Source organism: Cyclopterus lumpus, chromosome 22 (genome assembly GCF_009769545.1).
Source record: "Cyclopterus lumpus isolate fCycLum1 chromosome 22, fCycLum1.pri, whole genome shotgun sequence".
NCBI lineage: Eukaryota > Metazoa > Chordata > Actinopteri > Perciformes > Cyclopteridae > Cyclopterus > Cyclopterus lumpus.
Genome location: NC_046987.1, coordinates 19,271,288 through 19,329,475, shown reverse-complemented (window position 1 = coordinate 19,329,475; position 58,188 = coordinate 19,271,288). Strand labels below are relative to the sequence as shown.

General features: G+C 41.1%; 2 protein-coding genes and 1 long non-coding RNA gene across 3 annotated transcripts; all 3 read left to right on the top strand.

The window, feature by feature from the left end:
• The first annotated feature begins 5,210 nt into the window (after positions 1–5,210).
• crip2 (cysteine-rich protein 2) lies at positions 5,211–24,071 on the top strand. Its single transcript, XM_034525315.1, has 8 exons — positions 5,211–5,369; positions 16,055–16,149; positions 19,697–19,754; positions 20,323–20,454; positions 21,427–21,495; positions 21,615–21,709; positions 22,484–22,541; positions 22,789–24,071. Exons 1-8 carry the CDS (start codon positions 5,327–5,329, stop codon positions 22,854–22,856), a joined length of 618 nt encoding a protein of 205 aa, XP_034381206.1. The 5' UTR covers positions 5,211–5,326; the 3' UTR covers positions 22,857–24,071.
• A 12,677-nt stretch (positions 24,072–36,748) lies between these two features.
• On the top strand, positions 36,749–40,891 carry LOC117725136. The gene is made up of 3 exons (XR_004608906.1): positions 36,749–37,201; positions 38,815–39,063; positions 39,918–40,891. It is a non-coding gene; the product is annotated as an uncharacterized LOC117725136 (long non-coding RNA).
• Positions 40,892–41,278: 387 nt separating this feature from the next.
• crip1 (cysteine-rich protein 1) lies at positions 41,279–46,561 on the top strand. The gene is made up of 5 exons (XM_034563291.1): positions 41,279–41,459; positions 45,255–45,349; positions 45,784–45,841; positions 46,090–46,130; positions 46,295–46,561. Exons 1-4 carry the CDS (start codon positions 41,420–41,422, stop codon positions 46,125–46,127), a joined length of 231 nt encoding a protein of 76 aa, XP_034419182.1. The 5' UTR covers positions 41,279–41,419; the 3' UTR covers positions 46,128–46,130; positions 46,295–46,561.
• The last annotated feature ends 11,627 nt before the right edge of the window (positions 46,562–58,188 follow it).

Sequence of the window (58,188 nt, the reverse complement as noted above, 5' to 3'; positions counted from 1 at the left end):
GTTGAGGCTTTTGTATTAGGGAAGAAGAGAGGTAGCGATATCTGCCATATATATCGTATCGTGACATCATCAAATAGAGACGTTGATATTACCCAGCTCTGTTTTACATTGGTACTTACTTTACAAAAAAAAGAAAAGCATGAACGATAAGATAACACAAGATAAGAATGCTTGAATGGTTATCAGGATTATTGATCCTCCATCAGCTTCACCTAAACGACGCGCCGCAGCACAAATAGAAACACCTTCATTAGTCAGGCCGTCGACCGCCGGCCAGGGTCTTTAGTGGGATTATATAAAGGATGTTAAGGGAGTATTTTAAACACTGGTTTTCTAATCTAAATCACCTTAAAGTAAGTATTTGCTTTGTTAATTATCCTCATTATGATGTTACTGTGATTAAAGACTCGTGGGTTGGTGCAGGTCGACTGTGGTCAGAGGCTTAACTCGCATGTGCGTCCCTCAGAAGTGACAGGGAGGATCACAGGAAAGAAAAGAGACATGAAAACCTCCCCTTCTGCCAGCCGCCTCTACCACTACAGGGCACAACATTTAAACCACAGATGTATTAAATATATAGAGATCGCACCGGCTTAAAATAGGCTTTTAGATTACACAAGGGAGCGGTGGAAAAAAATGGAACCCAAGCCGACGGCGGCCCAGTGAAGACGTCTGCCAAGTAAAGCAATATCGCACCCACGTCACTAAAAATGGCATTCAGCGGAATACAAACCCCTCACAGTTCAAGTGGGAGTGAAATACTTCAAAATGTACAGTGTGCACTAAAGAAAACACAGGAGCGCTCTCCCATCTCCACTTATATACTGTCATGGAGCCCCAAACAGACTGCTGCTTTGTCTGTGAAAAGCCCCACTGAGGATGCAGACCCTGGACCAGTTCACTGCACTGAAAACACCTTTTGAGTCATTTCATTTATTTTAAACAAGTGAGAGGATTTTGCATCATGAAAGTACAATAATCCACTGAGACTTTTACTTGTTCTCGGCCCCTCTAAATCTTGCAGTTTATATTGTGCTCACATGGTTATTTATTTAATAAAATCACCACAAAATCTGCAGCTAACACAAGGCTTCAGCTGTCTGAGCTTTCAAATATATATATATATAATATATGAAACCCCCTCTTTTTGTATTCAAGAGATGGAAATGTGTGGCACCCATTTGTTTTGTCACATCTAAACTGCTGAAGCCTCAAATCAGACGTTAAAGTGCATGTTCTCGTCATCATTTTTCACGGCCCAGACTCGGTATCAGAACCCCTTTTTCTCATGTTACTCATTCGGACATTGTGTGTGCACCGATTTGTTCTGTTCTCCAACGTAATACATATTTTAATATAGTGAATGTGGCTCCTTTCCGATGTTAATTGTAATGGAAAAGCACTTAGTTTTGTACGAGCCTGTCGGTGGTGTGTTTACACACATTAATCTGTTTATTTTCATTGTGTGGCTGACAACGACAGCATGTCATGTGTGTTGTTTTCTATTAACTTGTTTGTGTCAAGAGGACAGCATAGGGAGAGCCGGGAGAAAGAAAAACGGTCCCCGTTGTCCTCTCGGTATCTGCCGGCTATTAAAATCTCGACGTATAGCTTATCATCTGCCGAGACAGTTTAATCTCAACCCCCGTCTCCTAAACATAGGCTACCGTTCCTAAAAATATACGCGCGTTCAATAATTCATTCAGGCTCTTTTTTCTCTCTCTCTCTCTCCTTCCCAAAGTCACGCACATGATCACGTGTCGTCCACACACACACACACACACACACACACACACACACACACACACACTCTGCTCTCACATTTCTCAGAAATACCACGGCTGTCTGAGGTCTCTTGAATGACGTGCTTGTCCACTTTAAATAGAGGCCCGTCGGAAACCCCTCAATCGGGCCTAAATAGTCCGGTCCGCCTCTCGTGGTGTTGTGTCGGACCCTCGCCGGCCGCTCTGTGGGCTCCAAGGGTCACGTGGCTCGTCTGGATTAGCCTACATTTACATCTGTGGAGCCTGAATGTGTGAGTGTGTGTGTTAGAAGGGATGTGTGGGGGGGTGAACAGGAAGGAAAAAGGAAGGAACTGAGGGATTGTTGCTGTCTGGGGTTGAAGGCAGCGATGGCACCTGTTTGGCCTTGGGCCTATTAATGAGTGTTGGCGTGAGTGGTGTTTCAAACAGGTGTGAAGCCGGGATCCATAAGACAAAGGGGTCGAGGATTACCACGACGATGGGCTTGGCTACTGGGATCACGCATATATTACATACTATATGTAAAGACTTATCAAAGGCCCTGAAAAACTTTTATGTTTTTAATTAGTTACTGACTATGATAGAAACCCACAATTTCTGATGAATTCAGAAAAATTGTGTAATTTCTTTTTTTTTTTTTACTTGATTTCAATATTTCTTTGTTTTCTTTTTGATCTTCTCACTGGTTGGAAGGGGCAGGGCTTAGTTGTGAAAAAAACAGGATGTTTCATGTTTTTGAGCGAACCAATCAGAATTTAGCAACTTTTTTTAATTAAAATGTAATGACGGCAGTAAAAAAAAAAAGTGTTTTTATCATCAAACTTTACCTTTTGATTTATTTATTTATTTATATATTTACCGTCATAGAGATAACATTTCAAATAACCATATCAGCGTCTTTGAACTACACTGTTTAACATGGTGTGATATATTATTTAGAAAGAGCATTATATTAAAAAAAAGATTAACATATCTCCAGGTATTTTTTTGTGTGCGTTTTAAAGTATTTCTGCTTCCCTGTGGAGTTTTAGAAGTAAAGTTCTTAAATGGAAATGCAATCGCACAATGCTGCTATTTGGACACTCCACGATGGCTTTAAATCCTTTTAACCCTCGAAAGGCAAAGTTTCAAGGGGCACTCTCACTGATTCCAAAGATGGGTTTTTAAAAAGAATAGTCAAAATTGATGCGGCAGATGTTGAGATATCCAGAGTATAGGTCAAGCTCAAACATCACTAAGTCCTTTGAAAGCCTATGACGCATCTGAATAGCATTTATTTGGTTTGACTCTTCCCGGCCAATCGAATGCCTCACAGTTCTTAATGGAAGCTTTCTGCTAAAAATGTGAAGTCTGGAGCTGAACCGAGACCCTGAACGGCATCATCGGGATTATTTTTTCTCAGACTAAAGTGAATTTAAGCTGCGCAACCAACATGAGTGGTACTCTTCATGTAAAAAAGAAAAAAGATCTTCATGTGTAAAATGGTCCTCTGAGAACACTTTGAGATAAAGAAAAGATTAGGATGTGTCACATTTTGAGGTGCTTGTTTGCCCGTGTGGTGCAGAAGTAAAGTACTAACACCACATCCCTCTCTTCTCTCTCTCTCTCTGTCTATTCCCGTCGTTCCCCCTGTGGATGCTTGATCTGCTCTGGAGAAACCAGCGAGGGTCTGAACCCCGAGCGCCATGATCACAAAGTTTAAAGTGAAAACCAGTGGCCTGGATACGTTCCACTTCAGTCTCACCCGGGTTACCCAGCCTCCTCAGCGGCATGGAGCCACCTGTCAGGGGCATCTGTTCCCTCACCTGTCATTCGTTTGTTTTGCCCCACACATCCCCACAACCTTGACAATGATTGAAATTAAGCTTTAAAACTTTTTTTTTTTTTTAATTTTCAAGGAAAGGTTTGCTGATTGTGCCTTCTCTCCTTTTCAGACAAATCTATTTTTTTTTGTTACAGCAATGTACCCTTCCTCTGGCCTTCATCCAGTTCAGTGAGCCGAGGAGCGCATGAGAACATTGTCCTTTCCCTTTTCCTCTTCGTCTCTGTAGTGTATTTTGACCTCCTCCTCTCTGATTGCTCGCCGGCAGCAAACCTGCAACCACAGCAAACAACTGGAGGTGAACATGAACTTGTGTCCTCTTTGAAACATACAGAGCGCTCTACTCCAACTTTACCGCGAGTGGGAAATGCCAGAAAACCTCTTCTTGGCCTGTGGTATGCTGATTACGGTTGCCCCATAAATTGCCCCATCGGTTGCCCCATAAGTTGCCCAGTGAGAGGCCGTTGAGTCTCAAGCTGACCTTTTGATACCGTCTTTTTCTTTTTCACTGTGAGCTCAGAGATAAGGAGGAACCCGTTACAGGCATGCTGACGGGTGCTAATCAGCCCGGGACACAGATATGTAAACTATCCGAGTGTCTGATCCTGGACCAGGACCTGCACAGTGTCACTATAGGCAGACGGCACCCACGTGTGAAAGAGATGACCTCGGTCAAGACTCCCAAGTGTGAAAGAGGCTGACAAACTTTTTTTAAATGAAGTTATCACAGTTATGCCTGCAGCCGGTAGGCCCGATGTGTCACGAAGCCAGCGTGCCTTCTTTTGGGTGAAAAGCCACGTTTCAGCGTCTCCCTTTTGCCAAACAAATTCCTACGTGTCACTCATTCTGAAAGAGAGCATTGTGATTCAACCAAACACGACTCCTACTCCTCTTGTGGGAAAAGAAGGAGGGGGGAAGTGCATGTGTATCCTGCACTATTTGCTCAAAAAGCTTTCCCGCCTGGCCCAGTCTGGCTATGACAAGAAGGCCACAGGCTCACATAGAGAAAGAGAGGGAAAATGATGCCTTCAGGTGCTGCTCGTAAAACATCAAACTTGCAACAACAACAAAAAAAGCTATTGATTTGAAAGACCTGAGTATGCTTGAAACAAATGATGTTGTATGACTACACTTTAGAGGTGTAGTTAGGCCTAATAGCACACACTCTTCATGACGTTGAGGCTGGTCAATTGCTGCTTAAGTTTCATTTCAACATAATTAGGGCATACATTGTCGAGGTTTGTTGCTAATATGAAATTTAAAATAAATTAAAAAAACACAGCCTGTTGTTGAGACAAGCATGTTTGAAAAGGCTGCTCAAAATATTCAGAAAATATAAATTGAAGCTATTTTCCCCATCAGATACAACCGGAACTAGCTAAATAGCTACGAGCTAAAGGGCTAACGCATCTTGAACGTTTGCTAGACTACTGGCAGAAATTAAGAAGAAAAAAAAACAAAACAAAAAAACGTTAAAACAAGCAACTTGACAAAGAAGCCTCGACGTTAACTGTCGAGTTGCGACATTTCCCACGACACGTGAAGGAGGACGCGAGGTCGTTGTACCGTGACGTAGGCTGGGAGGGAGGAGGGTGGGCGGAGCTATTGCAAAGGATGCTCCCGGCTCCGGTGAGCGCGAGCGGGGGGACACTTGCTGCGGAGAGAAGAGACCGAGAGAGGACCACGCGCCGCTCCGCACGAACAACAGACCACTTTCACTACGACCCACGAGCCTCGCGACATGTCTTCAAAGTGCCCCAAGTGTGACAAGACGGTGTATTTCGGTGAGTTTTTACCAGCTTTTTTGTTTGTTTTTTTGTTCCCCACGTTTTTAAATTACTTTTATGGTCATTTATGGTGATATCGATCTTTTTTTTTTTTTTTTTGACGTGGGGTGCATCGTGTTTCACCGTCCGTCAATTTAAAACATAGCATGCATATGAATAGTGTGAGTGTGCAGATATAAAGCGGTTCGTGCCCATTCATTGAAGAAGAAAAACAAAGAAAAGTATACGTTTTACACATTTAGGATGTCGAGTTTCAGAATTTACAATTACATAAAATGCCTCCTTTTCAATTGGCGTGCTTCTTTAACAATATCTCCACATACAGTAGGCTATTACTAAGTATTCTGTATGTTTGACAGTCTAATATTGGCTCCGTATAAATCAATATTGCTTTAAGCTCTTATGTTCAGTGGTGGGGAGTGATAAATGTAAACCATTCCCTGCATTTTTCCCAAAATAACCTCTCGCAGAAATAAAGTCCATAACATTCCTTAGAGTAGGCTTTTTTTTTTTATCTGGCTGTGTAAATGATTCACAGAGGAAAACCCAAAGTGGTCAAATGTAAACAAAAGCCCAGAGAGCAAACATTCCAACTAATTTATCTTTTTTTTTTTTTATAACGTGGGAGAAACCAATGCCGTAAATTCAAAACACTGATTAAATAACGCGTCATATTTTGACACTGATCTGTGCCATTTAAAAAAAAAAAAAAAAGTGTTTGGTAAACATCCAAGCCTGGCAGTTGGCTTATGGAGGCCCTTGCCAAGAGTGCAGCGATGCCATATGCTGAGATTGCCCACTCACGGAAGGAAGGAGCACGGGCATCATCATGCTGCGTCAGTCAGGGAGATGAAAACATGTCAACATGTATCTTTTGCATCCTTGTAAACAAAGATGGGGGGGGGGGGGGGGGGGGGGTAACATTCCCGCTTAGTCACAGAGTGGATGATGACGACGGTGATGGCGTCCTCTATTTACTATACCAGATGTTTTTAAAACATGTGCGCGGATGAGAGCAAAAAGCAGAGGATTAAAAGGTCGTGAAGATTAACCTCCCCCCCAAAAAAATGTCCATCTCTGTTTATGAATCCGAAAGGCCCCGCGGATGATATTGAGCGTATTTAACGCGCTGCTGTTCCGGTCAACCACGCGAGTAATCCCGTGTTTACGTTTGGGAACAACAAAAATAAATAAAAAAATGAAAGAGTCCTTCGACGCTGATTTTATTTATTTTTTTCCTGCTCACATCAGAGCTGTCACGGGGGTCAAAATCAATTATGTGAGTGCGTGGAAGTCCTCTTGCGTAACGCGAGCGGCAGGAAACGGCACAGCATGCCGCTCAATCCTGTGGGTCCCGGGAGTCGCTGTGGCAATGGAATGAATAATAAGATTTAATTTCCATCCCGTGCACATTTTTGTAACGCGTCTCGCAGTATTCGGTTGCAGCGAGCGAGTCACGGCTCCTCTGTGATGTATGTGTGTGTGTGTGTGGTTTTTCTTTTCCCTTTCTTGTAATTCACTGAGCTATTTTGGGTCTGGGTGTGTCTTATTGGGTGGAGAGTCGACTGTGAGGAGGATGATGAGCTGCTTTTGAAGGACCCGGCCCTGCACGTGTCGAACCGGGGGAGGAGGAGGAGGAGGAGGAGGAGGAGGAGGAGGAGGAAGGGAGGAGGGTTGTGAATGGCAAATATTAAAAAGTCTACGTCATTGCAAGAGGGAGGCGCGGGCAAGAGGCCGAAGCATCAACGTGATGTCAGCGATGCGTTTTGGATACTTCGGAATGAGCTCAGCAGCTCCGTCTCCTCTCAAAAACGTGGCCAGAAATCCTTCTCGGGGGTCTGCAGAACAGTTCAAAGTCCTAGTTTAAAAAAAAAAAAAAGTTCAATGTTTCGGTCTACGCCAGGACATGTGTTCCTGATCGAGAAAATTGTCTCTTTTCCATCCTGCGGTGGTGATCCGTGGTGTCGCCATATGGAGCAGTGCTGTAGCCCACCCTGCAGTTTACCCACCTGGTCATCCAGCTGGTGCCCAATATTGGATTTAGCAGGAAAAAGTCTTTCAACACTCGACTCTCCTCCTCCTGTAAAAAAAGAAAAGACGAAAAGACATCATTTGGCACAGCCACAGTCTGGGGAAGAAGTTTTTTAAATTTTTTATTATTTTTCCCTTCGTTACTTTAATGAACAGCTGTTTGTTTTTTACGTCGGCGGCGGTTTCAATTTCATCACTACTAAGTGCACGTTTTTGAGTGTTTGCCGTTTGCTTTGCTTCTGCAGTTTTTTCTTCTTCTTCTGAAACAAACATCAGCAATAAAAGAAGAAGAAGAAGAAGAAGAGGATGAACATCGCTTGTTGCTGGTGTGTGTTTTTTTTTTAAAGAATGTGAACATTGCACTTTGTAATCGTAGGGTTGACATGTGCTACGTCCTGTGAAACAGAGATGCCTAGAATACACAAGGGAGTAGCTGACATGTGACGAGCCCCAGTGGAAATGCACTGTTGGCGTGTGATGGACACATCGCTAATTCTCTCTCGGCTCTGTTTCCGAATTCGGCCACGACTCCTGTGCAATGAGAAACTAACGCGGGGGGGGGGGGGGGTCTCTTTCTCCTTTTTCATTCACCGGTTCCTCAAACTCTGGCTCCTCTTCAGCCACTTGCTCTCTCTCTCTCTCTCTCGCCTCGGGTCCTGGATTCTTTCCTCCCCCTCGTCCCCAGACCCGGAGGGGGGAATGTGGGGGGGAGATGGCTCGCCTTTTTTTTTATTTCAACGGGACACTCTCTCTCTCTCAAAGTGCCTCCATGCATTATAATGGGAAACGACATCTCTATTCACACAAAGCTCTTTCTGTCTCCGCGCACGTTAGCTGCTTCCAGCGAGGCGGAATACCTTTTTCGTCCCAAGTTTTCCCACACACCGCCTCCCCCTTTTTTTTGTATCCCTCTTTTACCCCCAAACATCCACACAAAGCCTTGTTTTTCCCCCTCTCTTGTCAGCACCACAGCTCCCACTCCTCCCCCCCCCCCCTGTCTTCCACTCGGCTGTGAATGTGCCTCCTCGGTTACGCAACATCTTTTCTTGAGTCGCTGCCATTGCGTAACCGCGCCAGGCTACTGTGCACCAGTCATCGAGGGCCCTTTTTTTCTCTGCCTATTCTGAGGCACGAATAGGATCCCTCTAATGGAGACGGCATTAGCCCCCCCACCCCCCCCCCCCCCCCCCCCCACCCACCCCCAAACACAGGTGAAACCATTTCACCTGGGAGCACAAAGAGACCTGTTGCGTAACTGCAGAGAGGAACACACAGTGGTCTACAGTTCACCCACACGTCTCACGCTTTTAATGTTATAGTCCTTAAGGTCCTTTTTGTATTAAATCAAATTACAGTTTTTATGTTATTCGTGCTCCTAGCTTGGCTTGCTGCCAATACAAGCTGAAGGTCTGGTCATGAAAGTTTTTACTGGAACCATATTTGACCAAAATGCAACAAATTCGATGATTTTCAGATTGCAGACCAGAAGAAGACGTCGACTTAAGAAAGACGCACAATCCTAAACTGCAGCGATAGCGAGGACACTGCTTACTAAATTGTAAACAATGACAATATACATTTCTAACCCAACCAACTGCATTGTTTCTCTCACAAAGTGGGACATCTTTCTGTCGTCGGCGGGTCCCTCGATCCCTAAACCCTGGTCCCTAAACCCTGGTCCCTAAACCCTGGTCCCTAAACCCTGGTATCTAAACCCTGGTATCTAAACCCTGGTCCCTAAACCCTGGTACCTAAACCCTGGTATCTAAACCCTGGTCCCTAAACCCTGGTCCCTAAACCCTGGTCCCTAAACCCTGGTATCTAAACCCTGGTCCCTAAACCCTGGTATCTAAACCCTGGTATCTAAACCCTGGTCCCTAAACCCTGGTCCCTAAACCCTGGTACATAAACCCTGGTACCTAAACCCTGGTACCTAAACCCTGGTACATAAACCCTGGTACATAAACCCTGGTACATAAACCCTGGTACATAAACCCTGGTACCTAAACCCTGGTACCTAAACCCTGGTACCTAAACCCTGGTATCTAAACCCTGGTCCCTAAACCCTGGTACCTAAACCCTGGTACCTAAACCCTGGTCCCTAAACCCTGGTCCCTAAACCCTGGTCCCTAAACCCTGGTACATAAACCCTGGTACATAAACCCTGGTACATAAACCCTGGTCCCTAAACCCTGGTACATAAACCCTGGTACCTAAACCCTGGTACATAAACCCTGGTATCTAGCTGCAGAGCTGCAGGAATACCAGGACCATAACCTTTTGGACTTCTTCTTTATTAAAACAGTGTGACGGGACGAATCCTCCGCTGTCCACAGACACACAGGTTTCTGACAGAGAAGTCGTCATTTTGAATATTAATCTGGGACTATTATTAAAAAAGCACCAGCCAGTAACCACCGATGCCGAGTGGAATCTCGAGGATTAGCCGATAACTTGAACTCTCGATCTTTTTAAAGCTACTTTTTCTTTACACTTTCAAAGGGAAATAATCATTTAGACACTTCCTTCTCTTTACAAGCCTCACTCTTAAGTTTATAGTATTTATACACGCTATTTAATCTGTCATGTGACGTCTGCCCCCTCAAAGGGGCCGATTATCCAATTACATGGGCTACATCTGAAGGTGCCTTTCTAGTGACTGCAGCCCCCGCTTCTTCTTTTTGAAGACATGGTCCGCTACTCCCATGTAAGCCAGTCACGCCGTGCTGGTTTTGAAGTCCCCAGTAGCTCGGGACACGGTGTCCTGACTGGTTAGTGGAGAGAGGGGCGAAGCTGGGTTTTTTTTGTGGGGAGGGTGCTTTTTAAGCCCTGCGGCTCCTCTGGCCGGCGCACACAGGATGCGAGTTAACTGCGGACCATTTACGTCAGCCCGCGAAATTCACGAGGTCGGCCTCTTTTATTCACAAAGGGAGGGGGGGGGGGAGTAAAGCCCGGGGAGGAAACCTCGCCTCGGCTGCAGCGACGGACGACCTCCAGAGCCGAGTTTTGCCTCTGGGTTGCATCAGCCGCAGGAGGAGACGGCTCCAAGTCCATGCTTCCTCGTGGCTCTTGAGCATCCGCCACCCCCCACCCCCACCCCCCCGGCCTGCACGGTGACCGTGAGCGCGCACCTCTCTGAACAAATCGATTCTCATGATTAACGCACCACTGACGGGGGTCCATCTCATTATCTGATCCCTCAGGACCAGCATCAATTATTAATCGCGTGAAAAGTGCTTAAATATTTTAAATAATGGGTTTCTAGCTTTCCAATGTGAGGATTTGCACCTTTTTTTCTCTTCTGTTTTATAACGAGGATCTTTGGGTTTTGGACTCTTTCTCGAACAAAAGAAGGTTTTTGATAATGAAATAATCATTGGTTCTCAATTGTGAGAGTTTTCATATTTGCTGGGCATAAACAACACGCATTATAAACAGAATTGTATTTCCTAGTTGCTCATGAAATGAATTTAAACTAGACCGGGGCACCTTGTGTTCTGGCCACTTGCCTTTGCCAACATTTGTCCCTATTTTACGGCATTTTATAGACTACACTTTGTGAATTAAGCAAATAAAAAATCCATAAAGTAACAATGAAAACATTTATTTATATTTGACTGTAACGCATGTAAACATCTAATTTCTTTTCCTCTTAGACTTAGACTTTGATAGGCTCTTCAAAAACCACAATTTCTAGCACAATAATTGGCATTGTTTTAATTTTAGGAGTAATTATGTAAACCCGTTACTCAGACATTATGTAAATTATGCACACATTGTCCCGTCCTTCAATAAAAAGGTTGTAGGCCGAGTAGTTTGTTTATTGCAAGAGCTGAAAGCTTCAAAGTCGCTTCCCTCGGTGAGGTCGAATGCCCGACTGAATGGGCGATTGTCTTTTTAAGTTTAAGTAAAAGGTCCTCGGGGGTGTTTGTCCTCCAGAGAACAGAATAGAGGGAGGATGCAGGCCTCTTTTGTTTTTTCCTTTCTTAACATTCCTCTTGAGATACAAGTTGTTGTTTTATTTTCTTTTAAACTTAATGTAGCTCCCGTGTTTGGGTCCTGCTATGCCTTCTGGGGTCAGTCCGTCGGGTGGATGGTGTTTATTAGGACGTGCGGTTATCACACCGCTGCGACAGAAAAGACACCCGCGTGGACTCAGCTGTCACTGATGGATGAAGGGAGTGAGGAAGAGGAGGAGGAGGAGAGGGGCCATGTGTGTTGGTTCATCCGTGTGTTGTTTGATGGTTTCGTTGAAGGACGTGCTGAACAGATGGGTCCACGTTACCACAGGGTTCAACAGACAGAACACAGCCACAGATATTTACAATAACATTGTTACATCACGAGCCACACGAAGAACCTCAGATGTACTTTAGCGCAAACATGTTGTTATACTTACTCCTGGCAAACTGATCAAGACCTTTGTTATAAACTGTACATTTTGATATATTGATTATTTACACGTGTGCTGCATTACAGTGTGTCTTTAAAGTCCCAGTAAAACTAAGTTAAAGAGTTTTTAATCTGATGCATTCCCAGTGAAACTGAACTTTTGAGCGGTGTGCAGGTATAACAGGGTTTTAAATAAGATCTGTAGAATTTTATTGGATCGCTATAAATGATTTAATTTGATTGTATTTTTATGTAAAACTAAAAAGAAATAGTTCTTTCCCAATAACTAGGGAATATTATCTAAAAGGGTATTTTTTATAATATATATATTATAATAAAAAAATATATTATAATAAAAAAATATATTATATATATATTTTTTTTAATTATTTTTTATATATATATATATATATATATATATATATATTAAAAAGTTTTACAACCCTCACACATTCTCATGTATTTAGCATTGTTGTGACATGTGGCTTTGAAGCCATTAAACAACCAGACGGGCAGCCTCTGATTTGGATTTGACCCCGATCTAATCATTGAGCGATAAAGAGAGCACCCATATGCGAGTCCAACCCCCCCCCCTCCCCCCGCCACGTTGCATCCTGGGAGTTCAGCTGTATAAATGTTGTTCAGTGCTTGCACTAGTGTTTGTTTATCAGTTTTGACTTTTTAGCCTTCAAGAAAGACAGAAAGGTTGAACTTCCTTCTGGGTTTGGGTGCAGCTGCCTCTGTCACTGTTGATAATTACGCCACCATAATGAAGTCCTTTTGGAGGAATTGGCTGTTAATGTTTTCCCCTCTCTGAAGACCCCTCGTTAAAGTGTTTTGCTGCTCCTCTTACAGGCTGTCTGTAGACGGAGCATAATTGGTTTCAGTCTTAATAAGAAGTGAATTATGTCAGAGAAATAGCTAAAGGAATTGAATTTGACCTTCTTGAAGTCGTCTAATCTGCTCACCGGAGTCTGGATCCCAAATTGCTGTCTTTACCTATTGCATTAGATGTCTTATGGCTCTAAATAAAGTTAGACCCAGTTACAGAGTCCTGATGACTGCCCTCTTTTTGTTTCTCTCTTAATAAATATTTATCTTATGGGCTTATGATATCATGGATAACTTGTCACCAGAACAGTAGAAAAAGCACATTTTATTTTTATAAAACAAATGACGCCCAAGTGATGGAAAACGTTGCCTTTTACAGATGTTCAATGTCGTTAACGTTGCTTTATTTAATATGTCTGACCTTATTAAATCAGAAAGCATGAGCCATGTGCTTATTTGAATGCTTTTTTTTTTCCAGTTACGTAAAAGCACTGAAAACAGTGACTCGTGCCTTGACTGGCATCATCTCGTCTGGATGTTGCCCCCCTTAATTTCCTGCAACGCCTCTTTCTATGGCCGTCAAATTAAATAGATTTCTTTTCCTCCTTTTTTTTTTTTCACTGTTTGGTAATTTCCTGGCTCCAAATCAACTCCGCTGTGCCGAGGTGGGTGGAGTGCCACGGCTGGGGGTTGTGTTCATGCACATCCAGGGCAGGGCGGTGCAGTGTGCAGAGCTTCTCCCCCGGGAGCCTCGTTTTCCTTCTAATTAATGTTGAGCAACATCAGTGAAACACGCACTCGTAAACACAGACGCCGAGTCACAGAGATGAGGAGTCAGCGGCCGGTTTATTAAACCATATTGACAATGCAATCAGAAACGGAAGAGCTTAGACTTGGAATGTACAAATGAAGTTAAGCGGCTTACCGGCGCCTTTGTTTATCCTTTTGTAGTCATCTTCTCACCTGGAGCTCAGTGTTCCTGCAGCAGCATCAATACAACCTCAAATAACCTTTTTATATAGTTACCTGAGAAATTGAGATTTCTGGCTCCAATTTCTAGCCAATATGACGAGACTGTGATCTCAGTATTATGGCATTTTATATTAAACGGTGAATAAGTAGAGCCGAGGCGGTAAGTCACCCAGTTTTTGTAGACCACGTCCATTAAATATACGTAACTTTGCTGTTTCTTTGATTTCTTTGCTGCTTTTTAATCGCAGAAACGGACGTCGACGTCGAGTGAGAAGTGATTAAAACTCTTTAGCGGTCCAGCTGTTTGCGTTAAACCCCCCGAGGGAATCCTTTTTTTGTTTGTGAGCTTTTGGGTGAGAGAAAAACAGATTTGGCACTTCCCTTGTTTGTTCACACGAGCGGCAGCATTCACCCCTCAGGTCGCCCTCCGTAAGGAGGTGCGAGGGAGACTCGTTTACTATTTAAGGAAGACGTCGGTCCCGTTGTCGCGGTTACTTTTCATTTCTTTTTTTCCCCCATCTTTGCATGCCGGTGACGTGTCAATCTAAACGCACGTCTACTGGCTTTATTTCGTCGATCGAGGCTACGCAGTATGACGGGTGATGAGGACTCTGGTGGGGTCATAAACATCTCCACCTCCCCCCCCCCCCCACGCTGCAACTCCCACTACACATAATGCTCACCCCTCTTCTGATGACAGCTGCCCTTTAAAACAGGGAGTTGTTATACAGTGGACACACGCAGGGAGAAGGATGAGGACACACACCGGCACTGTTTCCATTCACATCTGTCTGGTGGTGCAACGACATTCACGAGTCGGTCACACACACACACACACACACACACACACACACACTCACACTCACACACTGACGAGTGTACACTGGCAGCGCTTTTAACGCTGCAGAGTCAGGAGGTATATGACGGGTATCCTCCGATTTGGGAGCCGACCGGTTGAACTCCAGCCGGCTCCGTTTATACGCTCCTTAAACATCATCTGAAGGAAGGTTTTTTTTTTTTTAAGAGGCATGTTCTTTAATTTAAAAAAGATGAATTTACAGAGTTGCTTTCTCAAAGAGTTTGATCTTCTCTCTCTCTCTCTGTTTTCAGTCACTTTGCATACTGCGTGCAACACCATGGATAAAGAGTGATTTAGAGTCTCTTGTTTTTCCTTTGAATAAAAGTATCTTTAAGAGTGATTTAACATTTCCGGCATTCCTTTGCGCTCAAGTGTCGATGGGAGGTCGTGCACGCAATCCTCTTGATTCTCTCAGTTTTTTAAAAATAATTGACTGAATGAGAACTGAATGCAGAGTAAACAGAAACCTCTGCAGGGAGAAGTTGGATCTCTCCTAAAGCATTTTCCACCACACGTGATACCCATAACATCAAATCAACTTAAACGTATGTGATTTTAAATTTTCAATTTGGTCGAAGGTGAAAAGAATACACATATCCATAAAAGGAACGGTACATTAAAAAAAAGCTGCCGTCTCTCCCTCTCTCGCAAAAATAAGAACAATAATGCAATGCTGTCTTGTTTTTTCTCACGGTATTGAAGACAAAACACTTTGGTTGTTTAAAAAGTCTGTTTTGAAATGTGTCCTTTTTAATGCAAGAAGCTATGAAATTCCTTTCCATGACATTCATATTTAGACTTCCATGCTGTGACTCTCAAATCTCTGAAGCTGGACTTCAATCTTGAACAGGTTCTAGTGGTCCCTTATGGGATGCACGCGTGCCTTCGACTTTGGGTTATGTAGGAAACGGACTCCGGCATCCTGTCTGATAAGAGAAGGTGTTTCCTCTACTGCCTGCACGACTACTCGGGGTCCATTGTGTGGAAGCAGCAGAGATTTATTATTGGAAACGGGTCTAATTGGGGGGGCGCCCCTTTGCTTGTCTGGAGTCGGTCTGGGAGAGAGAGAGAGAGAGAGAGGGGGGACGGAAATGGGGTTGAAGGGCCGTCTGCAGCAGGATGGGTCTACTGTAAACTGGGGGTGGGGGGTGACACAAAGGATCTTGGTTGGATGTGGGACCCCCCCCCCCCCACCCCCCTCGATGCTCCAGCTGGACGGGGACTCGTGCCACTGTCCATCTATCCCTCAATGACATCATCGCTGCATCCTGTGGTGGTGCACAGGCATTCCCAGTACCCCCCCCCACCACCCCTCACCCCCACCCCCCCACCCCCCACCCCACCCCAGTGGCTCAGTTGGCTCGATGACAGGATTCCCCTCCATCAGCACAAGCTGATGATTATTCTGTCACGACTTGAGCGTTGTTTTTGTTTTTTTGGAGCGCCACATTGCAAAGCGAGCGCGAAACAATCGATGGCCGTTGTTCGCAGCGACGTCTCTCGAGTGCTGGCTTTCACGCGACTTGTGCCAGTCTCTGTACTCACCCCCCCCCCCCCCCCCCCCATCCCCCCTTATCTCTTGTCTTTTCATGTGCAGCTGAGAAGGTGGCATCGCTGGGGAAGGACTGGCACAAGTTGTGTCTCAAGTGTGATCGCTGCAACAAGCTGCTGACCGCCGGAGGCCACGCTGAGGTCAGTAAGACGCCAGCGGGGATTGAACGCATCTGACTGAACACTTTTCTTCCGTTGCATGTCTTCATATTAATATTGTTGTCCACTTTATGCACATTTATTTCAAATATTTAAGTACTAGTTACTCCTTAAGATTAAGATTTCACGTGTGCGATCTCAGTAAAATTCAAATGAACGCTGTTAAGTGTTTTCTCACGTCGTATTGCATTAGTGATAATATTCCAACAATGCATGTGTATCATGAATAAACCGTCATCAACGGTGTTATTCTGCTTAATTATACGTAGTTTTACTGACTTTACGGGCTTTTGGAAATGCAATATTTTTACATAGTCAAAGGATCTCAATACTTCTTCCATCGCTTGCAACTAACAATCATTTTTTTCATTAGCAATTGCTTGTAATTAAGTCTGTTTTTTAAATTTTGTATTCATCGTTTAGTCCAAAAAAACGTTGAGAAAACTATCGGTGTTTTCCCACGGCGACGTTTTCAAACGCTGTTCTTTCAGAATAAAGGTCCAAAAACCCCAAAGATTAACTTAAAATGTGATTTACCGCTTCGCTCTCTTGAACAGTCCACCTGTTAATAGTAAAATGAACGGGGACATTTTAAAGGAAAGCCATAAAACAGGAGATATGAGTTTTAACTCTGTAACTGGGGCAATGATATGGACTCTTTCTAGTGTGTGTGTGTGTGTGTGTGTCACCAACGTTGCCCGAGGGCTTCACCTCCCACTGAGGCCATTCATGCTGACGTGATTTGCACTCAGTGACGCCGTGTGAACCAAATGGCTCTTCTGAATTGACTTTAAGGGCTTTTCTCTGTTAATACATGTTCTACTTTAGTTGTGTTTCTGGATGACACGTCGGCCCAGTGTTGGTCACACACCGGGGTCAAAGGTCAATGAACTCTGTGCCATTTGTTTCTTTACAGTTCAGTGGCTTGTTGTTGTGACATCAGGGGAAGCCAGTGCTTCACGTATTGACTTATTGAAACATGGTGTTTTACAGTGGATCCTCGATTTTTAAAAAACTCACTGCATTGCATGTTTTTTTTGAGTTTTAAAACACATTCTGAGCACAATTTATAAAAAAATCTCACACCGGGTGCAAAACGGGCGCTAGTTTGTGAACTGTTGTAGCTTGCGAGCTAACCGCTAACATGCTAGTAGCCAAGATGGCGGCATTATCCACTCAAAATAGCCATTTCTATTTTCTCTGGATTTCCCAGGATTGTTCATGATAGTTTCATTAAAGATAATTGTATTGTTTTTCGACCATAAGGAGGTTATATACGAAAGGGAATGGTGCCAGTCCGCTCTTAAGCAGCTTTTTGTTTCCCCAAAATGTCAGCACCATTGGGATGATCTGCTATTGGTCAACTCCGGCAGTCAGTTTTAGTTTGTTTGAACTTTAACCCTGAATGACATTTTTGTTTTTTTTATAAGCTGGTGTGTACAGATATGAAGTTCTTTCCTTTCATTTCACTTCACAGAACCTTCATACAGACGTGCGTGCCTTTTTTTTTCCTCTCTGTTGCATAATCACACGTCTCGACATAAGATGGATGTCCACCCCACCCCACCACCCACCCCCACCCGCCCCCTTTCAGGATCAAGCCAACGATTCAATTCTCACCCTCTCTTTCTGTAAATGGGCGAGTCAACACAAAGAGGATGTGATCTCAGCGTCTTTGTACACAAAAGCAATTTCCCTGCAGACTCCAAAGGATGCTGTTTAATCTCTGCACGATTACAGTAGTGTAGTCTCTCTCTCTCTCTCTCTCTCGCTATAGCACCGTGCCACAAGCCTGACTTTTAGTAGGCAAAAAACACACAACTCAATACTTCATCATCGTCATGGAAACAGAGTGAGGCTGAGAGACGTTACGTATAAAAAAATGTAAAAGCATGGAAAAATGGGATATATATTTTGTCGAGGAGGGTGTTTGATGTCATTGCCCGGTATGCAAAAGGTTACGACCCTTAAAGAAATACTGACTGCCTCTTTAAAAGGAGTGTGTGTGTGTGTGTGGGGGGGGGGGGGCGCAGGATGGAGTCCACTGTGGCCGAATGAGGGCAGCAGCTTCCCGAGGCTGCTGGCAGAGAGCCAGGCTCGAAAAGACTGAGGTGACAAGTCTTCAACGTTGACCCTAAAAGATCCCGACTGAAGCTAAACGGCGGAGCTCCTTTCTGAGAATCACCACGTACAGACGTGTCATTGTTGATGGACTCCATCTCAAAGTTATATAACGATCTATAAAATCCTCAAACGGTTCGTGACGTTATTTTTTTCTGAACGCGTTAAGATGAATCTGACGATGACACGACTGTAATAAGATTGTGAGACTCACGAGCAACGTTTTTTTTTAAAGAAAAGGATGAGAACCCACACAAATAAAATCCATGAAAAGGTTCAACTCGAGAAGGAAAAAACGACCTTTTAGGTTTGAACCGTCCGGTTAATAGCTATAACTTGAAAGCATCTTTTTCTGAATATAGCCGGCTACTGAGGGTCAAAAATGAATCCACCTCCATTCTGCTCTCTGGTCTCTGGACTGAATCGAGGCAAAGTGAGCGAGTCGAGGTCAGAAAAGTAAAAGAAAAAGATGGAAAACGCACATTTCGAGATGTCAGGATGTGGGGGAAGTGAACTTCTGGGAAGAGAGTGGGCCGAGCAAGCGGTGGATAATCCATTTTTAGGGTTCCTTCTGCCTCGCAGCTGGAGCGATACTGTCCACAGCAGACTGTTAACATACCGCTCTCTTCACTTGACAATGGAGCCCTGTGTTGTCCGGCCCTGAGAGAGTCGTCGGTGCTTAGTCACGGCAGCGGTGGCCAGACCATCATGGATCTCATGAATGTCAAACAGGAAGTGAGAGAGTAGTGTACCAGTAGCTGATCTGGTCATGGTTAATGCATTATTAAAGGTGAGAAAGCGATCCTTTTTTTTTTTTTTTTTTTCTTCTGAGGGGAAAGAAAGGGAGCTCAAGTGGCCACAAAGCATTGTGGGTAATGTCCCCTCAGTTTTTTTTCTTTTTTTCCCCTTACCATCCGAGGGCCTGGCGTCCTGCCCGTGGCATTCGCTTGGTTTCTTCTCTTCTATGGGCATCGGGCTCTGGACCAGTGGCCACCCCTGATTCTCCCCACCCCCCCCTCCCCTCGAGCTGGTCACATGCTCCTGCACTGACCGCCACATTCCCAGCATGCATCAGCAGCGAGCCATCTATGTCTCACACTGACCTGGCCTTCGTGGGGGGGGGGGGGGGGGGGGGGGGTACAGAAGTGTGGCGCTGGATTCATCAACAGAGTCCTGTTTCTTAGAGACGGGCGGCGTCTTTATTATGTGTTTGAAATGGGAGGAAAAAAAGGGGGCCTTGTTTCCGTTTATGGACCCAATCTCCTCTACAAAAACCCAAATATGTCAGGAAAAAAAGTTGTGAAAAATATGACATTTTCCCATTTGCGTCATATGTATTAAAAAAAAAAGAATACAAATCCTTTTTCATGCCCTTTTGAGTGAGTTTGTTTTTCTGTCTCTCCCACAGCACGATGGACGGCCCTACTGCCACAAACCGTGCTATGCTGCCCTCTTTGGGCCGAAAGGTAAAGTGCATGTAGATGTATTCAGCATAAAGGACTAAAAAACAACATATTCATGAATAAACATACATAAAAAAGCTTTCTAGTATTCAGTTAGTCAGAAATGAGTTGATTCAATTATATGTGTTTTAGTTTTGAGGCCACAGTTAAAGGTGGTGTTGCACTGGTGCTACGCAGTATTGCATTATATTCCATAATATACATAATACATTGGACAGTGGCTAAGTCAGTATGTCAATGAATACATATTCAAATAATAAAAAATGTTTTAAACATAATAGAACCTGAAGTGCATAAGTTAGTGTGTAAATAAATACATATTCAAATAATAAAAATATATAAAAACCTGAAAAAAATAAAATAAAAAAGTAATAATCAATGTTGCTACTGATATATTATTTTGTGATTCATAAAACTTTAAAAAAAAAATCTGAATGGAATATTGATTTATTTAAGCTTTTATCTATTTTATTAATGAATCAGTTATAGTATTTTAGTGGAATGCCATGTGTCAAATCAACTTATAACTTAATTAACTCGTACTGTTCCCCCTCCTCTGCATCTTTTACAGGCGTGAACATCGGTGGCGCCGGCTCTTATGTGTACGACACTCCGGCCAACAACAACCCGTCTCCCACGAGTGTGGATTCAGGCCCCAAAGCCGAGGAGAAGCGAGTGTTCGCCCCGAAGGTGGCGTCCAAAGGTAAATGAGAGGCGCGTGTTTCCTACTGGTCGTACTGGGAAACGCAGCTCCGTCAGCCAGTGCTTAATGGGAAAAGCTCCACATGTTGGTGCTCTAGGTCGGAAGGAAAGCTGCTGCTGACTCGATGAGAACGCCGACATCACAAAGTCTTTTGGGACTTGAGGAGGATTTTCTCAGGCGCGTGTGTGTGTGTGTGTGTGTGTGTGTGTGTGTGTGTGAGTGTGTGTGTGTGTGTGAGAGAGTGTTTTTCTGAGAAACCCCCGTCAGCAGGAACTAAATCATCTTATCAGGTGTTTTTCAATTTCTCTCCGCTGTGCAGTTTTCAGTTAGTTTTCTACTCACTTTGTCGTTGAGGCCAAAAAACTTGTGATTTTTTTAACCTTTCGATGTGTGAGACAGCTCACCGGATAACGAGGGATCTTTTAGAATCGTTTACAGTTAAAAAAATAAATAAAAATACAACTAAGAATAGAAAGAGGAGAGATTAGGTTTATGTACATTCAGTAGAATGCGTTTAAGACTTATATTTAAACTTTTTAAAGTTATATAATATGCTTTTTATAGTTTGTTTAATTTTGTTAGTTTTGACTTTGTGTGTGTTACGTAGGTTTGAATTTGTGTGCTTTTATAATGCGTGTGACGTGAAGGTGGTTTCATTATTAGACTAAAACCAAACCAGTGTCTTTTACCCTTTGGCGCCCCCTGCCGGCCGCAGCTCAACACTACATGTTCACTAAACATTCACGAGTGAATATTAGTTATATTATTTTAACATGGCGACCACAACAAATTTGCAATATTAATCTTCCTTCTCAATATATCCATCCTGAAAAATATAAAAGCTGTTTAGTACTTGGTTAAAAAAAGATTTCATACACACCGAACTGGAAATATTAGTGGTGATTTTCCTTTTAATGTGTGTGTGTGTGTGTGGGTGCGTGTGTGTGTGTGTGTGTGTGTGTGATGTTTCAGCTGCTGGCATCACCACCTTCTCCGGAGAGGCCAACTTGTGTCCCCGATGCAACAAGAAGGTGTATTTCGGTGAGTATAGTTCCACACGCCCACAACGCCAAAGGAAGGTGTAAAAAGGTGTGAACTTGCGAGCGGTTGCCATGGCGGCGTCTCACAGGCGTGCTTCACTGTGTTTTTTGTCACAATAGCCGAGAAGGTGACGTCCATGGGCAAAGACTGGCATCGACCCTGTCTGCGCTGTGAGAGGTGCAGCAAGACTCTGGCTCCCGGCAGCCACGCGGAGGTGAGGAGAAAGGGAACGACTCGAGGGAGAGAGAGCAAGGAAACGACTAGAGAGAGAGAGAGCTAAACGTCTACTTTAATGATGCTCATAAAGCTCGGCTACAGAGGTGTTAATGTAGTTCTGTGTTTTAGCATTGAGGGCTCAGTTAGTGGCAGTTGTGTCCATTATATTTAGAGATGTTTCTAATTTTATGTTGTGTGTAAATACGGAGCATAAAGACATAGAAACATCTCTATAACGTAGTGTGGGACCACAACACCTTTTTGACAATAAACTCCATTTTTGTTATATATATATATATAATTGAATTTACACATTTTGACAAACATGTCCAGCCATAACATCCATCTTTTATACAGCTGTGTTGCATGGGACTGCATGAGATCAAAGCTAATAAAGTGGCCACTAAGTGTGAATGCTAGATTAAAAAAAAAAAACAATTGAGGGAGCGTGACTACAAAGAGTCAAAAACAATCACACATTCAGAGTTTAAATTTTTACAGCCGCATATATATATACAATTTTATATACATTTATATATATATATATACATTTATTTATAAAGAATACATATATATATATACATTTATATATATATAAAGAATAAATTATATATAGAATAAATATAAAGAATAAATATATATATAGAATAAAGTTTCAAGTTGAATGTGACTCACACACACACACACACACACACACATCTCTCTTTTGTCATACACACAGACACATATACAAACCGTGCTAACGTTGGTCGTTTCTCTCTCCCGTTTGCAGCACGACGGCCAGCCCTACTGCCACAAGCCGTGCTACGCCGTCCTCTTCGGGCCCAAAGGTAACCGCTAGGGGGCGCTGACCACCCGCAAATTATCAGCTACACTTGAAAACAGAATGTCTTGAGCACTCGATCCACACAAATAAAGCCGTCACCGGAGAGTCATTCTCGACCCCCCTTCTCGAGCGAATGTTTTTTTTTGCCTACCTGTCCTGCTGCACCTTGTCTCCCCCCCCCCCACACCCTCCCCCTCTCTCTCTGTTTAACCCCCCTGACACCCTCTTTGCCATCCCTGTGGTTTCTCCAGGCGTGAACACCGGTGGTGTTGGCAGCTACATCTATGAAAAGGAGCCCAGTGCAGTGACCCAGCCTTGAACCTTTGTTGTCCCACCCTCCGCTTCATCCCTTCTTCTTCTCTTCACACCACTGGCCACCAACCGCAGTGTTATTCGTCGCCCGTTGGTCTTCCTCCCACCTTATTCGGATCCTTTATCCCCCCCCTTCATGACCCTTCGTCACCCGCATCCCGGCTGATTTTATAGATGCGTTTGCACCCGGGAGAGAGAGCCACAGCCAGCATTCATTCCCCCACAGGTTGCTACAAATATTTGTTATTTATTTGTTTGCCATGTTTACACATTTATAAACGTGTACGGGAACCACGTTGCATTGTCACCACAGTAAAAATACGAAGGTGTTATATTTCAATGTTGTACCGTGAAAACCGTGCGATCGAGGGAATGTCTAGTTTTTTTTGTTTTTTTTTGAGATGACGGATGTTTGTTTTTCGCAAATAGCGTGACACGAGAGATGGGATTCTCAGATTTGGGGAGGTGCATTGTGGGTAGGTTAATTTTTTTTTTATCTTTGAGGCCGCTGCATCCTCCAGGTGGTGCTCGGGAGCACGGTGCCAATAAAATCTGTATTTAATAAAACGCCATATTTGCATTTTGGCTGCCGGACAACATTCCTTTTATGTATAACATTTTTATTTTTAAAGCGCCAACACATATATTGTTAAAAAAATAAAATAAAATAAAAAGGTGGGAACGTTGATCTCTCAGGGGGGGACTGTTACATGCTTTTTCAACACATCCACGAGGCTGTAACATGAATTCATTTGACTTTTGGGGCACATGTTAATAAACCTGTTTTAATGTAAAAAATCTGGATAATGTGCTAAATGAATAAATGTTTTAATACGAGGCAGAATGTGGGTGAAGGGAGGGCCGTGCTTTCGCCAGAGCAGCAACATGTATTTATAGCTTCAAATGGAGTCCTTAAGTGAATTAGCCGATGCACTACTACCCTCTACGTGACTTCAAGAAGGTCGAACAAGGCGACGTAAGCTGTATTAATCTCTACCATCAAGATTTATATCGTTTTTATTTCAAGTCGCACTGCTGATGACGCACTATTTAAAGTTTTTGTTGCCGTTGTTGTTGCCATTAACAGTAGCTTAGCGTGTAGAAACACTGCAGACAAGTCATTCTGAGAGAATGTGCATAGAGTTTTATTAGTTTTATTGAACGACTGTTTGTTTCCTACCTGTTCGGAGACCCTTAAACAAAATAAACAAAATTCATCTGAGTCTTTTATTGTTTCTTTTTAACTCCCATTTTTCTCTTCATGAATTGCAATAAACAAACACTACATGTTGTGATTGCGTGCGCTTGTGGATTTCTTGTCTGATTATTAAAAAGGTGCAATAAGTACCATTATGCCCTTCAGAGTGCGGAGGAAACTTATGTCACTGCGATAAAAAGAAAAGTGAGGCTAACCTTTTTAAAGTTTTGAAACAACTGGACATTTTTATTACGTAGTTGTGTTGCGAGGGCTGCTGCACTAATAAATGCACATTTAATACCTTATTTATAAAATGTAATGTACATGTACACAACTATTAGGACATTACTCCTGTACTGTCCCTCATTCTCCACTTACGGGTGCAGTCAGATGGATTTACGCACATTGATAAACACATTTTTGCTCAAAACTACATCATATTGTTTTTCTCCAAGCCATTTATTAAATGCTAAAATAAGAGGACCAGAGTAAATGTTCTAAAAGGGCCGCTGTTAAAGGTTCGATCAATTTAAAACAAAGGCAAAATATAAAGTAAATGTTAATCCATTATTGGAAAACTTCCCCTTGACGCAACTAAAAGATATGTATGTTCATCTGATCTGACATTTACTGACTTTTGATTCTTACATCTATACGTTGAAATGTAGGTATACGCAAACTGTGTTACTCTTTTATGATATTTTTGGATTATTATTTTATCTTCATTTTGTCCTACTGTAAGTGGAGAGGGGGAGGTGAAAAGAATGGGACTGGGCTACAGGTAAAGGTGTAAAGACAGTATTGTTGTTGCCTGGATACCAAACATGTCAGTATATGGCGCCTCTTTATTGTTTTGAAATCAGTCACACACACACACACACACACACGTTGATGGAGACCGCCGGACGAAGACATCTGTTTGTCGGGCCCAAAAATTCGACACAACCGACTTCCAGAGAAAAGAGTCGTCTCCACCTGGAGCAGGTGTGGCCTCGGGGAATGAAGCGCCGTTCAGTGTGCACACTGGAGACGTGGAAAAGCTCGTCTCTTCAATTGTTGGAACGTATCCGTATATGCTTCATACACACAGATTTGGACCCCAAAACGGGGGAAATCCATATTCCTCCCGGTGTCTTTTTTTTCTTTCTTTCTTCGTTTCCTTTGGACCGTTTCCTCATTTCCTCATTTCCTCATCGAGGCGAGTGAGAAGTTTGTCTCACTTCATAAAACAATATTTCCATCATCTACAGTTATTCCCTCAAATAGAAAACGTGCGCATGGGCTGCTGTGAACGTTTTCCGAGGGACTCAAACCTTCCGCCAGATGGTCCTTGAACGCTTCAGCGAAGTGACCCCCGAAAGCATGCCGCGTTGGGAGACCGTGGAGGTCACCTTCACGGGACCGGTCTCCGTGCCATCATAAAGTCTTTAAAAAAAAACTAAAATAAATGCTGCAACAATTACGGTTTTGAGGGAAACAAATACATATTGAGGTATGATTTCATGTCATATTGGATGGATGGGACAACGAGAAAGACGTTGAAGATTTCATCAAGACAGTTGTATGATTACAGAGTTGTTCTTGTCGTGATTAATATATACAATACAATCTATTACATTAATGTAGTCTTTGGCTGATGTGAGGCACGTAATTACGACCTGGTTGATAACACACATAATTACGATATGGCATGAACATACACACGAAGACTCACCGATCAGGTTTGACTGACGGTCGCTTAGCAACACGAGCGAACAACACGCCGACTGTAGTGTTGTGTAGTGAGCCCCGCCCACTTTAAAACAACAGGCTAAAGGGAACTCAAGACAATGTGTTCACGTGAGAAGAGGACTGCGCTGATGGCTTCGCTTTAAATGAGCTGTGCATCCTCTGCTACCGACAGACACAAATCCAGAGTCTCAGAGGTCAGAGGTCAGGTGTCAGTCCGACCCTGACGCCGTCAAGCAGCTGGACACAGCTCTCTGGACTCTGGATCTCAGTTAGCTTAACTTCAGCCCCGGTCAGGTGGAAGACAGGCTGCCAGGAAACAGTTGACCATGCCCCCCCCCCATTTACATATCACTTAGGATTCTTTCCAATAGCCTTCGCTCAAGCCAAAAGGCTAATTCAGCAAAACATCTGATGGGAGGTTCCCACTTGATTCCATAACTCACACGTGTGCCCTCACAAGCACAAGAACCCAGTCTGGCTCAACAGTACAGTTACATCAGAGCCTGCGTATTAGTGCAAGGCGTCAGGGGCTTTACGACCATCGTCCTCATCACGGAGAGACAATGTCATCTGAGATGCATACACCCTTCCAACTGGCCCTGATGGTTTTACCACGCCTACAGATATGCTACCGCACCTCAAAAAAGCACGCGTCGTGCGCCAGTTATCTGCACGCAGAGTCGGTTCGACAAGCAGATGTGAACGTATTAAATCACAGAACTCCTCCAGGCTCAAAAACATCCTCCCGGTGGCGTTTGGACATTTTTGTAAATGTGAGGAGGGAACCCAAGAGCCTCCCTGCTACCCCGATGGTCCCCCAATTTTTTTAAATCTACCCCTCGTGAACGATCGCTTAAGCACAGGGGGGGGGGGGGGGGGGGGGGCGTCTGCTGCTTCACATTGTCGAGAGCATGCAAACAAAGAGACATGAATCCGTGGCAAGCATGCCGCTGTCCGAGCGCCAACACCCTCCCTCCGCGTTGTCTCCTACGCTCTGAATCCTCTGGTATCCCTCAGGGCCCCGCCCAGCCCACGATGAAGGGATTTGTAACGTGCTTTTGTGTAAAGCGATTTCTCCTTCTTTCTTCTTTTGCACAGATATCGGTTAACTCAAAGAGACCAGCAGAGCCTTTTCCAGGTGATCTCACACTTTCATGTGATGCTACATGCAAAAGGGGGGGGGGGGGGGGGGGGTAGTTGGTGAGGATAAGCTTTGGCTTTTGGCTCACTTCACGGTTGAGTTCAGCCAAAACATTAGGTAACCAGTGTATACAAAGACGGTCCCTTTGATTGCTAATCCAAGAGCAACAGTGCAGCTTTCCCCGCTGTCATTTATGTGGTTCAAGTGGACCTGGATCAAACTAAAAGTGAGATTATAATAACATGAGATTGAATTCCTTCTGATGGTCAAAGTACGCTCGTGAATGGTACATTTTCGTCCTCTCCTGCAGCATTCTGAGGCATGTAGAAGCACTGAAGTCCGTCTCTCTTGAAATGGGCTTCTGCGTGTTAACTGACGTCAGATCAGTTACACAACGTTCAGGCGCACCCTTCAGACGGGGCAGGAAGCAGCTGTTAAACCGATCGCGCGGGGGCAGCGGGTTTCTCATCATTGCGTCTGTCTTTAAGTCTTTCCCCTCTTTTGTCACCTTTTCCTGTTTTTCTGCTCTTTGCCGCAGGTTTCCACTGCACATATTTAATTCAGTATATATATATATATATATATATATATACAGGATCTGCAGGAGGGTTACTGATGGTCAGGGTCAGAGGTGAATGATGGCGAGAATAAAAGAGGTTCATTTGTTAAAAAAAAAAAATGCTGTGGCTTCGATTGCAAAGCTAATTTTTTTTAAAAGGAAAGTTGGCAGTCCGTTCACCTTTTTGTATTTTCTTTGCGTGATTCTCTCAGGCCAGTCGGAAAGCTGAGAGGGCGCTAAAGCAGCGGCGAGACAGCACCGAAAGCTCTGGCGGGACTCCATCCCCACAGTTGTAGGTGGGCTGCATGCACTCTGATCCAACATCCTTTTTATTAAACGTTCATTATGAAGACAAAGGGGCCGAGCAGCGAGGAGGAAATAATGTCCGAGACAAGTAAAAATATGTCTTTATGATACACAAAAACGGAATATATCCCTCGGTGAGTCGATGGAGACCAAAACGGAGCTGAAAGTAAAGCGAATATCGTATGCCGACAGGCCACAAGGTCCCCCATATCATTTTGATGACGCATTACTAGGTGTCACTGTCGTGTTTACAGCTTGATAAGCAGGACGAATCGAGCAGCCGACATGCGAATCTGTGCACTAGCTTGATTCTGTTATCGTTGTGATTTGCAAATAAACAGTTTGACCCTTAAATCCTCAACGCGCCGCTGAGTAATGCTGCAGTTTTGGACCCTAATTCTTATCTTTAATTGAGCTCAGATACAAAAACAATGATGTAATCACCGGCCCTGGATTCACATGTGCACACAAACTGGGCCCCTCGAAGAAAAAATAATGCTTTGCGCAAGCGGGACGAGGAGGCGAACATGTATTTAGCCGCTAATGAATGTCGAATGTCCTTCTGGTGTGCGAGCTATACGTTTTCTTTGACATTTCACTGACGATGACTACGTCCAAGGACACGCCCCTCTGTCGTCGCAGCAGCTTCGCTCATTGTGGAGCATCCGGTAAATGGGCAAAGCGTCTCTGTGTACAATGGACCCAGTGTGCAAGCTGCCAGCACCGGGATGGAAAACAAGGAGGAGGGGGGGGGGGCTGAAAGTGCTGCAAGCTGTTTGCAGTCACTTGTGGGAGAGAACGAGGAGAGGTGACAGAGATGACAATGAGAGGAGATGACAGAGAGGAATGAGGGTCGGGTCGACTCTCTCCAACGTTAAACCTCTGGATACAGCTGTTGGTGATTGACGACGCGTCTCCTGAATGTCAGTCAACTGTTGCACCGGAGCACGCCAAAAAAAAAGAAAGAGCGCTGGGCTTTTGAAGAAAATCTTCTATGCAAACCGTGGAATTGCAACTTTCCTGTAAAGTATACTTTTCTCCGTAGACTTAGAGGGTAAAAGACGTCTGTAAAGCAGTGATATTTCATTTTCAACTCCCCAGTACGCGCTTGTTTAAATCGATATGGCCCTTATTCTTTTCCGAAGCATAATGACCTGCTTATGGTGTATGCGAGCTGAGGGCCCGGGAGGCAGGACGCTCGCTCTATAGGCCCCACGGATGCAGAAGATCTCAGTAATTTTATACCCGTCAATCAGACCTTTTTTTATATATATATATATATATATATATATCTTTTTAAACAATAGAAATAAGGGATATTCATGCGTTTCGTACTGGTAAAGTTGATTCCCCCCCTTCCCTCCCAAAAAAAAAAGTATCCGGATGAACCCGGAAATTGTAATTTGTCAAATTTGCTTTAATATCTATGAGCTTTTGGTTGCATTTGATCATCTCTTGAAAAAAATCCAAAACAACTTCGTGCCAGTCTGAGTGCAAAAAACACGAGACAACAGATGGATCATAGAACCAGAGAACATCTTAAAAAAAGGGGGTCTCTATTCTGCAAAAACCCAGCTGTTGCTCTGATATTATTTCACAGACTTCTTCGGGGGGTCACAGAGCGTTTCCCACATCGTGTAAGCCCACCACAGGGACCCTTTCAGAGCTACATCAGTCGGGAAAAACATTTTCTCTGCGTTCGCATAGTGTTTGCCTGGCGAGGGAATCGAGGCCTGTTTGTGTTATGCGGGAGGCGGTCGTCAAGGAGACCCGGGTTTCTCAGACGAGCAGCATTCCAAGTTATTTCAAACATCTCTCACTTTTCGTATGATTTAGGGAGATTTACTTTGCAGTTAAAACTTCGTCTTCGAGCGAGAATTACTACGCGGTAGCCTATGCTCGGTGGTGGAGCGAGCTGGGGGGGGGCACAGAGAGATCAGACACAAACGTATTGCAAACATGTCTCGATATTCATACTTATTATAGGTCAAACCATGTTATTAGTGCTTGATTATTCGCTGGTCTGTGGTGGGACAGGCTTGGTGACGTTGCCAAGAAATGTGGCTTTAAAAAATCCCCCTCGCCACAGGAACCTTTCTTTGATTTGGTCCGAGAATAAATTGATGAAGGAAAACCACCAGATATATATGGTTCCCTCCAACAGGAAAGATACAATTACACTCTGCGATGTTTAGGAAACTGTCTTTTAGTGGATGTGTGATGAGAGCGGATGATCAGTGACTGTAATCGCCGTGTCATATCGTTTATGTGTTTTATATGCTGTCACTTTCGAGGCTGCCAAGCTTTGAATTTCCCCTCAACTGAAGCGTTTTGTCTCGTATTAAAAATGGTAAAATAAAACTCTGTATGAAAAGTGTAAGAAACGGATCAAACAGGGCTTTTATCTGCGCTAGCATAGCGTGCTAACGTAGCGTGCTAACGTTAGCATGTCTGGCTAACTAGCTGCGCTACCTACTGTAGTAAGCTAACGTAATTTCCAAAGCTAAGGAAGAAGCAAATCATACATTTTTATAAGTTATATAACATAAGGGTTACATGTTAGGTTAAAAAAACAACGACAAAAAGACCAAATAACGTCCAGCTGTCGAATGTGTATTATTACCCATGTAGTTATAGATGCTATCACAGTTAAGCTAACGTTAGCTGCTTTGTTTGACTTTTCAATTGGATTTTGAAAAAGTTAACACCCACAACAACCTCGTCCCAAAAGTGAAAATAATAGTGGAAATGATTAAATTGAGTGGAAGTGGTAGTGCCGTAGCTTGGACCGTTAACACTGTGATGTGTTACTGTGATGTGAGGCAGCTGGTAACGACGTCCTGCCTGAGTTTGTCTGCCTCTATCCGAAATCAAAGACTCATTATTTAAAAAATGACTGAGAAGGAAGAAAGTGGAAAAATCTGCGACGGTTATTATTATGAACTGCACATGTGCTGTGCAAGAATATCTTTTTACAAGCTGTTTTACTGTGTGTCGTAACGGGGGCGAAACCCGCCGCTGTTTACAAGGCTGACTGGAAACCTTGGAAATGAATTCCTCCAGTGCAGCAGCTCGGATACAAAACAGTGGTTCAAAAAAAAGATTTAAGCTCCCAGATGTTAATGCGTATGATTATGGCATCAATGAAAATGAGCACGCATGCAACAGTCAAACTTCCCTCCGACAATTAAAGACCTCGCGGAGAAATCCAATTTGCATTCAAGGCTTTTTGTCAGATTTATTTGCATCAACGCCAAACTTCAAAAAACACAACTCGGCCGTCTGTAGCTCGGTTCAATGCAGCGTCCAGAGCCCCTCGGCTGGGATACAGCTCCTCACACGGGGGTCTCGCCCAGACGGGGGGCTATCTTCATCCAGATGGAGCTGAATGAAATAGAGTCAGAGGGGGGGGGGGGACCTTCTGGAGGTCAGTCCAGAGACTACAAGCCTTGACCACGACTTAAACACACTCCGGGACTCATTGACGATTGACTTGTTTTACACAAAAACTATGATCCTCCGTGTGTATGTTTTCAAAATCCCTGCCTTAAATCATACAGCTTGAACCCTCCCCATTGATTTCGTGGTTTTCGGCCGCCATCTTTAATGGGCTGAAGAGAACAACAACAACCGTAAACAGAAGAACCACAACCGGCGGCCGTGCGCCATACTTATGTAAATAAATCTGGAAGCAGCAGCGACGGCACACACACCAAGTTTCCACAGATTCTTTGCAAACTGTATGCATATCACTGGGATCAAAATTACATAACATCTGCTCATTGTTTATGGATTTGAGATGGGACCAAGAAACAATAAAGTCTGCAGTTTTTTTTATATAATGCAACCATTACCTTTATCAGCTCTCGACTGTATTATATTTCTCAATTCTTGAACCCACTTCATGGTTTTCATGGAAATGAAGACAAAACAGACGTGCACATTTGATGATTAATGGCTCTCCGACTGCGATTTGACATTCATTGGGATTCGCAGATGCCGTCTGAAAGAAAGGCGTTTAGTAGTGAATATCGTGAGATCTATTTCCTCCCCCATTCACTCAATGGATCCCCCAGTTACTGTACAGTGGTAACTTTCCAAATACCAGCATTCAGTCATTTTGACCCACTAATATCCTGAGCACGCCATGTGGGAAAGTGTGAGAGAGCGGGTTAATAAGACCGGCACACTTCAAACAGGATCATTTAGATAATCTTGTAGATGTGAGCGTTCCTTCAGAGCGAAATCTGAAGGATTTAAGTACCAATAATGGATTTAATTATGGGTGTTACGGCACATGCAGCTTCTTCATTAAATTGTTACCGGTGCTTTCATTTTGCTCACAGAGTCAAAACAAAACAATGTATGACCTGATGTGTTCATCTAAATGGTTATAAATACACACATCCCCGAGTCTCTGTGATTTGAACTGTTCTTCTGTGACATTACGAGCCTAATAAAGCATTCCATTATTTTTTTTATCATCCTAATAAACTGAGTTAGTGAATGACCCATAAAGTCAGTCCTGCTGAATCTCTTTAAAGTGACTTACGAGGGGGGGGGGGGAGCACAAAGCATGCCATTTTGTGCACTTAATGAATCATTTAGTCCAGCGATTTGATTTGAAGTGGGATTTATGTGGCATTTACGGGATAAAAATGTACCCATCCGAAAAGCTTTTCTTGGTCCGTGATTAAGTGCAGTTTGAGCTGAGATGGAAACCAACCGTGAAGCTTTTAAAAAGAATCAAAAGAAAAAAAAACGCTGCGTGATTAAAAATTGGAGCGGCCGGACGATGCTACGGCCACTCGGATCGCTGTTTTTTTTTTTTTTTTTTTTTTGCAGGAACAATTTCCAGGCCTGCCAACCTTGTGAAAAGTGTGTGTGGTTACCCCTCCTTCATTATTGAACCATTAAAAGAGGCCGCTATGATTCATGAATTATTACACCACCAAGTAACCAACTGCCTTTTGAAGAAGACTCAACTACTCGAAAGAGTATAGTTTTAACATTTTGGCAAATACAATGCTTTGCTGTAACTATGGAAACGGAACCGAGGGGTAAAGCTTAGCTTAGCACAATACTGGAAGCAGAGACTAGAAAAACACATTAAAAGACATACCCCGAGCTTTAGTCCGAGCGGGCTAGCTGTTTTCCCCCTGCGTCCAGTCTGTATGCTAAGCTAGGCTAATATTCAATGCACAAACACGAGTGTGTGGTATTTGGCAGAGGACAAAAACAGTGTTTACTCAAACTATAATAGCAGCCATTCAAACAGAAGCTCGATGTCCTCTTACGAATGGCGATCGAAGGTTTGAGGTCTCCATGGCGGACGCATGCAAACATTCTGACCATCCTCGAAGCCCAACGCGCCATCACGCCGCCATGATGTTGCAGGAGAACATTCCCAACATTGTGTTCACCTATACTGTAAACTTTTTGAAAAGGTCAAGAAATAGAAAAGAAAGAAAGCTGCTCGGCGGGAAATGTTTTTTCGACTTGCGACTGTTCTGACTCTTGTGTGCCAAGTCTTCAATGAGGTGATACGACACCCACCGAGTTCCTAAACACTGACAAATGAGTCTGGGTTCCAGCAAACCGCAAGTCCCACGTTTTTTTTTGCTCGAAACGTTTCGCCCATTTTCACGTTCCGACAAATATTGAAATCTCTCCGCTGACTTTTCTTTGACCTTTTGAAACGGTGCTAAAATAAAGCGGCATATCAAAGCCAAAAAAACGGGGGCAGGAAAGAGCTCTGGAGGTACCGGAGGTAACGGGGGTTAAATAACAGCACCGTGGTGAAGAGATATTTTACAACTTTCTTGATCTATATGGAGGTTTATGGAAGAACGTCGTTCCGTGTCGGGTTCAGTGAATGAGCGCATGAATCCTGCAAGAAGCCAAAGGGAGAGAAACTTGATTTACTGGCTGCGTAGAGGTTGTGGAGGCCCGGGGAACAAAGAGCGGCTTGTGTCCTTTGATCACTTATTGAGGTGAGGGGAGGAAACCCGTTCCAAACCAAACAAAGTGTAAATATTTAGCCAACAATGTTGGACATATTTCTGCTGTCTATTTTTCTCCTTCGCTGATCCGAGGGAAAAACCAAAGCTCTTAATTGCAATCAGAAAAAAAGGCAGAGAATGTCGGACTATTATTTAAGCAACTAGTGGAAATACAACATATACAATTATTTAAACAGGCGAGTCATTTAAGATGCATTAATTTATGTGTTTTTTTTGCTCCTTTGGTGCAGGGCAACACGCTGCAAATGCAGCACTGAGATGTTATCACCTCGTAAAGTTCTTACGGCGTTCGCCGGCAACTTTATCGTTCATTTGGATTCGCTTTTGTTTCCATCTGATGAATGCAAATCCAATATTTACTGAAAGTGTCCGGCTCTTTAGCCGCTAAACGCTCCATCGTGTTCACCAGCTCGTGGCATCAAAAAAACGAGTGGAAGCAGCAAACAGGAAAATTGTCTGATTTAGGAAAATTGCTCTTGCTCTTTAAAACCCCTGGAATTCATCCGGCATGCTTGGCTACCATTCAGCGATAATGAGTTGCAGCAGAGAGTTAATTTAAGGCGGTATTGTTAAAACTGTGGTTCCAAAAGCAGCAAAGAAACCGGTCCGGAGTCCGTTGACGAGGAGCATAAAGCCGCGATGGAGCTGCGATCCTGAAAACAGACCCGCATAGTTAAGAGTGAAATATGATGTTTTCTCTCAAAAAAAACTGATAATGTGAAGTGGGTTACGGAGCAACCGATAGGCAAGTATGTGCAACAAATCACAAGGCACCAAATGGGGCTCAGGGGGAACCAGCGAGGCTAAACGCTGCAGTGGTAGAACCAGATGTTTGATGATTTACGGGCAAATATGTTACCTAAAGCACCCGAGGAGCCGGCTACTTGTTGTATTTGAGCACATGTTCGATTTTTTATTCAAATGAGACCGCGCGGACTCAAAACAAAGTTAATAGTAAGCGTCATAAAAACTGTCAAATGATCGTACATTACGGCACTTTTTTCCATAATTGATTGATTGATTGATTGGAAATCATTGTAGGCTATCGCACATCTGGCCTTGCTGAGTGACGGGAAGACAGGAGTTACTGGACAGTGGATGTGCTAATAACAACCCCACAAGTGAAATGCTCCTTGGGTAATTTATTCTTCACGTAAATGTCATACTTTATTAACGCCATCTCCTAAATCTCACTCAGCATTTCACAAACTTTTCCTGGACCTAAAAAAAAAAAAAAAGAGTTGTTTTTGTTGTATCCCGCGAAGCCAGAGATTTATTTTGAAAAGACTGACTGCGTGTAACGAGCGGAAATGGACACGAGATGCTGGAAAACACCGGAAAAATGAGGAATAACTTTTTGTAAGATATCACACGGAACTGTTGCACGAAGACACGTTGATACACAACACACACACACACACACACACACACACACAAGTATATATACACTTTATTTTGTAATGCTTGTTCTTTCTGATTTAATCCATATCTGTTTTTCTGAACAAACTTAAAGTGCCTTATCTTTCATGTCTGTAAAAAGGAAATGATGGCGCAGTTTCATCAGAAACACGCAGCCTCTTCATTTCCTGTTATTGAGCAACTCCCGGTTGCCATAGCAGCGGCCACAACCTCCCTGACAAACAGTCGCCCTGTTGCCAAGGAAATTACAGCTTACCGCAGTGTTTATTTACGTGACCTTTATTTTTTCCTAAATAGTTGGGGCCTGTGCCAGGTCCCAGGGTTAAATTGGCCTTAATGACAACGGTTTACCGTAGCTGGTTTTATGGGATGCTTTTTTTTAATCGGAAAACGTCTGCAGCGCTTGTTAACTTTTATTGGTGGCCAAATTGTGCATTCCTCCCCGGACAACTCCCACGAAGGAATGTGTGTGTGCGCGTGTTTGTGTGTGTGTGTGTGTGTGTGTGTGTGTGTGTGTGTGTGTGTGTGTGTGTGTTGATTGAGGGTTAATAACTGAGAGGCATCCAAGTCAAACATGACTTGAGCTCGTCTGCCATGACACTTTGCAACCATGGGAAGAAAAGGAAACACAAAAGTACACAGAACCATGGGCACGAACCTGTGACTGGAGGGTTGCCGGTTCAAATCCGGGACACCCTCTCCCCTCTTATGAAAGAGTTTATCAGTATAGCACCTGTCAACAACCAACTTTATACTTCTGCTCTTTTACATATCTAAGAGATAAATGCCGTACTTTTTTACTCCCCTTAATTTTAAGCTACTTTGCAGACTCAGATTAATATGTGATCAACAAATAAAGATGTATTGTTATAGATTTAAAATAATACTTTATCGATTAGGAAATTAGTAAATAAAAGCAGCTCCACCCTTTTATAGCTGCAGCATTAAAAGTAATGAAAACATGAATGCATCAGTCATAATAAACCCCAAAAATATATTAAACATTATTATGAAAAGGACCATTCTGCTTAACGTGTACTTTCCCTTTAATAATATATTAATGCTATTACTTTTACTGAGTAACGGAGTATTTTCTTTCCCTGTGGCATTGCTACTGAATCAGCGTAATTCAGTTTATAAAACAGCGTTTATATAAAACGGCGGTTTTTACCCCCCCCCCCCCCCCCTTCACACATGGCAACATTTCTACAAACTCTACAACATCTTCCCTTGTGGTCTTTTTTATTTATTTATTTTACAACACCGGGATGCGCTCGCTGTGAGAACGCTGCCAGCATCCACTCATCTCCTGCACTCTCAGTATCCTGTAGGAGGCCCAAAGGGATCTTGTTTGCAAACCCCTCCGCCACCCCCCCACCCCCCCCCCACCCCCTGAGCGCGTTCAAACAGGCTAAGTATAACTCGTCCGAGAGGGAGAGAGACACGATGAAAGAGAGGGGAGAGAGAAGAAAAAGAAAAAGGCCTCCAAGATGATGTGACGCAAGACAAGTGACTCCGCAAACACGCAGCGAGATGAGTGATGCTGAAGTTCTTCGTGGAACTCTTTGTGAAAGCGTACAGTGTCGTGTGGTGTGGTTGTCAGTAATCAACATGCGCTTGTGTCACATCCTCTAAAAATGGAATTGCATGTTGAGATTCAGGTTTCGAAAAAAACTCAACACATGGATCATCTTTTTCTTCCCCCTGAATGTAAACGTATCATTACAGCACAGGACCGATCGAGTCTTTTTTTTTTTACCTCTGATGTGGAGATATGTAATCAATCCAGAGATGACGAATTGGCCCGTCGGCAACCAAAAGCCGGACAAAGAGCAGACGCTTTCCCAGTTCGACTCCAAGGGAAAAGGAGCGTGAGGTAATGGGAGCATCAAAGAGGAGCAACGATAAGAGTGCACACAGCGACCTTGGAAAAACACCTGGAGTGTGTCTGAGAGAGGAAGAGTGTGAGAAACCGGTAGGTTCTTTAAAACCGACGAAAAAAAGGGAAAAAGATATCAATTCCAAGGTGGAAAAAAAAGAAAAACAAAAGAAAAGAAAATGTAAACGGTCCTGAATTCAGATTTATTTTTGTTATAGGTCAAAAGAAAGTCACGGTTTGTTTTCCGGTTTCAGTGACGCTTTCAAAATCAATAAAATAAATATATACAGGGGGTCGAAATCCATGAGAAGATCTGGAAAAGAAGGGCAGAAAAGAAGAGAGGAAGGTAAACCTGCCGGCTGAAAGATGCTAAAATGCCCCAAAACTGAACAGGTGATAGTTTTAATCGGTTTTGCCACCTCATTCCAAAAAACATATTGATTATAGCCGCTTTATGAATACAGCCCGTGCGCAGGAACATGTGAATTTACTGTGTCCGTTCCGAATCTGACGTGCATGTGCACAGCGTGTGAATACATATCTTCCACGTATACGAGTTTTATGGTTTTTCGTAGGTGTGTGAAAACCGCCGACTCAGCCGCTCTGACAGCACGTGGCGGTTCGCCGAATGGCCGACGCCACTCCGACGCGGCTCGTTTTCACTTCGCTCCCTAGACATTTGTTCATCTCGTGCTTCGCTGCGTATAATCACATACAAACCCAGAGAAACTATTTTTGTACAATTAAAACATAAAGCAGAGCGGTGGTTCTTTTTTAAAAAATTTATTGGGCTCATTTTTCTGCCGCTCCTGCAAGTAATTTGCAGACTTTTTTCCGCTCCATTAATCTTCCCGAACGAGAGGCCCTCTCTAATTTTCTTATAATCTCCTGATTGATGCCGGCGCAATTCAAAACGTCGAATGAAATGTTTTCTCTATTCACGGCGAAGGGCGTCTTGGCGGGCTGTGATGTCATGCCACAGAATGTATACGGCTCCCAAAAATAAAAGAAACGCGGCTCCGAGCTCACGGTAGCCGCTTCACACACAGTAGCTCCTCTGTGTTGGAGCAACGTGGATCATACCCACCGGGGGAAAGGTCAGTAGTGGGATTATCCTTTTTTTTAGAGGAAAACATGACATCATTTCTCAGTCCCGCTGTTAGCTGCCAGATCCAGCCCCTCCGCTTTCAACAGTTATATTTCTGAAGCTTTTTAACTGCTTTACAAATATTTCAGTGTGCTCTTTGGGCGCCTGTGACGCTGAAATGTGTCACAAAGTACTGCAAAATAAAGGGAAAGAAATAGTCAAATAAACGTTCTTAAGTTGAGCTAAGGCGCAAAAACTAGCTGCTTGACTAACGGAAAAAAAAGCTATTTCAAAGCCCGCCTCCATGCTGCCTATAATCCAGTAAAAAAGACTGAATCCTAATTTTCTATTGCCCAAAATGTGTCATCTTCTATCTTGAGTCTACAAAGTTGTGGAATCTGCCTCCAAAATAAATGACCAAATATAAGACTTTAGATCCTAAATCGATTAATGACCTCCGTGTTATCACTGGCGGTATTTTTTAATTAATGGAACAGTTTTTCCGTGGTCCTGCTAGACTTCATGTCTCTCCTGTAGACGTTTGAGTGTCTCCATTGTACTGTATCAGCGATGCCGAGCATGAAACCAACTGTTCCTCCATGTTAATCTTGTCTAATTTAAGGGAGGCCGGGCTGATCACTGCGCTGTATAATTACAAGGCAGCAAACGGAGACGCATCACAGCCTCGCTTGGCTGGAGCCGACCCGATAGAGACCCCTCGGCCCACCTGGGAGAGATCAGCCCTCTGATCTGCAGACGGCGGAGAACCTAATTCATTGGAAACTGTTCCACGGAGGACAAATTACAAGGCGGCCCTCTCATCCCAAAGGGCGTTGGAGGTTCTCCACGCGCGGCAAAAAAAAACCTGCAGGTAAATCTGTCACTGCGAACCGGTTCTAGAGACAATAATTTGCAGGTGCATCGCTCTTGCTGAATGTTTTATTATTCTTCTTTATACTTTGCAACAAAAAGTTCCAGCCCGAAAACCAAACTGACGGCCGACGCCTTCACTCGAGCCGGACTGGTTTTCTTTGTTGGCCACGGCCGTTATCGTGTTGCGCAACACGTCCTCTACCAAATCTCTCCGCCGCCCGAGACACGATGTTCAGAAAGCTCTCATCGCGAAAAAAAAGATATTAGAATTAATCTGCGTGTTTATTACTCTGGGAAAAGTGGAAATGCGTCATCTAGATTAGCAATCAAGGCGGCTCGGAGGCCGATAGCGCCGAAGGTCCGACAGAGATCGGCTCTTTTGTTTGGTTGCCGTGGTGATTTCATTAAAGAGGGCTCGCAGGTGTGTTCTGCGTCGCACAACAGCTTTACACAACGCGACGCAGATAGCAGGGTTATCTTTTCAAACCCCCCCCACTGGAAAGGTCAAAGGTCGCCATCGGAGTTTGGGTGCGTGCGATTGGCTTGTGTTTGTAATGATTACACCCGGTACACAAAAAGTGTGAGTCCAGGCCAGAGAGATGTCTGACATCATCATCATCATCATCATCATGAGGGTGCAGTCACATGCCAACCTGATACACAAAGAAACAACAGGCCAACAGCTGTGTGGCTAATCTGTGGAGGGGGATGTTATTCATGTATAAATACTATATATATATATATATATATATATATATATATATATATATATGTAATGCAGATGTTCAACTACCTATTGGGTTTCAAGCTGGTTGTGAAAATCACTGTTGTGTCGCGTCCTTTGTTACAAAGCAGGTGAAGTTACAGCCACAGAAAGACGAGACTCACGCGCGGCGCGTTCGTCTTCGGTCGCCGTTGATTCCCCTCGACTTGGATTATTCATCAACTGGGTTGTTTTCAACGAGGAGGTCCATTTACTCACCTCGGGCTGCACGCTCAGGAAGTGAATAATTAAGCATCAGGACTCGACGACGTAACAACTCGCCTTTGGAATGGAGTTTAACGTTGTTTTAATCTGGAGGTATTTTGTCCTTATTATGTTGTGTAATCAAGCATCGGGGGGGATTCAGATGGGAGCACTTGTCATTTATTAGATTGAAGGCCGACCTCCTCGAGATTAACCATCTAGTTGGCAAACTGTTTGACCTGCAATACACTCGTGGTCACAGCAGTAAATCATATCCTAAAGCCTAAAATCATATCAAAGTTCACATATATATGAATGTAGATATGTGCTCTCTCTCTGTTGAACTGAAGGTGTACAATAAAGTTGGCAAAAAGAAAAAATGGACCCATCGACTTGAGAGAACAAAGGAAAACGTTTATTCCACAGAGGCATCCTGCAGGCATCGTGATGACTAATTAATAGATTATAGAGCGTGTGAAATGCATCCTGGTAATTACCCGATGACTTATAGGACCATCTGTTGCCACCCAGACTCCAAACTCGCATGTCACACTAATGAAATGTATTTAATTGGTTTACAGTAAACGCTCCCGGCGTGGTGAAAGACGCATTAAATGATGCTTTGAAAAGAAATGTCTTCTTTTCCCCATAAAAAACAATAATAATAAACCACTCACTGAAGTATACTCAACTCTTTTAATTCAGTAGAAGCAGCAATACAGCATAAAACTATGTATTCATAAGTCCTGCATTCATTTTTTCTTTGAGTATGAAACTATAGCAAAAGTACTCATTATGCGTAATAATGTATATTACTGGATTATGATTATTTAAATGGTGTACGTCACTTTAATGTTGCAGCATGGTAAAGGTGAAGCTATATAGTTTACAGTCTTCTCAATCTACAATAATCAATATATTTGTTGATTATACTTTATTAGGCAACTAAAGCTAGAGTGGAGTAGAAATATAAAATAAATAAAAATACTCAATTAAAGTACAGTAAAGTATTGCCTTTGAGTGAATGTATACTATAGAAATGATGTAATATATTGAGATGAACACTTTTTTTAAATAGAGGAACATTGCATTCCTCATAATAGACTTATACTTAAAAGTTTCGGAAGAGTCTAGTTAAATATCCAGTCTGCACCAATTTTTTTTTCTGCACTTGTGCACACGCGCGCGCGCGCGCACAGACTCAACGCAAGCCTCTCCCACCGTGAGAAGAATGCTATAAAGATCGGGCGCAGCGCACATCTGCCCTTCAGAGTGCAGTCAGACCCTCCGACAGGTGCGCCAGTCACGCTTCATCCACCGGATACCTGCCGCATCTTTTTTTTTTTCCTCTCTCCGCTAAAACTCGCGCAAACAATCTGCAGCCAAAATGCCAAAGTGCCCAAAGTGCGAGAAGGAAGTTTACTTCGGTAAGATCTCTTGTTTTTTGGGTTGTTTCTTTTTTCACACGCACGCAGGATGTCGCGTTTCCTGGTTACAGTGAACAGCGTGCGGATTTTCTTCCACAAAAAAATAAGGAAATAACCCACGAGACGATATTAAACGACACGTGGGTTATTTTTGAATAATGCATAATGAATCAGATCATTTGCTTGTGTAAAAGTCATATTATTATTATTTTACTGCAGCGCTGTTATCAGTCAAAGTATACCTAAAGTCCTCGTGCAGAATGGCTCCTGTCGTTGTCAATTATTATCGATGCAACAACATTTAACAGTATTTGAACAACTCGTTTAATTTAATAATGTCACGTACACATATATTCATATTTTGTATGTAAAAATCACAATTTTGCAAAGAAATCCACTACTCTCTCTCCTGTGAAATGCTGCGTAGTGTATTTATAAGTCGAAATTGTAATATTTATTTACCTAAATAGATATAAATATGCTATTTAAATTGTGTACTTTAGTACAGTGCTTGAGTAGATGTACCAGATTACTTTCCATGACTGACAATGCATGGGCCATTATGCACAATGAGTACTTTTTCCTGATGTAGCCTATACCTTTGCTCCAGTAATTCAATGCATTACTTTTAATGAAGTGTTTTGGTTTTTTTTTATACTACTGCTTGTATCACTTATATCTCGATGCTTCTTCAAGCGGAGATGCTTTGGATGTAAAATATCAATCTGAAGGGTAACCATATACAGTTAAGAGTACAATAGTTTACTTTGAAATAAAAGTAAATAGTTACTTACTTTCCATCAGAGAATCCTATTTTTCTTACTTGCTCAATCTAAGCTGTTTATATTTATTCACATGTCTACACTTCTGCACATCAATGCCCGCTACAACCCTTGAAAGGGCCCGCCGCACTCTGTAAGCTTTCTTGTTATCGAGTTACTCTGGATAGATACGATCTGCGCTCCCTGAAATTGAATTGTCCGATGAGAAGCGTGATTAATGACGGAAGCATGGCTCCCAGTAGGACGAGTACACACCATCACAGCAGGGAGCTATTATTGCATCCAGGGAGGGAAAAAAGGGACAGCTCCATTTTATTTGTGACTTAATCCATTTACCACATTGTCTGCAGCCCAGTAGTGCAACGGAGTAAAAATCTTCTCCAGAGGCTGAAGGCCAATGCAGAATACAAAGCCAAGTCTTTGGACTGTCAGACAGATGAATTAATCGTCCACCCCGGGGACCAGCGCTTCCAATTCTTTCTTTTGTTTCGTGGACAAACTTTTACCATCTGGCCAAAACAAGCAGACCAATTAGTTTCGTCCGGAACAAGCCAAAGGAAATATGCACTTTTTTAATATATATATATATATAGCTGAGAGGAAATGTAGGCCTGGAACAAAGCTTTGCATTCTTTATGTGGAAGCAGAGACTCATCATTTATCCTTAACTGGCTGCATCAGTCCTCCCTCCACCTCCCAAAACCTACTCTATAAGCTCCATGTCTCACCCCTGTCAGCCCCTCCATCGCACCTCACGGCTCCACTCCCCCATCCCCCACCTAACCCCCCCCCCCCACACACACACACACCCCCCACACACACCCCCACCCTCTCTCTCTGTCTCTTTTGCGTCTCCTTCCTCCGTCTTACTATTTTGAAGCTCTCAGATGGAAGCAATCAGGCTACCGCTGCCTCCCTGAATGATGAGGGGGCTTGGTCCGTGTCCAGATGCACTCACAGTACTTGTGCTTTCCACTGGAGGACTTTGAATAAGCGTTAGAATCAAAGAAGCTAACGTGTAGCGTGTTATTTGTGCAGAGATTGTGCAGGAAGTTATAAAAAAATGTATGTATTTGAATACATGCAGAAATACAAACATTTATGTTACTTATTGAGCTTTTATAGTCATCCGTTTGTAGTCTTTTTGATAAGCTAAGCTAAGCGGCGGCTGGCTAGCTTAATATTCAGACATGAGAGTGAAATCAAATATTGCAAATAAGTGTCTTATTTCCCACAAGGTCAAAGTATTCCTTTTTAAATAGGTAGATTTAGAGGTGTCGGTAAGCGGATCGTTAGCTTCTGCCAGGCCAGCTGTTTCCCTCCGATTACGCAAAGCTTGCGGTCGCTTCATATTTGTGTACTTACTGACCGACGTGAAAGTAAGTCATTCAAGTATGAAAGAAAATAAGCCTGTTTCCCAGAATGGTAAACCTTTAGCTATAAGGCTAAAGACCGCAGCTAGTTAACTTAGCTTAGCATAAAGACGGGGGACACACCGCTAGACGGGTTCGTCCCAGCTAGTCTGTCCGACTGTAACAAAATACATCTGCTAGCACATCTTAAGCTCACTATTTAATACAAGAGTCACCAGCTGAAATGATGTGTTAGTTAGCACGCTTTAGAGGAGTTAGCACATGTTTGTGCTAGCGTATTCCTTCTGTTTCCAGTCTTTTGGCTAAGCTAACTTGCTGCTAGATGCCTAACTATTAAAGATAGTATCACAGAGTTTATTTTCTATTTAAGGTCATCCGTCAACTCTAAATTCTTCAAACTGCATTCTTAGCCTCTTCTTTTTTTTTCTTCTTTTCTTTTTAGCTTGACCTCTTGAACGTCTATTTTTTTTTTTTTTTACTTGGCAAACTGCTAAACAAACACTCCTTGAATCTTTTTTTGGGAAGGAATGAAGCTGATAGCCGTCCTCACGGTGTGTTTTTTTTCCATTAACATTCTTGTTTGTGTACACTGGACGGCCTCCATAATGCTTCGGGCGGCGCGAGTTAATGCAGAGAACAGATCTGAAATATTTCTTGTGTCTCTCACGCTCCATTTACTCTCATATTGTCAGGTGCAACACATATAGCATGTGCACTAAAAGAACTTAATCAGATGCACGTACAATTAAGAGCATAACATAACTGATAAGGACTCTGGGCTCTATTTTAACTGTGAGACTCTCCATTACTTGTACAGGCAAGAACTCACTGTTTGCTCAGTGCACTAATTTGTCATTTTAATTCAAACAATCAAGTAATCAAGCTTCCACCCCACTTTGCTGAAATGTTTTCATGCAACTGGCCCTGAGAGGCTGACCTCGCCCACGGAGAACTTTCCCCCCGTTTCCGTTGCGTAATCTCGTGCTGCATCGGGGCTATTTTTAGGGAGGAAGTACGTCATATCCTGATACTGTGGGAAGGTTTTTGGAGATCGGTGGGGCTTCAACCTGCGTTATTCGTTCACTTTTTTAAATCTATTTTATGTTTTTTTTTTTTTTTTAAAGCTGGAGATGCTCATGAGTTACGACATCTTTGGTAGAAACCGCCTCAGTTCATGATCACACATCCTCCCGTTTCAGCATTTCCTGTGCAACCTTCTTTTTTTTTTTCTTCTTTTTTTTTGCATGTAGATTCTCGGGCCAGATTTTTGCTTACGGGTTTCAAAAGTCGTCTCAACTCTTGCTCCACTAAAAACCTGGAGAGGTCGGGCTCCTCCCCACTTTTACAGCCCTCCTGATTGGTGTTTCGTGAAGATGAACCCTGCAGATAAAGACTTCTTTATTAGAGTTTACGAGACAGATTCCTCAGGGACAACCAGTCCTCTTCCCAAATAATGTTCTCGAAGTTATCTGCAAAACTGGTCATGTGACCCTGAGACACTTCCAGCTCCTCTTCAGAATGCAGTATAGCTCTCTCTCTCTCTCTCTCTCTCTCTGTGTGTGTGTGTGTGTTTGTGTGTGTGTGTGCGCGGCGGACGTTCAAGGAGGTTGTGATTTAACGTTTAATGTGTGTTTTGGCAGCCGAGAGGGTGACATCACTGAGCAGGGACTGGCACCGGCCATGTCTGAAGTGTGAGAAGTGCAACAAGACGCTGGTGGCGGGCTCACACGCAGAGGTACACGCGAGGATCATCTTTTGATAATGTGCACAGGGGGGGGGGGGGGGGTTGGTTGATTTTTACAGGTTTAACTTCCAACACTTTTAAATCAACTGGAGTTATAAATGAGTCGAGATTCAAGGAGTAAACCTCAAAGATTGAACATTCAAAAGAAGACATTTGTTTTAAGGTTTACTCAAGAGTACATATATGTGTTAATACTTGGCTCAAACACAAAGAGATTTAGAGATTTTACAGACTTTTTTTAATTGGACATATATTTAGCATATAAGACGAGCTCAATGACACAATTAACACAGACATACGTTAGAACTTGGACATTTTATTTTACCCAGTTTTTGAAATTGTTGGTCACACAGGTTGCTTATTGCAGAGGACAGACTCATGTGAATAGATAATCTGATGCTTTGTTTATCTCTGCCTCCTCACAGCATGGGGGCAAGCCGTACTGTAACAACCCCTGCTACAGTGCCTTGTTTGGCCCTAAAGGTAAGCACGTTCCTCCTCGGTCACCAGGTTGTGTGTGTCTGATAGCGTCGAGGCCGTAAACGGATATCAAACCGGGTGGGGTCACACACCACTCAATACACCGGCCCTTGCGTAATCGGTAACATCTTGCCAAAGCCTATAACCTTCAAGAATAAGCTATCGCTCAGATTTTTCAAAGTAAAAGTCTCAAACTTCTAATGTCGATGTTAGTTCACCGGTATAATTCCTTCCCGTCTCTTTCCTCTCAGGATTCGGTCGCGGTGGAGCCGAGAGCCACACCTTCTGATAGGTAGGGAAGCGTGCGTTCATCTGTCAATCATTCACCTGTTCACCCCTTACATTTCCATCTCATTTGTTAAGACAAACACAGAAGCGTGACTCTTAAGCAAATCCATTCCTGCACTTTGGCCTCTTGCATGGACTAATGTGTGTTTTCCTCTGCTTCCTCATCAGGTTCAATGTTGCCTGGAAACTAGATTGAAGAAGCCGACGCGGCTCCAGAGCCCCAATAAAAAAATTAAAAAAACGTCAAACAAAACCGCGCTCTCGTTCAGAAGAGAACATTTTGTGTGCGTGTGTTTTTTAATTTTTTTTTTATTGTTGTGTTCTTCTGGTTTCTGAAGATGGCTGTGTATCGTTCCCATGATATCGTCATGAAGTGTCTGTCCTCTGGTCTCTTTTTTGTTCTTTAGGACATTCTGATTAAACTTTTTAAATTTGTGTCTTTCTTCACCTTCTTTTTTATTGTATTGTTAATTTTCTCTGTGAAACACACCTTTTTAGATTAGAGCAATTTATTTAAGTAACTTGCATTTAGTGCCAATGTGTAATTTAATCTACATTATTTTTTGGCTTTCTGCAGAAAAAGAAAACGTGACCGCTTCACTTCTACTGACATAAATATGACCGCCCTTAGTTTTGGGACCCTTGAACCCACATTAGAGTCAATTCAACGTTTTTAAACTCCATATTCATACAACAAATTTAAATTTGGAGGACGATAAAAGATGACAAATCTGAGCTTTTAGTCAAATCACACGATCTTCCTCAGGTTTTTCTGAGGTTTGAAAGGTGGTCTCGTCCACGATGGTCCAAACTTTCTCTCTTTTTTTTAGAGAGATAGGAAACGCAGGACGGGTGAGCAAGATACCCCTTTCCGATTTCTTTGTAATTTAATTTATTTAGGAATCTACTAAATCAAATCTACAATACACGACAAAGTGAGAACGCTTATTTATAAAGTGCTCCCAAGTGGGTTAAAAGACATAAAACAATCTCAAAACCAAAACGATACGTCAGTGTCAACTATAAATCAAGAGCCACACCAATACAATACAACACATGCAGAATAATAGCTTGAGTAGAGCGACACTGAATGACACATACACTCACACACTGACGCACACAGGACCTGATGTTAAAAAACATGTCGAGTATGGAGGTTGAAAGTGTATTCTTGACCTTATTATTATTATTATTATTATTAATATATAGCTATTTTCAAATGTTCTGGGAATAAACGGTAATGTTTGATTTGGTTCATGCCGCTCAAAATACCTTCAAATGTTTGTTTTTTAGCATTTAGAGAACTCTGTCACCCGCGCTCATGCTGTTGCATTGTGGGTAGACAGAGCTTTTCCAGATCCAACAGATGCTTCCTCTTTGGGGTTTTTTTTTCTTGTTTTTTTTCAGTTGCCAAATTTTTTTGCTTTGCACGCCCGCCCCTGGCTTGTCCATGAATCTTGAAGCATGCGCCACCCACCAACCAAGCCCTCTGCCATCACAGCCCGACTGTTGCTACGGCAACGCACACAAACAAGACACAACAGGCCGTGCCCCAGCCATCCGTCTGTCTGGTTGGATGTCACCCCTCTCTTCTTCTGCAACAAAGACCGCTGAGAAAGCACAGCCGAGGCCACAGATACAGAGGAGACATGCAGAGGATGTTTGGCGAGGAAGCATTTTTCAGATTTTTCTCTAAACTGGTTTTGAAATGAAACTCAACTCCCGCTTGTTGATGCATAACCCGTAACACGACCTTTGGTTTCAGCCTGCACCTTTTCGCTTGTTGCCGTACGTTTGTTTATGACGTTTACTCATTATTTTGTGACTCTTTAAGAACATTTTTTTTACCTTAAAGACAGAAATAAAGATACATTTAATTAAAATACATCGGAAAACAATGCTAAAAGGACTCCTGCAATACTTGTTCATCTTTTAAAATAAAAGAACATGAGTAGAAATAGACAACAGATCTATGTTTATTGCTGCGTAGGCTTACATTTAACATACATGCATGGGTAACCACAGATTGTCCACTAAGAATTTGTAGTTTATTTTTTGATTTCAGACAAAAGAAACATTTCTAGCCGACATCCGCAGATTAAAATGACAACTGTTGAGAGCAGGTTTTTATCATTTCTATCTAGCTGGCTAGTTCATTGAGCTAACGTTACACTAATGAACAATAGCTACATAGCTAATTGAGCTAACGTTACACTAATGAACAATAGCTGCATAGCTAATTGAGCTAACGTTACACTAATGAACAATAGCTACATAGCTAATTGAGCTAACGTTACACTAATGAACAATAGCTGCATAGCTAATTAAGCTATCGTTACACTAATGAACAATAGCTACATAGCTAATTGAGCTATCGTTACACTAATGAACAATAGCTACATAGCTAATTGAGCTATCGTTACACTAATGAACAATAGCTACATAGCTAATTGAGCTAACGTTACACTAATGATCACAATAATCTGTTTTCAAACAAGAATCCTGTATAAAGATAAATAAATTACACATAGGTCCTAAATATACATTTAATGGCTACATACATGAATATTGTGCTAAAGCTAACAGGTCCCAGGAAAAAAGTGAGCGTGCTCCTCTGATGGTCTGTCGTGTTTTAAGTCTCCTGAGTGTAAAAACATACAGCTATCTTTTACGCTCTAACATACCTATTTACATTTTTAACATTAGAAAACAAAAGCTTGTTAGCTTTAGTTATTATTCCTTGAGCAACGAAGACATGTCTGCACACAGTGGAGTCAAGAATGTGGTACTTAAAAAAAAAAAAAAACTGTAACCCACAACGCTAGCTAGATATACATACTAATCCATTCCTTACACTTTTACATTTAGTTTTTAAAATTAAAAAATGTGGCCTTTATTGAATGGTCTATTGTAATAAAGAGCTAAATGTCCTTGTGATGGGTAGAAATATGAGGTCCGAGGGGGTTGATGCTGCCTGTCTGAGGTGCAGTGTGTTTTCCCGTGTTTTGACGCGCTCTGGTGGAGTGTGTTCAGATTCCTCTTGTGATAATAATAGTTTAGAGAAACACACACATATCTCTCTCCATCACTCTCACTTTTTTTTCGCACACCAACATACCAACGTCTCTCGGTCGTCGTGGCGACGCATCCAGATGTCAGCAGCAGAAATAAAAGTTCACAGTCCGATCCGTGCGTCAGTAGACAGTAAGTACCGAGAAGATATATATCCAGATATATCCATGATGTCGAGCCCTAATGAGGATAATTTCCTGATGTGATGGTGATGAACGCGTCGTGGAGTTGTTACCAAGTTGTTCTGAGACTCATAAACATATTAAGGGCCGTAAAATAAGTGTCGAAGCTATTACAACTCATGCACGCATGCAGCCAAGCGTAGGAAATAGATCAATGGAACGAGTCCAGTGGACAGTCAGGGTGTGGCTTACTGAACTTTATTACAATTTGTTTATTAACAAGAGGGCAGATTAAAATATCGTCATCTACAAACGTGGTTCATTCCAACACTTATTTTTATTGAGGCACTTACAAGAAAGTAAAGAGCGGCCAGGCCAACAAACAAATCAAATAATTATCATATTATAAGAGAAAGAGAGCTCAAACACACACGAATAAATTAAACTTTTTCAACGAGGACAACAGGCTTAAACTTCCAAATCAACGACAACAAAAACAACACATTTACCTTTTTTTTTTAATGCTGCTTTTAAACTGTTTGACTTTATTGCCTCCTGGTGGTAGTTTTAATACAGATATACACTGATATGCCTCATTAATAAACACTCCCAATGTAATACACACTCAATAGTTTACTCTGTATATATACAAAGCATTGCATTGTGGGATTGTTTGCAGAAAGTAGCAATATCATGGATATTTAATTTTTTTTTTTTCATTGTGGAAAGTTTTTCACAGATGGAAAGTAACTTAATACATTACTCACTTGACTTTACTTGAGTATTTCCCTTTAAAGCTACATCGTACTTCCACTTTTTTATATTTTGGAGCGAAATACTAAACTGTTCACTCCTCTACATTTATCTTAACCTGTTTTTAAGATTACAAAAATGTACACAGAAAACCTAAAGTTGTGTTCAAGGTTGAACTACTAAATAGTAATGTATATAAAGTGTGGCAATTAATTAATTAATTAATATCCTCGACCGACTACAACACTAATAGTTTTAAGTGTCAATGGTGAGGCCCATTCTCTTTAATGAGTATTAAAACATTTTATACACTTTTTCTTGCAAATACTTATGTACTTACAGTAAGTAACATTTTGTGATATTGACATTTTTACTTTAATTAAAATATCTAAACGCTTCTTCCGCTTTAACGTGGATACGTTTCACTATTAAATTAACGCGCTGAGGGTAAATACACAATATAGTGCATTCTGGACGAAGCCAATAATTTATTCCACGAGTTTCAATTAATAGCTTACAACATTCAGGCTTCAGATAAAGTATTTTCTTTAACTTTCAAAAGGCAAATTACATCACAGGACAAAAAAAGACGCCAATTTATGGAACGAATACCCGCGTTAGTGTTCAACCTGCACATTTGTGTTCAAATCTGGAAATGCAGTTTAAAACATGCATGCCAGAGTTTAATACAACAAATACAGTTTTTTGTATTGTTGGTTGTGAATAATCTCCTCCCCACACTTTAAGTCTTGTAAAAGAGGAACTTTAGGCCCTTTATCTTTCTGCTTTTCCAAAAGACAATAAGTGAGACTGAAGAATGGGGAGAATATACTTCATATCCTGGAGCCCGAACACAGAGGACTTTAAACTGTATCACATGTGTGAAACTGTGTGAAGCCATAAAACCACTTTTAATATGGACACACACAAGCTTTTTTCGCTGACAGGCAATTATTATTATTTAACATCTGTCTTTCATGCAAGATTGAACTTTATAAAGCAGACCACTTAAAATAATAAAGCGTATTTGTGTAAATAATCTTTACACTCACCAGGCCCCGAGCACACTCCCAAAAACATGTTAAAGTCATTTCAGAGCGTTAAAGAAAGACATGCACGCGAAGTCCAGCGTCTACTTTTCACACACTCTAAAAGCCTCGCCTTGAAAATAATTACAAAATGAATTATAACTTAACTGTTAACACAAATGTCAGAGGACTTTTTCCCAAAGTCGATCATTTAATACAAGGTTGTCGAAGTGTTAAATAAAAAAACACGCTTGAATGGGTCGCTGCTATGACGGCTGAAACAGAATATAAATGTTAAGGATCACGAAATTATTAATGGCACAAAATAAAACCCCAAAACATGTTTTTTTACACAAAATTATGTAACATTTTTAAGACTTTTCTGTAGTAATTCCTGTTTTAAAAAAAAAAGGGATTTGAAGTATATAACAACACGTTGATGTGAAGTATATAACATGTTGATATGAAGAATATAACATGTTGATATGAAGTATATAACATGTTGATGTGAAGTATATAACATGTTGATGTGAAGTATATAACATGTTGATATGAAGAATATAACATGTTGATATGAAGTATATAACATGTTGATGTGAAGTATATAACATGTTGATATGAAGAATATAACATGTTGATATGAAGAATATAACATGTTCATATGAAGTATATAACATGTTGAAATGAAGTATATAACATGTTGATATGAAGAATATAACATGTTGATATGAAGAATATAACATGTTGATATGAAGAATATAACATGTTGATATGAAGAATATAACATGTTCATATGAAGTATATAACATGTTGATATGAAGTATATAACATGTTGATATGAAGAATATAACATGTTCATATGAAGTATATAACATGTTGAAATGAAGTATATAACATGTTGATATGAAGAATATAACATGTTGATATGAAGTATATAACATGTTGATGTGAAGTATATAACATGTTGATGTGAAGTATATAACATGTTGATATGAAGAATATAACATGTTGATGTGAAGTATATAACATGTTGATATGAAGAATATAACATGTTGATATGAAGAATATAACATGTTCATATGAAGTATATAACATGTTGAAATGAAGTATATAACATGTTGATATGAAGAATATAACATGTTGATATGAAGAATATAACATGTTCATATGAAGTATATAACATGTTGATATGAAGTATATAACATGTTGATATGAAGAATATAACATGTTGATATGAAGTATATAACATGTTGATATGAAGAATATAACATGTTCATATGAAGTATATAACATGTTGAAATGAAGTATATAACATGTTGATATGAAGAATATAACATGTTGATATGAAGTATATAACATGTTCATATGAAGAATATAACAGCACGTTGATATGAAGTATATAACATGTTGATATGAAGAATATAACATGTTGATATGAAGAATATAACATGTTGATATGAAGTATATAACATGTTGATATGAAGTATATAACAGCACGTTGATATGAAGTATATAACATGTTGATATGAAGAATATAACAGCACGTTGATATGAAGTATATAACATGTTGATATGAAGAATATAACATGTTGATATGAAGAATATAACATGTTGATATGAAGTATATAACATGTTGATATGAAGAATATAACATGTTGATATGAAGTATATAACATGTTGATATGAAGTATATAACAGCACGTTGATATGAAGTATATAACATGTTCATATGAAGTATATAACATGTTCATATGAAGTATATAACATGTTGATATGAAGTATATAACACGTTGATATGAAGTATATAACATGTTGATATGAAGTACATAACATGTTCATATGAAGAATATAACATGTTGATATGAAGAATATAACATGTTGATATGAAGTATATAACATGTTGATATGAAGTATACAACAGCACGTTGATATGAAGTATATAACATGTTGATATGAAGAATATAACATGTTGATATGAAGTATATAACAGCACGTTAATATGAAGTATATAACATGTTGATATGAAGAATATAACATGTTGATATGAAGTATATAACATGTTGATATGTTGATATGAAGAATATAACATGTTGATATGTTGATATGAAGAATATAACATGTTGATATGAAGAATATAACATGTTGATATGAAGTATATAACATGTTGATATGAAGTATACAACAGCACGTTGATATGAAGTATATAACATGTTGATATGAAGAATATAACATGTTGATATGAAGTATATAACATGTTGATATGTTGATATGAAGTATATAACATGTTGATATGTTGATATGAAGAATATAACATGTTGATATGAAGGAATATAACATGTTGATATGAAGTATATAACATGTTGATAGGAAGTATGAAGTATATAACATGTTGGTATGAAGTATATAACATGTTGATATGAAGTATATAACAACACGTTGATATGAAGTATATAACATGTTGATATGAAGTATATAACATGTTCATATGAAGAATATAACATGTTGATATGAAGAATATAACATGTTGATATGAAGTATATAACAGCACGTTGATATGAAGTATATAACATGTTGATATGAAGTATACAACATGTTCATATGAAGAATATAACATGTTGATATGAAGGAATATAACATGTTGATATGAAGTATATAACAACACGTTGATATGAAGTATATAACATGTTGATATGAAGTATATAACATGTTCATATGAAGAATATAACATGTTGATATGAAGGAATATAACATGTTGATATGAAGTATATAACATGTTGATAGGAAGTATGAAGTATATAACATGTTGATATGAAGAATATAACATGTTGATATGAAGAATATAACATGTTGATATGAAGTATATAACATGTTGATATGAAGAATATAACATGTTGATATGAAGAATATAACATGTTGATATGAAGTATATAACATGTTCATATGAATATAACATGTTGATATGAAGTATATAACATGTTGATATGAAGTATGTAACATGTTGATATGAAGAATATAACATGTTGATATGAAGAATATAACATGTTGATATGAAGTATATAACATGTTGATATGAAGAATATAACATGTTGATATGAAGTATATAACATGTTGATATGAAGAATATAACATGTTGATATAAAATATATAACATGTTGATATGAAGAATATAACATGTTCATATGAAGTATATAACATGTTGAAATGAAGTATATAACATGTTGATATGAAGAATATAACATGTTGATTTGAAGTATATAACATGTTCATATGAAGAATATAACATGTTGATATGAAGAATATAACATGTTGATATGAAGTATATAACATGTTGATATGAAGTATATAACATGTTGATATGAAGTATATAACATGTTGATATGAAGAATATAACATGTTGATATGAAGTATATAACATGTTCATATGAAGAATATAACATGTTGATATGAAGAATATAACATGTTGATATGAAGTATATAACATGTTCATATGAAGTATATAACAGCACGTTGATATGAAGTATATAACACGTTGATATGAAGTATATAACATGTTGATATGAAGAATATAACATGTTGATATGAAGTATATAACAGCACGTTGATATGAAGTATATAACAGCACGTTGATATGAAGTATATAACATGTTGATATGAAGAATATAACATGTTGATATGAAGTATATAACATGTTGATATGAAGAATATAACATGTTGATATGAAGTATATAACATGTTGATATGAAGTATATAACAGCACGTTGATATGAAGTATATAACATGTTCATATGAAGTATATAACATGTTCATATGAAGTATATAACATGTTGATATGAAGTATATAACACGTTGATATGAAGTATATAACATGTTCATATGAAGAATATAACATGTTGATATGAAGAATATAACATGTTGATATGAAGAATATAACATGTTGATATGAAGAATATAACATGTTGATATGAAGTATATAACATGTTCATATGAAGAATATAACATGTTGATATGAAGTATATAACATGTTCATATGAAGAATATAACATGTTGATATGAAGAATATAACATGTTGATATGAAGAATATAACATGTTGATATGAAGTATATAACAGCACGTTGATATGAAGTATATAACAGCACGTTGATATGAAGTATATAACATGTTGATATGAAGAATATAACATGTTGATATGAAGTATATAACATGTTGATATGAAGTATATAACATGTTGATATGAAGAATATAACATGTTGATATGAAGTATATAACATGTTGATATCTTGATATGAAGAATATAACATGTTGATATGAAGAATATAACATGTTGATATGAAGTATATAACATGTTGATAGGAAGTATGAAGTATATAACATGTTGATATGAAGTATATAACATGTTGATATGAAGTATATAACAACACGTTGATATGAAGTATATAACATGTTGATATGAAGTATATAACACGTTGATATGAAGTATATAACAACACGTTGATATGAAGTATATAACATGTTGATATGAAGTATATAACATGTTGATATGAAGTATATAACATGTTGATATGAAGTATATAACACGTTGATATTAAGTATATAACAACACGTTGATATGAAGTATATAACATGTTGATATGAAGTATATAACATGTTGATATGAAGTATATAACATGTTGATATGAAGTATATAACAACACGTTGATATGAAGTATATAACATGTTGATATGAAGTATATAACATGTTGATATGAAGTATATAACACGTTGATATTAAGTATATAACATGTTGATATGAAGTATATAACACGTTGATATGAAGTATATAACATGTTGATATGAAGTATATAACATGTTGATATGAAGTATATAACATGTTGATATGAAGTATATAACATGTTGATATGAAGTATATAACATGTTGATATGAAGTATATAACATGTTGATATGAAGTATATAACACGTTGATATGAAGTATATAACATGTTGATATGAAGTATATAACAGCATGTTGAACGATTCCTCTAAAGATCCAGTTAATAAGAGGACGTGTCGTCAATCGAACGCGTAACAATAATCTACTTTATTCTGCCAATATTGGAAACCGCTGACTCTGCTGTAACACAGTCCACCGCCCACGGAGGGATTACTGAAGTATTCGCCTCCAAAATGTCACTCAAAGAAACGCTGACAACCCAGGAAGAGACATAAAATGACCACAAAGAAACATTACAAAGAGACCAAAAAGGCCAAGGAGCGGCAAAGAGACACACAACAACTATGAAAAGAGGCATAAAATGACTACAAAGAGACAGGAAATGACTACAAAGAGACGCAAAATGACTACAAAGAGACGTAAAGTGACTACAAAGAGACTTAAAATGACTACCAAGAGATGTAAAATGACTACAAAGAGACGTAAAAAATGACTACAAAGAGACTTAAAATTACTACAAAGAGACGTAAAATGACTACAAAGTGACGTAAAATGACTACAAAGAAACTTAAAGAGACTTAAAATGACTACAAAGAGATGTAAAATGACTACAAAGAGATGTAAAGAGACTTTAAATGACTACAAAGAGATGTAAAATGACTACAAAGAGATGTAAAATGACTACAAAGAGACTCCATAATGACTTAAGACACAAAATGACCTCTTTAAATCAGAAAATGACGACATGACGAAGAGGCTCAAAACAACCTCAAAGACAAAGTAACACACAGAGAGAGACGGTAACGACCACAAAGAGACACAAAACAACTACAAAGTCTGGGTCTTGATCCTCCAGCAGGAGAGCTGGGGGGGCGTCGCCCCCCCTTCTTATCCTCATCCTCGGCCTCACGCCGGCCAAAATAAAATCCCAAATGTGTGAAATTGGGAAACCTTGCACAACCTCATCGACTTGAGGAGAGTTAACTCAGGAGTCTCTGGCTCCAGAGAAGACTTTCATTGGTTGCAGATGACCAGTCGGCCCTCGTGGTGGTGGTCGCCGAGCACAATCTGGTCCTGGTTGTTCTGATTGAATACGCACGGCCGTCTCACACTCCCTCTATTCCTTCCTTCTCATCCTTCCTTTCCTCCTATCTCATTCGGCTGCAGTCGATTAGTGCTGCTGGATGCATCTGTTTCCACGCATGTGTATAAATAGGCCCTCTGGCCTTGTAATTGCTAATAAGGATCCCTGTTTGTGTGTGTGTGTGTGTGTGTGTGTGTGAGCCGGGAGAAAATAAATAAATAAGGGAAGAGCTGCCGCCACAAGCATTTGTATTCATCAGCGACTCCGAGCCCAGGAGGGAAGCCTCTGCGTTGGGGTAGATAATGAGGCGGCGAGGTCTGGATCTCAGAAAAATTATCTCTGTGAATCAATCATGCCTTTTTTTTTTTTTTTTTTTTACAGTTTAAGCCAAAGGGCAAAAAGTCTGGTCAACTTCCTCCTCCTCCAATTAGGCTTCAATAACAAGATGCTCCCGATTGCGATGCAATTAAACATGAACGTTGGTCTGTCGTGACACTTTGTGAACCTCCTCTCTCCCCGAGTCTGTGATTAACGTGAAAGTACCTCATTTATGAGTTAAAACCCATGCGCAGAAGCCACTGGAGGATCAACAGAAACATCATTTTAATATTAAATAAAACGATCGGACACACGAGGAGTCAATGTTAATGTGCAGATCACATATTATATATATATATATGTATTATATCATATCACGTTTCGCCGGCACAGATTTTAGCCTGCGAGCGTGCTAACGGTTGCTAATTTACGGTATTTTGTACCGTACAAAGTACTCTTTTGAGCCAAAGGGGGCGCTACATAAAACATGTAAAATGCTCGTCATCAAAGTTACTACGGTATAATACAAATCTGGGAAATATGAACAATGTGTATAAAATCTGTAGTCAGGGACCAAAGTGGTGGATCAGAGTCACAAAATGCTAATTTTCTCCCCGTTTCATACCATTTAAAATCAAAGAAATGAAAGGCAATCGATTTTCTGGCTATTTTCTAGACTAAAAGTGCTCCGTGGCAGATACCACCTCCTGGACTTTGAGAGGCCTCACATCACACCGCTCTCAGATCTGATGTACA

Bases quoted from the DNA above. Each gene is read 5' to 3' on its own strand.
- crip2 (XM_034525315.1), top strand. From the start codon at position 5,327: ATGTCTTCAAAGTGCCCCAAGTGTGACAAGACGGTGTATTTCG. The intron at 20,455-21,426 runs GTAAATGAGAGG...GTGATGTTTCAG, and splicing joins CCCGAAGGTGGCGTCCAAAG to CTGCTGGCATCACCACCTTC. The intron at 21,496-21,614 runs GTGAGTATAGTT...TTGTCACAATAG, and splicing joins CAACAAGAAGGTGTATTTCG to CCGAGAAGGTGACGTCCATG.
- crip1 (XM_034563291.1), top strand. From the start codon at position 41,420: ATGCCAAAGTGCCCAAAGTGCGAGAAGGAAGTTTACTTCG. The intron at 41,460-45,254 runs GTAAGATCTCTT...GTGTTTTGGCAG, and splicing joins CGAGAAGGAAGTTTACTTCG to CCGAGAGGGTGACATCACTG. The intron at 45,842-46,089 runs GTAAGCACGTTC...CTTTCCTCTCAG, and splicing joins TGCCTTGTTTGGCCCTAAAG to GATTCGGTCGCGGTGGAGCC.